Source organism: Ambystoma mexicanum, chromosome 9 (genome assembly GCF_040938575.1).
Source record: "Ambystoma mexicanum isolate Mex_15411 chromosome 9, UKY_AmexF1_1, whole genome shotgun sequence".
Classification (NCBI taxonomy): Eukaryota; Metazoa; Chordata; class Amphibia; order Caudata; family Ambystomatidae; genus Ambystoma; species Ambystoma mexicanum.
This window is the reverse complement of record NC_090931.1, coordinates 695,302,020-695,374,108: the sequence shown is the minus strand read 5'-3', so window position 1 is coordinate 695,374,108 and position 72,089 is coordinate 695,302,020. Positions and strand designations below refer to the sequence as shown.

Genomic DNA, 72,089 nt, shown 5'->3' with positions numbered 1-72,089 from the left:
TTTAAATGATCTACTTAAGCATGGCTGGAAAAAATAAGGTATGGTTTGTGAGAAATGTAATTCTGGAAGGGGAAGCAGAGATAAATCAAAAGGTGATGGATGCAGGGCTTCCAATTTATCATAAGCACTACCATTGCAATAGGCAGACTACTATACAATACCAACAAGGCCTAAATACGTCTCAGGTTTCTTGTGTTCGTATGCAGGAGATACATGGCCCAGCATTTCTGTCTGGAGTGATACCATTCATTGCAGCCCAACCTGGGTTGAGAATGGTTGGTCGATTGCCTTCTCTAGTGGTGTAGGCCAGCAGAAAGAGGTATAGTATGGCAGGCTGCCCTGAACAGTTAATGTTAACGTTAAAGGGCATTTGTACCACGAACTATCACCACCGGAGAAGTCCCCTGGTGGTCTGGTGGATCTGAAAGGAAAATGTGGAGGGCGGGTGTGAGTTAGTAGGGTATAGCGGGAATAGGTAGACCGAGAGTTGTGATGTCCTGTTGACAGTTTCAGTTCAGTTTGCACCGTTCGCTGAGCTTGGGTGCGATTTACGGGTCTGCACAATTCCCATGTGCTGTTGTGCATGGCTATGTGTTATTTTTTTGTTGTTGCAGTGTGGTAAAGTGCATGCGTATTACTGTGCAGAGAAGTGGTTGTGTTTGCGTTTAAGAAGTGTATGCAGAAATTGAGATTTTAGGGTTGGGTTAGTGGGGCTTTTCTTACCTCGTTGCTTTGGACTTCTGTGCTCATCGTCTCTGTCTGACCTTTGTGCTGGACGTTATGTAGTGGTTTGATCTATGGACACTGCACAAGGTGGTAGCTTTCCTCTGTAATTTTCTAGCGGTCTATGGGCATGAGGTTGTGGCATCCTACCGACCCCCACCGCCCGGGCTAGAGATGACTAAGTTTGGGGTTTTAGGTGCCTCCCTGGGTTTCTTGTGCGGGGTTCCCCCCCACCAAGCACTGGGTGCCCTAAAGCCTCCTGGGTTGCCAGTTATTGGTTAGTGCTCCCCCCGTCTGTGGCTGGGGTTCCTGTCTCTAGGGTAATGATTAGAGTGGGGTATTGTAGGGAGCTATTGGTTCTTGAGTTCTTACCCTGGCTTGTTCCTTCCATGTAAGCTTGTTGAGGTATGCTCGGTTTCCAGTGGAGTCTTTGTTTTTCATAGTCATTCCCTTCTGATTCTGATGTTAAGAGCCAAGTTTTAAGTAGTTTTCTGAATTTTAGGTGATCCATTGTGTTGCGTATGTCTTTTGGGAGGCAGTTCCAAGTTTCTGCTGCCAGGTGGGAGAATGACGACCCCCCAAGGTTTCTTTTTTTGTATAGTTTTGGTTCTAGGCGAACGTTGTCGCTTGATCTGAGTGGTCGTGCCAGAAGGTAGATGGTTATTTTCTTTTATAGGAATTCTGCTCTTAGCCATGGATTGCTTTGTGCATTATGCACATCATTTTGAACCTTATTCATTGTTTGATCGGTAGCCAATGTAGCATTTTTAGTGCTGGGGTGATGGGGTAGTCTGGCCGCTGCGTTTTGGTTGCGTTGTAGTTTTTTTATTAGGTGATCCGGCAGTCCAAGGTATAGGCTGTTGGCACAGTTTATTCTGGACATGATGACGGAGATGATGGTAAGTGTTTTATGGGTGAAGGAGAAGAACGGTAGGATCATTTTTACCATGTGCAGGAGGAAGAAACATTTCTTGATTATTGCATTTACTTGTGGTTCCAGTGTTAGTTCATTGTCCATCAGGATTCCAAGATTTGTTACTGTTGTCAACGGCTTTGGTGCTGTTCCTAGTTCCGTGGGCCATGGGATGTAGTGGTTGTTTTCCCAGTTTTTGGTTATATCCATTATTTCTTTTTCTCACTTTATTTTTTTTCTTGATTTTTTTTAATATCCATTATTTCTGTTTTGCCTGGGTTGAGTTTGAGGCTGTTTGTGTTCCTCCATCCATAAAGCTCTTGTAGACAGTCTTCCGGCGTTTTTTTTTTCTTCTGTGTCTTGTATTTTGTAGATGATTGGTGTGCCATCAGCGTAGTTGTAGCATGTAAAGCCCTGTCTTTTAATGAAGGTGATTAGTGGCATCAGGTAGATGTTGAAAAGCAGCGGGGATAAGGACAATACTTGTGGTACTTCACAGGTTGTTTCATTTCGAGTGGATTTAAAATGTTTAATCCAGACAGTTTCCATTCTATCTGTTAGGAATGATTTAATCCAGAGTAGGACTGGGTCTGTGATTCCTATTTCCTGGTCCAGCAGTTGGTCCAGCAGTTGGTGTTTGTCTATGTGTTCCTGTGTCAGTCCATAGACTTAGAATTTGAGTACTTTTTCTTGGGTAGGAGATGTTTAAAATGGGTCTGTAGTTGAAGAGGTCTTCCACATTGCCTGCCATGTCCTTGGGGAGTGGTTTGATGTACGCTGATTTGAATGACTGTGTAATTTCCCAGTTGCGACTGATACGTTGAAAAGGTTGCTGTAGTATTCCAGAGGTGTGCCCTGTGTGAGTATTTATTTGGATATGTCTGGAGGGCCAAGATCCATGGGGGAGTCTGCTTTGTTGATGTTTTCTTACCAGGTTGATAAGAGTCTCTACTAATATTTGGTGGAAGGTTTGGAGCTTGTTCTGACGGTCCTCGGTTGGGGGGTGGCTTGTGTGTTTTGGTTGACAGGTCTGCTTTGTATGATTAGGTGCATGATGCTGATTTATTTTTTTATTGGTCTGCAAGGTTGTTGCATAGTTTCAGTGAGGGTACTGGTATGTTGTTCCTCATTTCGTTTAGGATACTGAACAGTTCTTTTGGGTCTTTGCGGCTTTGGTGATTCGGTTATCATAGTTTTTCTTTTTGGCCTTTTGAATTTCCTTTTTGTATGAATGGATTTGTCATTGAAATAGTGATTTATTTGCTTGGTCATATTTTTTCCTCCATTCTAGTTCCAGCTTCTTCTTTTTCCTTTTCATGGCGCTGAGGAGTGGAGTAAAGTATTTTGCCGTAGCTCGCTTGCGCGATGGGGTGAAGGGTTTTTCTTGGAGATATTCTTGATTTTGCTGTTGATCCATTTAGGAAGTAGGTCTGTTTTTCTGTTGAGGTCGGCTTTGCACAGGTTCATGGTTAATGGTTTTGTGATTTCGAGTTGTTCTACTAAGTTACAAGCCTTGATGGTCCTCCCGTTTCTTTTCATGATAGAAGTTTATTGGGTTGTTTGGCTGCTTCTGTAGGTAGCATGATCACAAATAGAATGATGAGGTGATCGCAACAGAGCATCTGTATTGGTGGTGCCATGGTGATAAGGTTTTTGTTGGTGAAGATTACATCGACTGTGTGTCCCGCTGTGTGTGTTGCTCCTTTAACCAAATGATGTAGTTTCATTGCTTTGAGTTGTTTGACTAGAGAATTTTGTGAGTTTGTGGTTTCTTCTTCAAACCAGATGTTGAAGTCCACGAGGACTATCAAGTGTTCCTGCTCAATGGCTAGATTGGTAGTGGCTTATGTGAAAATGTCCACGAATGTCACGTCGTATGTCGGTGATCTGTAAACCAAACCAGAACGAATTTGAGGCTTGTTTTGGGGTTTGCTGTCTAGTGAAGGGTTAGGGATACACAGTTTTTGATGTTTACTGGTTCATTTGTTATAATTTTAAGGTTCTCCTTGTATGCTATTGCAAGTCCTCCTCCTCTTTTGTCCTTCCTGTTTGCCTGTGAGCACTTGAAGTTGTCAGGGAGGCAGCTGTGTAGTGTGATTTTGTAGTTGTCATTTAGCCATGTTTCTGTGATGAATAGGCTGTCGATGCCTCAGTCGCACAGTAAATCATAGATCTCTGTGGCATGTTTGGACATTGATCTTGCGTTGGTTTATGTTGCAGTGGATCCTTTCAATGTGGTTTATTTTATTTTTTAATAACGGCTTTGTCTTGGGGTTGTTATGTTGGTCTGCTTCAATGTTGCTCTCAGGATGTGATGGGTGCTCTGTGGGATCTGTTTCGTCATTGAAACATTCTGTTAAATTAATTATTGAGTTATTTATTTCTTCTGCTTATTTTTCTACTATGTTTTGTTGTGGTTGGTGGTAGTATCCTTGTGTTTTTGTGATAAAAGGAGTGAGGGCATTTGTTTCATTTGTTTCCCTTCTTGGTGTTTCTCTTCTTTTTCTGGGTGGTTCTGGTATGATTTCGGCATGCCTAGCGATGTTGGTTGTGTTGAGGTGTTGTGGTCCATATCAGTTGCGAGGTACGGTGTTAGAAATAGGGACTTTTCTCTTCTCACAATGTTTGTTCTTTTGGCCACAGTGATTGTTGGGGTGTGTTCTGTATTTGTGGCATTGTCTACTGGAAGAGGAAGGGGTTCCATTTGGCTTGTTCCTTGTTCCGTTTTTCTTTGGCGTCATCCTGTTCTGTGTTGTGGCATGTTGTGGTCCTTAGTCGTAAGTTGGTTTGGAGGTTAGAGTGTGGGTCACAGGGGTAGTAGCCCGTGTGTGGGACCTCGCAGGGATTGGATTATGGCAATTTTTATATTCTTCCTTTGTGATCATAGGTATAATGGTGTAATCTTGGTGGTCTTGCGACTTGATAAATGGGGTGTAATCCAGTGATGGTGGCAATGGTGGAGAGCTGCTGTTGGGGGATTGACTAGGCTGTCCTTATCCTGCAGTAATAATGAGTTGGCAGTAGTAGGGGGAGTCCCAGGATTGATATGATTCTAGCAGTGTGGGTATTTCGCTGGGGGTGTCAGGGGGGCAGCCCAAGTTGTGGCTTGGCCTCTTGGTGTTCCTCTTTCCTGTGAATGATGGGTCTAAAAATGAAGGGTGGTGCCAGTTTCTAAGCATTGCAGTGAGAGCAACACACTTGGCGATCGGTAGGTTAGGAGTGGGAGAGACAACCTAACCTTGGTTTCAGATTTTGAGACAGTGGCCCAGCTATCGTCAATTATTTTCAATGTATTACTGAACGTGGATTTGATGTTGCAGCGTAGTATTTTGGGGACACAACTAAATAGGTTTTCCTGGATCATTGGAGACAGCTTAGGTTTCAAACTCTTGCCATTGGGCTGGGTGGCTCTGGGTTTGAGTCTCCCGGATGGTTTGAGATGGCCTAGATGTCAAGATTTAGCTGCCTGTGTATATATCCCTAGATTTGAGTTTCCTGGATAGTGGAAAAAAGGAGTAGGTTTCACAATATAGCAGTCAATGGAAAACACACCTAGATTTGAGTTTCCTGGATAATGGGGAAAGGCCTAGATTGCACTAAATATAGCAGTCAATGGAAACGCACCTAGATTTGTGTTTCCAAGATAGTAGGAAAAAGGCCTAGGTTTCACAATATAGCATTCATTGAAGTTAGATCAAATCTAGATTCGCTTTCCGGAAGCATGTCTTGTATGTTACGGGGAGAAGTAGATATTATTTGCAAATGTGGGTGGTTTAAAGATGAGATGAAAGATGTCTTAACTATTTGTACCGTACCTACCCTGTTGGTTGACACTGGTTGACGGCTGCCTGCTTCCCCTGCTGACATCTGCAGATACTATTCAGAGCAGCATCTGCAGGAGGTGTCCTTTGCCTCGGGTCCTTTGCCGCAGTGGCTGCAACGTGCAGAAGGCTGCCCTAACGCAATGAGTCTTGTAAGGGCTCTGGGGCAATCATGGCTAGGGGTGTGATTACGCCTTGGCAACCACGGAGATGAGTCAGGGGGCACTAGGCACAGAGGGTCCTGGAGGTGAGATTAAGCCTCGAACACACGGAAACAGGTCGGGAGGGAGAGGGAAAGCACAGGGGGCAAATGGGCTTCTAAACACCTGAACAACAGCACAACACACCAAAATGGGGGTGCTAGGCACCAAGGGCGCCACTCACTTGCGCTAGTGAACTAAAAGTGGTGCGTGAGGCAGCCAAAACACAGGGTCTACCCCTCATTTTCGCTGGATGTCACTTCTGGCCAATCAGATTCAGAGGTGGGTCCTGATGGCGAGATTAGGCCTTGAACACACAGAAACAGGTCAGGAGGGAGAGGGATAACACAGGGGGTAAGCAGGCTTCTAAACAGCTGGAAAACAGCACAACACACTAAAATGGGGGCATTAGACACCAAGGGCACCACTCACCTGTGCCTGGGACCTAAAACTAGCACGTGTGGCAGCCTAAACACGGGGTCTAGACCTCTGTGTGGCTGGATGTAACTTCTGGACAATCAGAGTTGGAGCAGGGTCCTGGAGGAAGGATTAAGCCTAGAACACAAAGAAATGGGCCAGGAGGGAGAGGGAAAACACAGGGGGCAAGCAGGCTTCTAAACAGCTGATAAACAGCACTGCACACCAAAATGGGGGAACTAGGCACAGAGGGCACCACTCACCTGCGTCTGGGACCTAAAAGAGGAGCGTGAGGCAGCCAAAATACGGGGTCTACCCCTGGTTGAGGCTGGATGTAACTTCCGGCCAATCAGAGCCGGTGGAGGGTCCTGGAGGCGGGATTAAGCCTCGAACACATGGAAACGGGTCGGGAGGGAAAGGACAGGGGGCAGGCAGACTTCTAAACAGCTAAAAAAACAGCATGCCAAAATGGGGGCATTAGGCACCGAGGGCACCACTCACCTGCGCCTAAGAACTAAAAGTGGTGCGTGAGTCAGCCAAAACACAGGGCCTACCCCTCATTGTGGCTGGATGAAACTTCTGGCCAATCAGAGCTGGAGGAGGGTCCCGGAGGTGGGATTAAGCCTAGAACACATGGAAACGGGCTAGGTGAGAGAGGGAAAACACAGGGGACAGGGGGCAAGCGGGCTTCTAAACAACTAAAAAACAGCACAACACACCGAAATGGGGGCACTAGACACCAAGGGCACCACTCACCTGCACCTGGGACCTAAAAGTGGCGCGTGAAGCAGCCAAAACACGGGGTCTACCCCTCATTTTGGCTTTAATTAATGATTAATTTAACACCTTGCATCCATCACTTAATTTTAGGGAAATGCAGAGTGTCAGTAAAAAGACAAGGCCTTGACAGTGCGTCACCCACAAACAGAGATGTCTTTATGGGAGGGCAAAAAAAGGGGCACTTGCCCTGGGCCCCTACTTTGGAGGGGATGTCAGAATACAGGCTGATCAAAAGAAGTCAGTTCCCATTGGTCACCAAACCTAAATACTACACATCAGGCTATTTCATGGCATTGCGCTGAGGCTCTCAATCCTTTTTCCTGTCTGTTGTTGACCAGAACATTCTGCTCTCATGAATTCTTCCTGTAATGCTTTCTGTGTTCTTTGTGGTTTACAGCTCCTGTAGCATTCGCATCTTTCTGTGGGGATCATATGGAACATGTGCAATAGCCAAAGTTGAAATGCATATTGGTACATTTGAATGCTGTGATGGCTCAGAAGACAGTGCATTGAGTTACAAACTCATTGCATAGATCTGTGTTCATATGCAAGATTATAAAACCAAATTCCATCAAGACCGACTCAGCCTTTCCAATGCCCGAAGTTGATAAACCTGCATGTATATGTGCTTTGCTTTGTAACAGAAAAAGTTCTACTATCACCAATGTACCTGCACCAGATAGTTCTTGGTATCGTAACTAACTCAGCATCAATATGGTGAAGGTTTAGGAATCGCTTTGCTCAGATGGGGAGTTGTAAAACATCGGCAGCCACCTCGAATGATGAGCATAGAGTGTTAATCTGGAGAGGTGATTAGGTATTGAAATTCAAGACTGTGTAACCAAAGTGTTGAAAGAATGTATCCTGACTTTGTCAGCAGATGATCCAGTGATCCTGGACAAATCATTGTATATCATTGACTCTACTGTGCTCTCTTCTCTGAAAAGGTTTGCTGTCTCATATGCTGGTAGCATTGTTTAGCCCATTACCTGTTCTTTCTTTTTAAGTATGCCATTTGAGTGGAAGGGGTTCTAGACAGAAGAGAGTATACCAGATAACGTAGGCCCCTGGTAAGCATAGTTTAAGGTCTGCGTATATTGACACAACAACGGTTTGCTTTTTTGTATAAGTCAAAGGTTATTCTGTACATTTTTAAATAACAGTTCCACAGGCCTGTGTTTTGGGTATATTTACAGCTTTAAAATACAAAAGAGAAACCCATGAGAAATCTTTTAAGCTCACATCAGTTAGCAGGCGGTACTTATACTTCCCTGGATGATGGAGACAGTGAAGCTGGAATCTTTCCCATTTTGCATAATATGCTTCTATAACGTTTTGTTTTTAAAAATGGTCATGTTGGGTTGTGTGTGCTTTCCAAGTCAGTTCTATGAAGTGGGATTATTTCAGTTCATGGTATGAACTGGAAAAGAAAGTGGTAAAGTGCAGGAATCGCAGGGTGGGCACCAATCCAAGTTTCACCTCTTAACCAATGTGTGATCCTGGGAATCTCATTTAATCTCGTATTGCCTAACCTTTCAACATTACCAGTCCCGAAACCCTTAAAAACTGTCAACCCTTCATACTGATTTCTGTCTCAGGGTATGATCTTCAATAAGCCTCGCTCATGTTTCACTGGCTATAGTGTGGCTTCTTCTACAATAATAGTGAGCCTTGATGTATTTCCCAGCAGAGCCACATGTGTATTTGCGCTTTAATGGCAACACTACGTGAAAACCATGTCCTTCTAATCTCAGTCTGTCTAAATATGGACACCTTCCTGGTAGCTCCTAATCTTCATCCACTATCTATGCTATGGTGTGTGTAGCTTTTTTCCTTGCTTCCACCTTTGCATTCTGTGAGGCAGCTGATGTGAGTCATCTGTCTATTCTGCATTATATGCACCTTTCTCATATGATCCGTGTCCTGTATCTATACTATGACTGGTGTATATTCCTTGTGGCTGCTATTGATGCTAGAACACAAGTACCCATATTGTGTGGACTGCTAATGTTGCTCTTGAAATGCTACTTGTTTATCAATCTGATTACAGAAATGATTAAAAGGGTAAGGAGACTGAAAGGGAGTACCTCATGCGTATTTTGATCACTGAGAGGCAGCATATTAAGCTATGGGTTGTAACCACGACGAGGGGGTTCAACCAGATATTCTAGATCCCTTCATTCCTTTGGTTTGGTGAAGTGCTTAAGATGCTGTGATGTCACTTCCTATGATTACCTCCTTGTTACATCACTTCCTATGACATCACTTGGGTCAAGGATTACGCCATAAGGCTCACCCACTGTGGGTGAATTTAGATGTTGACCCCCTGCTCCTACGATAGTCCTGGCTGTGCATCACCCTCTGTTTGGCTATGTCACATTTCTACTTTCCCTGAAGTGGAATGAATGTACAATATGGTAGCTGATTTTATGTGAACCCTGTGACACACCGTAGGAGGGTCAAGGGCCACCACATAGTCACACACCTCTAATACCCCATTATTTTCTTGCAATACACAACCGTTAACCCACATAAAACTTACATGCTTTATATATGCATAGTCATTCTCGACATACAACAAAACAGTAAAGACAAAACAGGTGTTGCTTCCAGCTTGCCCGGTAATGTACACGAATGATTAGGTCAAATGGTCTTGGGTCTGGGGTTAATGGTTCTCATGTCGACGGCACCTCTTAACATGATCATTAACATTAAAGACATTCAGAATATATGCCTATGTAAGGAGAATGTCATGTCCATGGTTCCATCCTAGTATGTGCATTGAGTTAGAGGTGAGGGGTCAGGCAGTAGCACTTCATTTCTGTCATTTCATATCTCTAATTGTTCATTTGTTAAACTGGCGCGTTTCTCGAGTAGAACCCGTTCACAGGTACAGAAGGAAAAGTCAGTGGGAGGGTGGGGGTGGTATTCTATGTCTGCCAAATGTCCACGAGGTTCAATTATGTACTTTTAATAAGAGTTCCAATATCAATGTTCACATTCTCAAAAGACCTTTATCTGCAATGCCAAATTGCAATAAGGTTCAATCATGTACTTTTAAAATGACTTTCAATATAATTTCCCACATTCTCCAAAGACAACTTGCTGCAATAGTAAAAAGCAATCAATTCAAATTTGAGGCAAGTAATTTCATATGCATTCAAGCCTGGAATGACAGCTCATGTCAATCAGCCAATTTGCAAAATGATAATAGAAGACCTTTTAAAATCTACTTACCTTGTTTTATTTCATTTGCTGGACGGTGTTCTATTAATGAAGGACAATATTCCGGCTTCACAAGTCCCTTTTTTGTATTCTGATGACATAGGTTCATATTACTTGTCCCGGTGGTATTTTGTGATATCCGGCATGCTGACAATCAATGAAGAGAATCTACTTTTTGTCCAGGCGGGACCGCTTTCCCTTTGTGGAACACTGTACCCAGACACAATTACGCTTCTGGATATGGTGACCATAGAAGTCATAGAAACTGTAGGCTATGAAACAATAGAGTTGCAGCTGTAGAAAAGCACACTAAAATCTATTTGCAGAATCACCCTCTAGAAAAATGTATCAATTCAAAGAAAGATGCTCCTACAGTTTAGTATCACTTGTATATAAAGCGCACCAGAAAGGCCCAAGGGCATAAGGGTGCTCTGCCCAGCACAGGATCTCTACACAAGCAACAACAGTGTGCAGGCAAACAAAAAGAACACAGACTCAAACCACACAGGTATAGATCCGGGCAGAGCCCTACGCAAACAAATACGTTTTTAGTTTCTGCTTAGTTTCAATTTAAGATCTTGAAATCTGGTGCCATTGGTGGCAGCTATTTTGAATTTCAGAAGAAATTCAATCTGACATCTTTAACTATTTATTGAATATATATAACACACACTAACCAAAAACATCTGCTCCGAACAACAAGCCAGATTAACCTGAGAGCCGAAGACCATCTTAGAGTGGTCATGTCAGCAGAGGCTTATTGACTAAAATACTGCATGGACAAGATGGTACAAACTGTGGAGGATTTAAAAGCCCCATGAATTCGACTAACTCTCTTCTCGTCCCGTGACCCAACTCTGAAATCTTGGGGTCCTATTCAGCCACAGTCTGTAAATATCTGTTAGGTTGGCAATTTGTGTCAAGATCTGGATTATCAATCTGAAGACACTTAAAAGGCCCCACTCCCCTCTTATCAGCCTTGGGTCTAGATTCACAGGCTTTTTCTGTGGGGTGACATTACAAAAGGGTAGACATGTACGTAACGCTTGCGTTGTGTCTAAAGGAGGATGATGATGTTAGTGAAGAAGATGGTGACTCCAATGGTCATCTGATAGCTATCATGAACAATCTGTAACAGTTATCTGGATCTTCGAAAACGCGTTCAAGCTAGAAACAGTGGCCTTCAAAAGTTTGCATGAAAGTTGGCTTTTATTTTTTAATCATAATTATGTTACTCTTCTATTGTCTTGTTGTATCATATTGAGAGTAAACTGATGCCCCTTAAGTGGTGGCGGGAAGATGTCATTTTCCCTTTAGAAATAAAACACCAAATGGCTGGATCCCAAAGGTTCATATTTATTTAGTTTTTTTTAAATGAAATAATTGTTATAGTTTTTATGTAGGGAATGAATATAACATTGTCACAGGAATAATAAACAATTCGATATTTAATAATCCCCAGAACTCGTGTGCAAATATAATAAACCCTCTGAAAGAGACTGTTGTCCATATCATGAAAAACCCGGAAGGCATACCAATAAATCCTAAGGGCCCGATTCACAGAGTGTTTTTCAATGGGATTGAGCCATTATAAACTGCTTCTGTGAATCAGCCGCTAAATATATAAGAATAGACAGATATACAGATAACTGCAGAACATAGATAATAAAGAAAAGAAAACATTCACAAGTATTAAAGAAACCAAACCCCCACATTTTGCAAGACCCAAACTGTTCCCTCCCACCCTGCTACCACCTCAACCCAACCTGTAGGACTTAGAAACCACAACTTGCGAAGTGCAACATCGTTGTGTTACAAAATCAGGCTAACATCCATGACATAGTCTAATAGTAATGTTGCAATTAAAGTAAATCATTTAATATTGAGGGGGATGACGGCCCTTGGAAAAGAGGTTATGTCAGTGCCGGCCACATTGAGATCAGAAATCCAAGTAACATCTGAAGGTTTAGGGGTATTTAGAGGGATTGTCCACTTAGGTTGCCCTGCCCATTGTTACTAATCTGGCAATATGAAAGAGCACCATCTTCAAAGAAATCTGTCAAACATACCTTGACTCTTATGATTAATCTAACTCAAAACTATTGTGGATGTCCCGGAGCATGAAATTGAAGTTCTCTAGCAGCGTTTTATGTCAATGGATCTATATATTTGCTCATGCAGTATGCATTATGTAACAGAGTAATTACTTATTCCCTTAAAACGTATGGTTTTTGTTTATTTATTTATGGTATACATTTGATTGATTGATATTTACTTTACTGTATTCATTGATAACATATTGCTATACTGTGAAATAATCATTCAAAATAGTGTTATGAAAACAACGAATCTGTGTCCATCGGAATTAGGTCATGAGTTGTGATATGTTATTGTGTCAAGAAACAATACATTTTCTGGTGTGCACTGTATCCATACTGCCTTCCTACCTATTTTTCTTCGGTAAGTCAGCTCGGGTAATGGACCCCAAACAGCTAGTGTGTCTCCAGCTTTACCCTGCCGATTAACGTTCATAACTTAGGAAAGGTAGAGGAAGGGACTTCTATGGAGCTCATTTTAATAAAGAATCATTATTGCCCGAGGGGACCGCTTATGTCTGCACGGGCACTTTTCATCATTTGCACTGCGGAGTACAAATGAGAAGTGTAAAGAGGTGTCTGAAGCCTCTTTACACTTTTCTTTTTACACTCCTCGCATGCGCATGGCAGGCAGCGTTTACATGATTTCCTATGGACACTGCCTGCTTTTTGCAAAAAGCAAACAGTTTCCGCAGGAAATCATTGGTTTCACGCAATTAACCCCTTAAATGCCAAGGACGAGTATGCTCGTCTTTTTTGCATAGGCCTGCATATAGCCTGACAGTTAAACCCCCAGAGCAGGAATGGAGACGATAAGGTAGGTGTAACTTTGTTACGCCTGTGGTTAGCCACTCCATTTTTCGAAAATGAGTATATTTTGTGTGCATTAAATTGTAAAGAGTAACAAATAATAGGAAGGTTATATTGATACAAATAACACTCCAGAGATGGGTTTGAACTGAGGAGAGCTCGCTTCTTAGGAATAGGCACGGAATATTTTCTGTGATGGAAGAAACGTTATCAGCGACACACTAAACGAATGCCTGACATGTAGTAACCGGATGACAAATAAGTGTAGGAGCATGAGGATATTTGATGGGTTTCGCCATGGAAAAGGAATTTTGGTTTACTGAAGCAGCTGCAATCTTTTGGAAATAGTTTTACAACTTAGAAATAAAGATCTCCTCACAGATATACCACATTAAGTTTTAAATTTGTCAAAGGCTCATTAGAAGGCAGTTTCCTGCGCATTTAGCCTGATTTCTGAAGAATATGCATCGTTTGGCTCTTTAAACTCCAGAAAACATAACTTTTTTTGCGTTAGAATTCGTGTCACACACAATTAGAGTGGGTTACTTTTTTTAAAGTATGTTTGCATCCCATCTTAAAAGTTTAAAGTTTATAACTTGCAATTTTAAGAATGTCATGTTCACTTGCATTGGCAAATAGGTCCTTGGTATAAAATGCAATGCTGAGAGCATGCATGGGGCACACTGGAGAATGAGGGATAGGCTAGAGCACGCAAGGCGGAATAGAGTGCCTGAGTGTGTCGAGCAGACAGGAGTGTGTAGGGCAATCTTGAACGCCTGAAATGAATAAAAATTGCATAGAACGGACCTGATCGCATAGAATTGCGTGACGTACATAATATGCTTTGGAATGCAGGGAACATTTGAAAGGGCATATATCATACCACACCCCACGCTTACTCTCTTCTTTACACCACCAGTCAACTAGAACACAGAGATACTATGACACCATTCGGTATAACTGTTCTCATATCAACATCTCCCGCTCACTCCCCATCACTCTAAGTAAACACTGCTGGCTTCACACCCCCCAGCCAGGCGTTTCTCCTCAGGCCTAACGCAGCCACACTCGGTCTGGATAAATCCTGCCAGAGCGAACACATACTCCTGATCTCTCAACCACCACACCTACCGCTAAGAAGCAGCTACCACACGAATTCCGCACCAGCTGGACACATACCTTGTGCGCACACGCACCTTTGAACTCTCTCTACTCTCTGTACTGACCCAAACTTTGGTTCCCAAGGGCGTTCAACCTACCAGCGCCTTCAGACCATACCAATGGTATATAAGGCGCTATATAAATGCAAAATAACATAACATAACATAACTGACCCCCATAAGAATAAAGATTGACTGCACCTTTTTGCAAAATGAGTATTGTTTGTCCTTTACTGAACCAAGAAATTTTTGGAGCTATGTACACCATGACAGAAAGGGGCACAGTTCCCGATTTTAGGGACCTGTGTGGAGAAGGACTGTTAAGTGATTGCAGCTTTTTTTAAGTTTAGCATTTGAATGGAAACCGTGCACTTAATGCACAGTCCATGAGTCTTTGGATATGGCAAGTATATTTAGCAGGTGGTGGGTGAATGTGTAAGCCAATTTCTCTGTCCTAAAGACTGATTAGGCTTTGATTGGAAGCTGGGAGGATGATACATGAATTGCTGGGAAATGATTTTTGCGATATGTCTCTGAGGTGAGTTGCTACTTAGTTCATTTGTCCGAGGAGCAATTTGCCAGTAGTTTTTCTCCAAGAGTTTTAGTGCCTGCTCCAGGGTGCATCATTTTCGAACCAGGTCATGTACTGTGTTTATTTTTCCTGCATACATGATCTAGTTTGAATTGTGCTGCTTTCTCTGTATTGTTAGGTCTGGCTCAAGTCAGCCGTGGATAATATATAAGACAACACATTTGTCAGAAAGGGGCCCTGGCATGTGTTTTGTGCCATGAAATAGTACCTATGTCAAGGAGTGAAAGCAGAGAAAGGAATCCAACTATTTCACCCACCAGAGACTGGCAACCTTCTCCATGCTCTCAATGCGCCAGCTCTTCTGAGACCATCCCATCCCTTCACATCCCATCCTTTCTGAGACCCTACTTCAATTGGTTGCTGGGAGCACGTTTCACAGACTGGTGTTGAAGGGACTGTGTGGATGAAATGGATGAGAAAATAAAGAATTTCCATTCCTATTTGGGGGATGGAAATGCAAGTATAAACCGTGGCTGTCTCAGTTCAAAAACAAATCATGACAGTGTCAGAGGTGACGCTTCGATGATTTCCACCTTCTACCAGGGACATCATTTGGGGTCACTAGGGGTCGCAGTTGCGACCCCTGAAGGGGTACTGTGGTCTCCCTTGTGACCCTTAGAAAAAAAACATTTAAAAACTTTTTTTTTAATTGTAACTTCCTGCGCTGTGGCCAGTGTCATGTGTCTCTTTATTTTTGGAGTGGCTGACTTTCTTGTTCAGGCCTCTGAAAAAAACGGGGTTCCACAAGTGTATCACTTTGAGCAGTGACGCTAAATAAGGAAGAATAGGAATAACAGATAATGTGTCTTTCTGGAATTCTATCCAATAATTGCTAGACTCATTAAAGGTTTATTTCCAGGCACACTTCAGGGGGCGAGTCACTGATTTAGCCTGTTCTTAAACACCTCAACTCAGCATTTCACCCTTCAGGGGTTGACAAATGAGCACCAACACAGTTTGGGTGATATTGTATGTATATTTGATCTATATAAAGCGCTTAAGCGTAAGTGCTATATAATAACATATCATTATCATCTGGCCTTGGATGTCTGCTTGCATTCACAGTAATTTGGTAATATGGTCCTATACACACTGATATTAATGATAAATATGGTGATCCATTCTTGTATGAAATGTATATAACACTTTAGTGATATCGCAACCATATTTTTCATAGTGTACTTAGGAACAATATGTGATGTTTCTTCCTGTTTTGTCAATGGGTGAAAGGTCGTGTTACATCACTTTCCGTGATGTCACTTCGTGGTGGGGAGTCAAATAACATCACTTCCTGTGATGTCATCAGAGGTCAAAGGTCATGTGATGTCACGTCCGCTACCCCTGTCATTTTGGTGAAATGCGTCCCTGCCTTCTACCAGTGCCGGCTCGGACCAGGCGCAGTAAGAAGACCCACATTTCTTTGCATTTAAAAGTGGATGCGCTTTTGAATGTGCAGAAATGCCCCCCTTGTTTGCTCAAATCTGCAAACGGGATAAAAGGGCGTCTAAGATGCACTCATTCAGAAGGCCTTTGTGAATTTGGCTGCTGTTTTTATTTTTGCTGCAAGTGAGGCGATGTCTACAGGCATTGGAAGATTTTCTTTGCTGCTGCAGATAGAGGTTGATACAGCTGAGAAAAGAGATGGCTGACTCTTAGTGGTCAACCAGGAACAAAATGTGGCCCTGGAAATGTTTTTCAAAGTGGCATCAAATTACACTGAGCGAGAAAGACAAACCAAACTAAGCAGGGCTTTGGGGGTTCACTGTCCAAGAAAGTTTTTGAAAAAGGGATCCACATATTGGGGCTCATCACGAGGAATACTGGCCAATGCAATTAGCGTTAGCGCAACTTGGACCGGTGCTATTGGCGCTAGATCACAAGTTGCAGTACTTTGGTAGATCTCCATTTTTCTTGAGTCCAAGGGACACAATGGGGCATTTTCAGTGCAATTACTGTAGCCGTAATTGCGCAATGGTAATTGCGCAATGGTAATTGCACTGAAAATGGGCAGGAAGTCAGAGAATTCACCTAAAGCTCAAAGGTGGAGGTGAATGCTCTGAGATTCGCCCCAAACTCGGGATTGGGCGGATCGGTAATAGCTTTAACATTGAATTTTTACTGCTCCACCCAACCCCTGATGAGGCCCATTGAATTTTAAAGCACATTTGTCCCTGGGAAAGCGTCGAAAAGTAATTAAACATTACAAGGAAAGATATAAAACAGTTGTTAGGATTGAGAAAACATTTGCTGGAAAATGTATAAATAATTTTTGCTTACAAGGCATTTGGGGAATGAGAAGAGATGGACGGAAAAGGGGTTTGGTGATTGGTAGAGACGGTAAGAGTTGCAGAACACCAGGGTAGCCACACAAAAGAGGCCCGTGGGGTAGAGTCTCACCAGGAAATCTCCAGAGTTCCCTGTAGGCTAGTCCACCACTGCGGACTCTGCTGAGCAAGTGGAAAACACACTGAAACAGCAGAAGGAGGACAGCAGGTCAAAGGCAGATAGGTTCATAAAGGACAGAGGAAGTGGAGGAGACTGGCTGTCATGTACAGGCAGCAAACCAAAGGCCCCAGAGACAGTGTTGACTGGAGTGAATGGCATAATGAAAGAATGAGTCTGTGAGACTGGCAGGTGAGCAAGAACCCAAAAAGGGTCTGGAGAAGAGATTCGGGAGTATAACTGCTGCAGGCTCAGAGCCGAGCCTCAGCTCCCCCAAGCTCGATAAGCCCAAATCAGGATAGAGGTCATCCCAAAATGTAGGCGCAACAAAGTTACCTTTCCTTTAGCTCTTGGAGGATCAAGGAACCCCTTGTTGCTTTCACAAGAACTAGGATAGAGTTGTGAGTTACTAGAAATGTGCCCGACTGCACTAGAAGGAAAGTCAGGAGAGAAGGTGTAAGTGGGGCATGTTGACTGTGGTCACCAGGGGGTCTGCGATTGGAGATTGTGTGGCATTGGAGGGGCTATACCCATGTTTTTCATTGATTTATTAGCTGGGCTGTGACCTGGCATCAGTGCTATTTAAGGTCCAGTACTCTGTTATTTACATGAGTTGGTGCCTACATAAGTCAGACCATGATTTATGGCAGGTGAGTCTCTAACCATGTAGAGTCCCAGTCAGAAGGTACACTGGCTCCCTAACACATGCATTGCAGTTGCTTGTTGGAAATAGAGTGAATGAGGTATGTCTCCCCTTGCACTGGAATAACGCATTCAGTCATCCGTTGAACTAAGTCACTCCTTGAACGCGTAAAGCAGGCAACAGTCAGAGCGCTTCAGCGTGCCCACTCCTGGTAGGGGATTGTTTGATGTGTGCTCTATGATCAGTGATTTATCTTAGGCGACTGTTGAGTGAGGTGGGAGGAGGGGTGCTGCTGCATTTTGTTTTATGTGTGTATGCCTGCTGGGGAGTAGCGGCAACTGCAGGTAGTGTAGCGATTTCAAACTCCTTGTGGTCCGACTTGAATTAAAAACAAAAGTAAAAGATGACTTTTGGGATATTGTTTTTTAATTTTGATCTGATATTGATCTGATAGTCTACCAGCACCTAATCAGGATTCAGCCCATCAGGATTGCCATGCTGCTATTCGTGTAATGCATACGCCGTGCAACCTTCTCCCAAGGCTACCAACACAGTCATCTAACTAAAAAATGTACCTTATCCCAAAAAACAAAACACTGTTTAGATTTAAAATCTTGTCCACTTGCAATGGCACGTTCCACCGTCCTGTTGTTAACTGAGAGCCAGAGGACCCAGCCAGTACTGGCCCACCAATAACTTGATTATGAATAATAGAAAACAATCGACTTACTATCTTCACTTAAGCGTTTTTTCTCCAGTTCTACATACTCGCAATAAGGTATTTTATTTAGCTCATACCTTAACTGTGTTTGTCAGCTAGGATTACCCACACCCATCCCCATTCTTAAAGGCCTTTGAAATCTTAGGTCTAGTAGAGTTGACGCATGAGAGAGAAATGATGCTTCATGTGGTTAACAGAACGGACAGCTTCATGCTACATTTGAATACAGCCAAGCCTTTCTTCTTACAACATATTCCTTCAATTTCTCCAATGCTGTGACTGCTCCGCCTTGGTCTTTCCTCAAGAATAGCAGATACCAAGTTCTTGCTGCCTTTGTCCAGTGTGTAAGTCCATTAACCCTCCCATTTGTATTGATGTTAGCATTCTTGTAATAATGGATACCAAAAAGCGCCTAATTCCTAAATATTGAAAATATGACAAAGTCCCTCAAATGGGATAGTTAAAATCCTGAAATGTTCTTAGTGCACCATTATTCAGTAGGTCGCCAATATATAGCACCCCATGTCAAATAAAGGCTCAGGGCATCTTCAAAGAGTAATTTGGAGAGATTTTGGATATCTGCTATTTGGATATCTAGATATCCAAATAGATTTTGGATATCTGCTATTTGGATATCAGGATATCCAAATATTGGATATTTGCATATCTGCAATTTTGGAAATATACCAACCAGGTGTGGAATATGGCTGCCAGTGCTTTCAACCCAATGTTCTTAAAGAAGCATTGGCTGCCATATTTTAGTATCATTCCATCTCTTGTCAAGCAATATATTGGGGCATTGTGTTATGATCTGTGCTAAGCAACTGGTATGGAACCTTAGGTGACAAAGCTGTGATGTCATGGAATACTACAGTATGTCAGTGTCGAATGCAGAGGAATTCAAGGTTTGACAGTTGGTGGTCGGATCGCACTTGACTGGTTGTTACACATTCGTGGAGTGCTTTACCAATAAATAATTACCTCATAGCATGTTCTTTACAAACCCAACAACAGCAACAAATGCAAGAGTTCAAGCACTCAACAGCACCATTGCGGTTGATTGGTGCTGTTCGGCATGTATCAATCTTAAGCCTACCTGACTGGGAAGGTGAAGTGGCAGGAGTTAGGCGGAATGCACTGCTGCATTGGTGCTACTGATGCAGAGGGTATGGCAACTGGTTATGTAGTGTCTGGGGAATTGGTAGGAGATGGCATTCGTTACCTCTTCCCCCAGTGAGTAGTAGAGGTGGTGTGGCAGGTGGGAGCAGCGGTTCTCAACATCTCCTATTGAGGTGCCCCGTGGGGTCCTTAGCTACACGAACGTCACATCAAGCAGGTGCAGTGGGACATCAGTGAGTGTGGGTGGGAGATATTGATTATCCAACAGGGTTGCTTGGTGACGTTACGGCACCGTAATCTAAAGCCTGTTTTGAAATCTTCTAGTAAAATGGAGTGCATACAACCTTAACAGGAAGTGAGGGTTGGAATGGACCAAGCATGATGCAAACTCGAAAAGTGGTCTTCCAGGAAATAGAGTGGTGTTGCTAAATGTAAGGTACACTCACAAACAAGGGAAATAATAATGTTTCCAGGGGTTCCAATGTTCTTTGGACGATTTGGGATTGGAGCAGTGTGATCATGTGACAAAATGAAAAATGTTGTGCCACCATCATGCCTCTTGCCCTTTCCAGGTGAACTGCCTCTGCCCTGGGAGGACTGGAAGGAGAGGTGTGAACTGTTTGTGAGGATCAGAGGTACAGCAAAGGTTCCAGCGGAGTGAAAATATGCAATTTTGATGACCGGTTTAGCAAGGACAGGGATGTGAGCATGCAATATTATGTTATGTTATGTTATGTTATTTCATTTATTTAGCGCTAAAGCCTGTGAGCATCCAGGTGCTGTACAGATAAAGAACACACAGTAGTATGCAATGTGATAAAGATTTCATTCAAACATTCTGATTCTTAGCAGTTTTCTAAATGCCAAGAGATCTTCCTCCTTGCGGGGGCTCTCTAGCAAAATGTTCCAAGTCTTTGCTGCCTGATATGGAAATGCCCGGCCATTTCCTCTTGCTTTTTTTGTTCGATCAACTTTGAGGTAAGAGGCCTGGGCTGATCTGAGATTTCTGTATGGTTTGTGGGTACTTACCTTTTCTTAAAGGTACTGAGGAGCCAGACCATAGATACATTTATGACAATCTATCAGAACTTTAAAGTCTATTCGTGCAGAGACGGGAAACCAATGCAACTCTTTTCATGCAGCGGAGGTATGTTCGTTTCAGCCCAATTGATGAACTACCCGGACAGCTGCGGTTTTAACTTTCTGCAGTTTTTTTTTTATATTTTCCTTTTTGGCTCCACTGAGTAGGTCATTACAATAGTCTTGTCGTGGGAGTATTATTGCTCTAACCAATTTAATCCGATTTTCCTTGGTAATTAGCGGGGCTACTTGCCTTAGGACATTTAGTTGATAGTCAGTGCTCCTAACGATTGCCTCTACATGAACCCCAATCACTTACTAATGTTGGAGGCAGACAGCTGGCACTGCAAGGGGGGCAAGAACACGCTTGATCAGGCCAAAAGACAAATGTACTGCTTGAGTGCTACACATGTTTCCCACAGACTCATGGGAACAATGAACCAGCGGAAAGCTCTGTGGCTGGTCTTAGTGCATTGTGTGCGAAATGAAGCTCAGCTGAACATGAAGAAGACTACATCAAGCATGAGATAATAATGGCAATCGATGTTGGACAAGCAGATCCCAGAAAGACTGTGGCATGCCGGAAATCCCACACTGAAACAGGCACTGTTGCCATGGGTGTGCAACTCACAGCCAAATATGTACCTGACGTGAACAGGAACAGCAGCAGTTCTGAAGCTGGAGAGGTCATTCTCCCCGTGGGCAGTCCTAAAGTCAAGGGGAAAATTGCATCCTCCCCATGTGATTATTCTCTTCACACTGTGTCTTTCAAGGAGTGCCCAGTCCTCTGGAGTGAATGTAGGAGGTGTAAAACGAGAAGGACACTTTTCCAATGTATGCAAGTCAAGGGCCATTGATTAAGAGGAGATAAAGAAGCCTTTCAGCAGTAATGGGGGATCAGGGGGGTACAAAAGCGTGCAGTCAAGTGATATTACAAGTTGAGGGAGTGGATTACGGGGTCACTTTGGCAGAAATAATGATTGCTGGAGAATGGACTACAGAGCTGGTTCATTCGGGCTACAGTCAGGTGAGTTGCTAGGTCTGGAAAAGATCCAGGGCTACGCTAATGTCAGGACTGTCGGGACTCGGGGCTAGCTAGCCTTTTGGTTGTACCGCCCGAGCATCTATCCAGGGCTACAAAAAAAGAACTGAGGCTATAGCCCCTTTAGCCCCCCCCTAGCAATGCCTCTATCTACAGTACACCAATATCCCATTATGTGCACAAGGATAAATATATATGGAAAATGAACAATCTGAAGTTGACCGCCCCCAGCAGTATAGCAATTGAGATACTGGGGCATTTTGAGAGAGAGTTTGACTTCAGGGCAAGAATCGTGGCAAGGAAGATATACATGTCAAAGAATGATAGAATGATGATAGACTGCTAGGAAGGTGCCACCAGGGAGAAACTGGGCTGAATCGCCGGGGGTCTAGAAACAGGCGCAGCCAGTAGGGGTTAGAAAGGTGTTCCCTAATGAGGAACCCATTGGGCTTCTAACGTTTTCCTGAAAGATCTATGCCAGCTGAAAAGATTACACCATACAAGTATTCTGAAACCGAAAGAGGAACTTGATCAAATACATGGACGATACTGAATCATACCTAAAGGTTAGTGGTAGTCAGGACATCTTGTGCCTCAGAAATAGTCTCGACTATATCCAAATCAGCATGAAAAGTATACACCTGGAGTTCAATCCCACAATGTGTCGTATTCAGTCACCCATCTAACCAAACTACCATTCAAGGGTAGCCAAACCACATACACCTTGAGGCTTCACAACTCATGCTCCGACTGCCAAATCGCTCAGGTGCTCTCTAGACAGAACTCTGTAATGTTGACAACTTATCAAAAGGCCCAAACCCGATGGTAACAGCTAACTCAGTGATAGAAAATAAAACATCTCCTTCCGGTCCAGGCCTATGTAATCTTCCACATCAATGGGTGAAACGTCTCCTTACTGGTGTTCTGAAAATGCACCTGCCTCCATTTGAGTCATCTGACCCGTTACGGCATGAATCATAATGTCAAACAAGAAATGTAACTACATTTCCACCTTTATCCCATCCTGCAATGTCATCTCACCCCAGGTACAATACTCTTTAACACAGTCTGCATTACCTACAAGGCAACCACCACCTGCACACATGCCTATCTAGATGCACAACTACGTGGCTCAGGTGGGTCACGCTCCTCCAGCAGCCTGGAAATCACTAGGCTTGAAATTAAACTGGTGCACAAGGAAACACACAGGGAACAGGATTTCTCTTGCTACTCCTCTGCCCACCGGAATACCATCCTGGTGGCCACCTGGATCATGCCAACACACTTGCAGTTCAGTAAGGAACTCAAGTCCTTGCTCTCCAATCAATACCTAAGTGCTATGTAGGCTACTTTAATTCCTGCATCCTCCCTGTGCTGGAACCTCCCATGCCACATATTGTAACCCCCCTCTGTAACGCATGTATTAACCTCAATTACATGAATAGCACTTCATTGCACAATAGCTGGTTTGCACTATGTAAAGCCCCAATAAAAATAGAAATACAAAAGCCATATGAGTGGCCTGTTATCCAATCCACATTTTGAATGACATGTTGCCCACCCTGGGGAAAGCTAGATGGTTTTAACTCTGGAATTATTATTTTCATATCACCAGTTGGTGTTTCATCATTAGTTGATGTTTTACTTTGTTTGTGACCTGTGGCATATCAGCATAGAATGATACAATTTGGTCTAGCATCAGAGGTTTTCCAGCTGCTAGTCCCCAGGGATCTGTCATCCAGGTGGCCAGGACACAGTCATCACTTTTGGATACAGTTCCTGGGGGTGGACCAGTGCAGGAGGATCACCTGGGTGAGGGGTCTTCGGGGAGTGGGAGTGGGACACCGGATGACGAGACACGGTATCCCCTTCCCTGTAACACCTTTACCCCATCCTACCAGGTAGGATACTTAGTAACTCAACCCCCCGCCCCCTTCACAACACAAACACTTTCTCACGGACAGCCTGCTATGAGAGAAAACAGACTAACACCTGAGCCATATACCTGACATTTCCCAATACAATGGTTAGGCAGGATCAGGCATTTACTGACCATCACACACACCTGACTTCCATTACACTTTGCCACATGGACAAAATACGGGGCACAAGAGCACACTTCGAGTGAGGCAAAGCACATGAGGAAACATCAGTTCCAAGATGGCAGTTTAACACGAGGAGAAAGACAGCAAAACAGAAGGGGGGTCGCAAGGGGGGGAAGTGCCCTTGAACCTTTCGACAAGGAGCCATTCATTTCACAAAACCCCGAGAATAGAAAGCGTAAGACCAGGAAACCAGGCTGAAGAATCCTGCATTGTGTGTCGGAGGTACCCGGGGCACTCCCTCGTCGATAATCAAGGTGGGTAGAATCGCTGTGGTACTGTCCTTGGCTCCTACAACAAAGCAGTGCCATTGAAATCAACACAGCCAATGAGTTGGGGACACCAATACAAGACCAGTCTATGTTGTTTTTAATTCAAATTTGCTGGTTTAGTTAAATTATGAATAAACCTGTGTTTTACCAGATCTAGACCATTACCTGTTTTGGAATGACAGAGTGATAAATACTTCAGTCACGCTGCTGTTCACTACCTATACCTAATTGTGTCAAAGGGTGGGGTAGCCTGTACTAAACTGTGTTTTGTTCAGATTGATCAGTCCCTCACGAGTCTGGCCCCCCCGTTAACAAAAAAGATGGTCTTTACCCATATCTTTACCTACAGTACACACAATTGTACAGACTAAGATTATAATTATAGTACATTTTCATTATAAATATAATCTTAGTCTGTTTCTCAGATATATTTGCCTCAGAAATTGTTCAATCACACAATGTGTCCTATTCAGTCACCCATCTAACCAAACTACCATTCAAGGGTAGACAAACTACATCCACCTCGAGGCTTCACAACTCAGATATATTTGCCTCAGGATACAGACAATGAATAGGCTTCCATCTTGTAGCTACATTGGTGCTTTGAAAACCAGATTTATTGAACAGTATACTAGTTTAGCCATGGAATAACAACTTTGTAGAAAGCATTCTAATGTTGAATATTGAATAGGAGAAGATGAAATCGCCCCTGCTTTCTGAATTGAGAGCTGTAACACCAGGAAGACAGGGCTCAAATCGCCATCTTCCACACTTCATACATTGTGTGATCCAGAACAAATCACATTTCATCACTGTGCCTTATTAGCCTTAACTATTTATAAAGAAAGCCTCACTCATATGGGTTATACTCCATAAATAATTATAATTTTAACAGTTTATGTCAAGCATACTGGTGAGGAGGCAGGAGGAGGCAGGATGACAAGTGAGGATCTTATATTGTGCTGGGTGCACATGGCAAAGGTAAGGGGTTTCTATTTTGCGCTGGGGAGGCAGGAAGCCAGGTACGGGTCTTTTGCCATGCTAGCTCATTTTTTACCCTGAGAGCAGGCCCAGACCCCCTCTGCTCTAACAATGAATTCTCTAACTTTGCCACTTCTTTACACTGTTCTAAAACTAAAAATGAGTTGAGATGAGAGGAGAGTTAGCCTGCTGTCGATTACAAGCCACAAAACAATGAAAACAGGGCTCAAATCCCAGCTTTCCCATTTCACCAATTATATTATCCAGGTGAAATAATGTTACTGCTATCTAGTAAGTGGGAGAATTTTCAGGGGTCTGGGTCTCTTAGAAACCACAAACGTAACAGAAAAATATGTTTCATAAATGGAAAGTAATGTCAATAATGTCTATTGTATATACTTGAGAATGTGTGGGTGTGGGAGAGTATGGTATTGAGTTTACTTGTTCTGAAAGTTGTGGCCACTGCACTGTGGGCTCGGGCCATTGCACTACGGGTCAGAAATGTGAACTTGCCCCCCAGGCCAAATGTGGCCCATACTCCTCTGACCTCTCTGCCCCTCTTGTGTCTCGCTCCCCATGGCTTCCTCTTCATTCTGCTCCTTCCTCTTTGATGTTGCTGCTGTGGTGTCTTTATGTCCCAAGCTGAATGGATCCAGTGTTTCTCATAACAGGCCCTGATAAGAGGGTCAGAAACCACACCATCCATTTATAAAGGGTCATAAGTGCAATTGTATGTGTCAATCCCCATAAAACCAACACACATGTGGGACTTTTCACATGAAGGAGGATTAACAGAATCCCTTTCTCCTGGTTCCTTGCCCCTCAGGGGTGAAACAACCCCAGTGGGATCATGCTTACCTTATCCCCTAAGGGGTGGGACATGTCTGATGTGTATTAGCTGTCTGGGGTGGGGGTCTCCACAATAGCCATGTGAGATAATGCACAGGAAGCTGCCTCTTTGATGCACCTGAGAAAGACCAACACCTTCCTCCAAGGGCACAGGAAACCTCGTGGGGAGGACCACTGGGAAACAGTGCTTCAACGGCAGTCATCATATAACAAAGCCGCCCTCACACCAGGGTGCAAGATCATTGGAGTCCTTGTGAAGTCAGCAGACATGGGAATGGGGTGAAGTTAGAGAAGCCCAGATGTGAGTGTAGGCCAGGAGTGGGGTTACACATCTCGGTTTCTGTTACAACTCTTGCCCTTCCACTTCCTGCAGACAAAGCACTCTATTTATGATGTCAAAAGGTAAAGGACACTTGTTGCAGCAGCCTGGATTGAAGATGTGACAACAGGCTTGTTTTGGTCCAATCCACTGTATAATTCTGCCTTTATAAGGGCAAGAATACCTGTCCTTAGTTGATTTGTCTTTGGACAAGAAGGATTCACTGTGATTGAGTTCACAATACAAGGCTTGATTCATAGAAAAGTGAGCAGAAATCCTGCAAAGCCCGCGCATCGAAAATGCCTCTGCGCGAGCCTGTGCACAAAAGCTTTTCTGCGAACTGCGCATATTCATGGAATTGTTTCCACAAAGTAACCGTATATGCAAGTCACGGCCGGAACACCCCCGACATGCCCCTAACTGAAAGCAAAAGTAGCCCGAGATAGCTAACTTTGCGTGCTCCCAGGCATGAATACATGCACCCTCAAAACAGTGCGTGGGGTCCCCTGCAAGCAGGCCTACATCTTGACAACATAAGTACAATTAATAGTAACTCAGATAGAACTATGAAAATCTGCGTGCAAACCCCCCCCCCCCCAAACTGTCCCTGCACCCGCTACACTGCGTAGGAGCACCCCTGAGTACGATAGGAACATTGGCTGCATACACACATCCCTAAATCTGACACCCAATCTTACTCTGCGTGGTGAATCCTATGCACAAGTGTCTGTACACCTGCCTTCGGGTGCCGAATAGTATGAGGGCTTTGGGTGGGCAGTTCCCTGCCGGGAGGTTGTGCAGTCGCATCTATTGATATGTATCGTTCCAAGCAATAGTGGCCATGCGATGGACTGCCTGCAGGCCGTCCCTCTTAAGACCCACATTTTCCCTTGTTCGTCCCTATTTTACGAGTTCCGCCCCCTTTCCTTCCCTCTGTTCAAGCCACACCCACACTCTGCATGGTGCCTCGTGCAAGGACACTTGCAGAGACGTGCCAGCCCAGCATGAACTCCACGCAACTCCCGGAAAGGTCCTGCACGGTTGATTCCATGAATTGTCGGATGGAATGGCACGCAAAGTCCTGATTTTCCACACAATGGGCCCATTCATTCCATGAACTGGGCCCATAGTGTATTCCAAAGTCTTCTGCTATAGATTGTAAGACTAAGAGCTCCAAGGCAGAGGAAAGCTTGGTCCCCTACACAGCCCCAAGGGGCACCTTGACCACCACCTCTACGCGTTGGGTGTATCGGCTCAACCCAACTCTCCAATAACACTAAATACATACAAGGTAAGGTCAAAGAGTCAATTTTGCATTTCATTACAATTACACTCAGGATGAGTGCAGGTGAGTACAATTTTTACAGTTTTAGAGACTGGCATAATCAAATGTTTGCAGGGAAATAATACAGTCAGAGCTGTAGAAAGTGTAATAGCACATGCATGTGACAGACAATAAGTGGGAAATGTTAGTGCTTGTTATCTCTGAGCCATTGAATGCTTTTGCTTCTGAAGTTAGGAAAGGTTTGATCCGCCCTAAGTGAGGTGGGGAGGGAGTTCCATAACTGCACTGCTTTGACTGGGAAGCTAATCCCCCCAGCTTTTGTGAGTTTAAACCTTGGCACTACTAGGCAATCTGAGATAGTAGACTTGGTGGGTCGACTGGTAGTTCTTCTGTTCATTCTCTCCATGAGCAGGTGGCTGCATTGTTGAGGCATTTGTGAGTCAAAGAGGCAGTTTTAAGCCAGATTTTGTTGTTGATAGACAGCCAGTTGTTTTGCCTCCTTGCTTTAGAAATATGTTCTCTTCTAGCAATGCCCTGTGCCGTTCTCAGGGCATTGTTCTGGAAAATGTGGTTCGTATTGATGGTGTGTTTACTGGCAACCAGGTACAGTGAGTTACAATAGTCCAGCTTGGATAGAATTAGGGCTCTGGCCAGAGTGGTGCAGCTATCTTTGGATAGAAAAGGTTTGCCGGCTCTGATCAGTTTACAGGTGTATGCCGAGGCCGAGGCCATAGCATTGACCTATTTAGCAAAGGTGAGGGCAGAGTCCCAGTAAATAATGAGAGTTTTTACCTCTTTGGCAACTTTGATAATGTTGTCATCGATATTAAATGAGGCATAATTTGGTCCAAGTTAATTAAGGTTGTTAGCTGTTCCTAAAATGAGGATTTCCATTTTGTCATCATTCAAGCATAATCTGTGGGCAGCCATCCATGCTTGGATAATGAGGTATATTTTATTTACTAAGGCCATATCCTTGTCATAATCCCCAGTAAGTGGTATGAGAATCTTGGTATCATCTGCATAATTGGTGTAGGTGACACCAGGACTATCCAGATCATCAAATATGTGCTTAGTAAATGTTTTATACATTGTGGGCGAAACGCAAGAGCCCTGCGGCACACCACATGTAATGGGAATAGGATCAGCTGCCGCAGATGGTGAGAAGACTCCCATTGTCCTGTTGCTCAAGGACGATTTGACCCATACAATTGCATTTTGAGTGAAGTGGGCTCCTGAGTCCAGGTGATTGCAAAGAACTTTATTGTCTACCAGATCGAAGGCGGCCGAAAGGTCAAGGAGTAGTAATAGGGCTGTTTTCCTCTTGTCCTTTAGTTCATCGATCTGGGTTTTGAGATCAATCAGTGCCATTTCAGTGCCGTGTTGAGGCCTGAAACCAGATTGTCAGATTCCCAGAAGTTGATTATATTCTAAGTAATTATTTCACAAGACAAAAAAGATAAATCGGGCTATGCCGCCATTGCCTTAGACGCCGAAAAAGCCTTTGATCGAGTCAATTGGCACTATATGTTCCATGCTCTGTGGTGACATGGCTGTAGTGAGGGCTTTGTATCCCTTGTTAAACTTCTGTACTCTGATCCCATATCCTCTATATGTATCAATGGTCAGTCCTCATCCTTTTTTCTATACAAAGAGGAACTAGGCAGGGATCCTCTATCCCCATTCTATATGTACTAACCCTTGAACCTCTTTTAGAACTCATCCTATCTGATAAGAATATTCCTTGGATTGCATCCAGCATGCATGAAACCAAGATTGCCGCCTATGCGAACGATATTCTTATGCTTATGAAAAATCCTAAACAACGCCTCCCCTATTTTCTGGCCAGATTACAAGATTTTTCATCTGTATACGCATATAAGCTCAATAGAGACAAATCAGAGCTAATACCCCACAATCCGTTCTGCCTCAAACATGAATTAGATGTTGTTGGCTTCAACTGGTGCGATAACTCCTTCAAATATTTAGGCTTACGATATACCTCCTCGTTTAGCAGCACTATCAAAATAAAACTAGATACCTTACTCAACAGGCTTAAAGACTTATCCTCCAGCTGGACCCCTGCTTATTTATCCTGGTGGGGTTGCCTGCACACTATTAAGATGATGTTTTCCCCTATTGTGCTATACTATTTACAAATGTTTCCTGTACCTCTCCTAACTACATTTTTCAAAACCATCTACACAATTTTGCTCACCTTCCAGTGGGGAAAAGGCAACGGCTAAAGATTTGCACTCGACAAACTCAAAACCCTGTATGAAAGAGGTGGTATCAGATTTCCGTATTTCAAACTATATCACTACGCCTTCATACTCATGCAACACTGATGTTGGTTTACCCCTTCTGATTTACATGACCCCCCTCCTGGTGCATAATAGAAAAACTGTTTGTTTCCTCTCATAATATCGCTGACATGTTATATCTCTCTAATCGCTTTTCGACTACTTTTCCACTACTCTCTAAGACCCAATCCAAGCTTCCAGATCTGCCCAAAGAGCACTCCTCTGCTCGTCTATCGATTCCCCGTCCCAGGAACTATCCCCGTATTTATGGCATAACAAATCTATTATGATTAATAACATAGTATTATATCGGAGACCATGGCTCACCAAGGGTATTAGGTTTATCCATCAAATTGTGCGAAATGACACCATAAATTAATTCCATGATCTCAAAAATGAATTCTCTCTACTCTCTACATCTATCTGACTTACCTTTTAGAACAAACTGGTCAAGGCCTGTCTGGATGGTCTTCAAGCTCACAACAACAATGCTCTCATCAGACACCACAAAGCTACAACTAATAGCCACGACCCCTGATATCCGAGCTGCCAACCGTTATAAACTGTTGACCACAGCTGACTCTCCTACCATCAAGTGGCTCATACAATCCCACTGGGAGACAGATTGTGGTCTTCTTTTCGATGATCATACTTGGTCTCAGCTGTGGATTCGGATCAGGCATGTTTCAACCTCCGCCAGCATCACTCAAAACCTCTTCCTCTGCATGCACAGGGCTTCATCACCCCTGTAAAATGAACAAAAGCTCAAATTCAATCAGATGGCAACTTTTGGACAAGTGGGAATACCCCTGGATCTTACAAGCATGTGTTTTATGAATGCCCATTTGAAATCTGAATATGCCTAACAGCAATCTTCAATATACATGTTCCTCTATCCCTTGCAAATGTGTTTCGGGGAAGCATCGCCATCAATGTGGATGATTCCCTCCCCTCGTATATCCTATATGACCTCTTTATCACTATTGCCATCAAGCTAATTACTGCCAATTGGAAAAGCTTTCAAGACATATCTGCTAAAGACTGGTGGAACAATATCTGCCACACACATAGAATTGAGCACTGTATGGCTATGTATCTTGATACTGTCCCCGAACACAATTTGAAATGGGCTCCCTTTATTAATTACTTAGACCATCATAATATGTCTGCACATGGTTCATGAAGTTTCTCTCACGTTTGTAATACATTAATTCTATATCAATAATTATATGTTCTGCAAGATCCTCAATGGTATATGAGCAAACTAGTTAACTGTATCCATCCTCAATACCCCCTTTTCCTTGTGTATTGTGTCTGGCTCTTGTTCGTTCCCCAGTTTGTCCAAAACCCAATTGTATATCCACTCCTATGCGAATCACATAACAGTGATTGATTAGTTTACTCTCCACATGTTTGACTTTGATTATTTAATTCACCTATGTTGTATCCATTTATCAATGACTGCCTATCAAGGTTTTAATATATTGTTCCAAATCTCGCCTCAATGTATAACACACTGTTCTTTTTATCATAGCCAAACATCCCAATGTTCTGTGGTTCATTCTCTAAAGTTCAATAAAAATGTATCAAAATAAAAAAAAAAACCTTTGCACCATGACAAGTGGAGTTTTGCATGATATAAGCACTATGTCAAAAATTGCCCTTGTGCACACACATGCACTTTCAATGCATTTTTGCTGCAGGGCAATGTCTGCCGTAGTGCTAATACGCAATGGTGTTAGCACTAGGACAGACTTTGCTCTAATACAAAAATGCAGTGAAAGTGCACGTTCTTTGCACTTTATTGCACTGGTGCAAAGTTTCTGTAATATGGCCCCGTAACAAGAGTTTTTTAAAATGATTTTGCCAATTCACTGTACAGACTTAAGTAAAGGGCTACAAAACTGGAAGCAATTACAAAACGACTAGCATGCAGCACACATTTAATTCAAGCCTCAGTAAGACGATGAACTTTAATAGAAGAACAAACAAGCATTGGAAATGCCAATAGTGTTGGTATTTACTGCTGTTCTTTGCGAAAGTGCAAGATTTCAAAGTAGGATGCGATAAGGGGTGTAGGTTTGCAGGTGTGCAATAGAGCAAGAGAGGAAGACATTGATGGAGGGTGCAATCGATGAGCAAGAGAAAGGATGAGAATGAGAGGGTAAGAAATAAAGCGAGAGTGTGAGAGGAAGGAAGTGAGGGGATAGGAAAAGGGGGTAAGGTGGGTGGGTGATAAAACTGACGGGTAGGGTGGGGTAGGGACCGGTGGGTGGTGGAATAAAGCTTGTGGGGTGGTTGAGGCTAGAGATAGGGGCTAGGGTGCATGGTGGGGGTAAAGAGAAGGGGTAGCATTGAGTAGAGAAAGAGGGAATATAATGGGTGGTGGGAGACTGTGGGGATAGAGATAGAGGGGGTAGGGCAGACTGATGGAGTTAGAGAGAGGGGGTGGATTGGGGTAGAGAGAGGTGGTAGGGTGGGTTGGTGGGGGTAGAGAGAGTTGGTATGGTGGGTGGTATGATATGATAGGTTATTTATAACGTGCTTAATACCCAGAGGTTTTTAAGCACAGGCTCAGGGACCGAACCTGTGTTACTCCGTGTCGTCTTGCTGCCAAGGCGGGCATGTTGCCCCTGAGCTATCCTCCTTAGACCTGGGTAGAGAGATTTGGCATGTTGGGTGGGGGTAGAGAGAGTAAGAAGGTTGGGTGGGTGGGGTAGAGAGATTGGGGTAGGTTGGGTGAGGGTAGAGAGAGTGGGGGTAGGGAGAGTGTGGGTTGGGTGGGGGTTAGTACTGGTGTCCAGAGATCTTGTTAGGGAGCTCCTCCTTTGGTAGTACAGCAGAGAAGTTTGAAAAAAAATGCATTTGAGTGAGTTGGCCATTTCATGCCATGGCATTGCTGGTTGATATGCCAACCAGATATTCTCAATTCAGAACCCCATGTTCTTCTGTCTCTCTTTTGTAACAAAGGTTTCTGCACATGTGTGGCTTGCGCCACAAAATGTGCCAAAATCAAAAATAGAGAGAGGAGGGGAGACTACATATTGTTCTACAGGTGAGGACTGAAAGGTGCAAACGAACGTGAATGAAATTAAACACATGGAGGAGGGGAAAAAGTTAAAAGGAAAAAGAAAGAGGAGCAAAAGGTGCGGGTACGTACATAGACCTACACCAGAGACGAAAGATAGGGGGGGCGCGGGGACAAGTACACAGATGCACATGAAAACAATGCACAGAGAATGAAAACTGTAGAAGGGCGGGAAAGGCAGCCAGCAAAGTATAACCAGTTATGAAGAGTTGTGTGAACATGTTCTGCTACTTTGCCCAAGGTATTCTTATCTGAGGGCCAGGTGGGTAAAGCTGAGACTGAATAAACTTGGAATACTGACAGTCCAAGATTCTTTAAATTGCGTCAGGAGAACTACTTGTGCAGTGGCGCTGTCTCAGTGGTCAATTTCCAAGAGAGTGAGTCAGAAAACCAGCAAATGGCTTTGACCATGAATGTATCTGTCCAGCTGTGGGAAGGATTATGGAAGGGATTGTGAAGCAACAGATTGCACAGGATTGGCTTTTTGATGATTGATGTTGAAAGCCTCTTTTACTTCCTTTGCTCTACCTTTTCTTGAAATGGTGTATTGTCTGCCTGTGGGATTATATCTCATTGCATCGCATTGTTTGCATTCTTTATACATAGGCATATTCTACCTGCTCTTAGTTCTGTTTGTGTCATTTCAGTGGCGGCATGGACCTGGTGAGCAGAGGAAGACTGCACTGTGGCATGCGGCTCACTTGCTCCTTCCTCTTCCTGGGCGTGTTCTGCCTTAGCCCAATATCCGCCCACATTGACCCACTGGCCCTGGGGCGGGCTGATCCCCAGTGCTGGGAGTCCTCCTCCGCCATCCTGCTGGAGATGAGGAAGCCGCGTATTTCTGACACTGTCGCGGGCTTTTGGGACTTCATGATCTACCTGAAGTCATCTGAGAATTTAAAGCACGGGGCGCTGTTCTGGGACCTGGCGCAGCTGTTCTGGGACATCTACGTGGACTGTGTGCTATCCAGGACCCATGGACTCGGGAGGAGGCAGCTGGATGGAGGGGAACTGAATTCTGCAAGGCTTTCATCCTTATTTACATGGCGTAAGTCAGAATCCTACTTTTAACCAATTGCATGAAGTGACCACGGGATGCCAAAGCTAAACCAATCCATGCAGAGGCACCACATTGCTTTAAATGTATGTGCTTCATCACTTTGTGGGGTGCATGCCCCACATTTCCAGGGAATTTGGTGCACTTTCCAGATTTAGCACTCAGGCTCCATTCCTTCTCAAAATCTATGAACGTAGAGGGGACGTTTTCAAGTTTAGGTGGCAACCATTTTTTATGGGCCAACTAATTTAGTACAGAGATGGTGCACACATTGGCTTCTGAGAGCACACCCTGCTATTCCCAGGTCTGCAGCAATAACGTTGATAGGGACAGGGAGAGATGACAAGAGATAGAGCCAGGGCATGGGATCAAGCTCTGAATGTTGGATTCAGGCATCCTGCAGGTCCTGCAACCGCAGCACCTTTCTCACTCAATGCTATCCATCAGGTGAATGGCTCTCAGTTCGACATTGGGAGAGGGTACAGCGCAACGCATCTTAAAATCCATCATTGGGACACGTGACATATGCACAGTGGGGGCGGGGTTGGCCTGGTAGCCTGAAACTTGATGTGCCTATGTTTGTTTTGATTACTTAATACTTAGCCAAAGCAAGGAGAGGCCACAGAAATAATTGTGTAAATGTTTGATCAAGCTGTGCAATGCACAGTAGCATCTCAATAAAAAAAAAACGACGAAGCCCCCAGTTATTCTGTCAAACAGCTGGACATTCTTAAACATTATTAAACTGAATAACTAAGTAAACCCTTTTTTCTTAAAACATGTAAACACTCATTGGTGGCTTTAATTTCTTTGCAGAAGAGTTCATGTTGACCATTACGACCCAGGCGGAGGACCATGGTGCTAACAGCACCATGGTCCATGCCGGTAACTTACCGACTCCGCCATGGAGAAAGGGGGAGTTACCACCCCATTACAAGGTTGGCGGGGTGGTAATTCCCCCTACCTCCATGGCCCTTCCCCATTCCCATTTTTGCCCCATAGGGCTCAATGGGAATGGGGAAGGCGCTAAGTACGGTACTGCAAATTGCAGTACCGTATTTAGCACCAAGGTCCCTTTGCGGGTCCCTACTTTAACGGCTGGTAAAACCACAATGTCATGGTAAACCCAGCCGTTAAGGTCGGGTCCCGCAAAGGGACCTCGTAATCAGGCGTTAAGTGTTTAACGGCGCCGCAGCCTTTTACGGCACCGCTAAACACTTAGCGCCAGGGTCATAATGGGGCCCCACATCATCAACAACCTGCATGCAGGCATCAATAATGAATACATGCTGTTACTAATAGTATTTAACTTATATGGGAAAATACAATATATTGCACTTGCTTACATGAATGCAAACTGATAAGTCTACAGGGACACGACTTTCTGAGATGTTCTGAACTGGTGGGGACAACTTGAAAGCACATTTGTTTGGAATTAATTGGTAAAAGAAGTGGGCAGTAGTCTGTCAGTGTTACTATGTTTCCTGAGCTTTCACAGTTCCTTATTTAGCAGTTACTTTACATGCAAGGTAACTCACTCACTCAATTCACTGGATTAACAGTTGAGTGACGATAGGTAACTAGCTCCCACCCCAAAACACATTTTTTGTTGCATGTTAATGCTTCTCAATTAGACTAAGTAAATTTACTTATGAACAAGCCACTTTGACTCCCCATATTCATCATCATCATCCTCATCATGTGTTTATTTCGAATGTGCATAAAAACAATCCATAAAAACAGTGCAAAATACAAAATGCATATCAACTTCTAGACAGTAAAACATATGATCATAAAAACCTCACCAAAGATAACAGCTAAAAAGGATTACAAATACAATCCATAAAACAATGTGCATAAACGCATTTCATTTCAGGGCGGTATACATAGCTGTCTTTTCCTGAGATAAAGTGCTGTTTTCAGAAATGTGAGTAAGGACCAACCCACACGCGGTGACTCCACCCACAACAAATATACTAGGGCCGGTCGGAGCTGTACAAAGCCCAATTCCTGCAATAGGGGGCGTATAAGCCGTCTTCTAGCGTGTGCATAGGCAGGGCAAAAGAAAATCAAATGTGCTAGGTCCTCATATGGGGCTTCACACACAGGATCGATCTGCACCCCTCCCCCCCCCATCGGACCATGCTGCCACCATGGCCCTTAGGTGGATGTAGTTGAACCTTGCCCTGGATATGAGGACGCAACACAACAGATAGTGTTGAACACCCAGGGACATAATTGGCTTCATTATTTCTATATGTTCTCTGTCCATTCTCACAGATTCATGAAAGTGTGCAGTCCATCGATATCTTAGAGAGCATACAACTGGGTGGGTACAATGCAAATTATTGATCACCCTGAGCTGTTTCTTAAAGTGAGACAGCCATGGGACCTTGTCTCCTGAGTCTTTGTCGATCAGGAAGATAATCAGTTTGTGGGTGAGTGACGTTTTACCATTACCCTATAACCTGATCCAGTGTAATACTGGCTGCAGGGAGACCATGTCCCCAATTGGAGTAGAACCCAATTCCATGTGTATCCCAAAGTTTGGAGCCGAAGCTGGCAGCCCCAACAGGTTCTTAAGGAATTGGTTCTGAACTGCACTGACATTTGAATATCTCCACAGTTCCATCCCAAATCTGGCAACCAAGGCCACTTTTCCCTTAGACAGCTGCAACAATAGAAAATTGGATTGGCTTTAAACAAAGACCTGGCCCTGGAGAACCCACCCAGAGCCTGCTTAAACTGCCAGGCCTGCTTGCTTACATGGGCCGTGGCACCTACATTGGATTAGAATCCGACCCCAAGTAGACAAAGGAATCCACCCTGGGGATAATGCTATTCCTACAATACATGGTTCTAAAATTAATCCTCGATCTCCCCTTTCAACATGCCATCACCGCCGACTTCGCTGCATTTACCACCAGGTCCAACCCCTCCATGAAGGAGGGCCGAGATGAGGGCCTGCAAAGCTCTTGGTGTGCGGGCCATCAAAACAGCATTGTCTGCATACGCTAGCACCTGTAAGGGCCGGCTACATGTACCCGGTACATCTAGAGAAGATTTTAGGAGGTGCTTGTAGAGATCATTTATATATACGCATAAAAGTAGGGGCGCCATCATACATCCCTGGTGTACCCCCAGTTGAACTGGGAAGGAACCAGTACAATGCCCATTCGTACCACCCCTGACACATGCTTGCGTGGAACTATGCAACCTGGCCTGAAGATTTACCAGGGGCCAAGGGCAATTCATGGACCTGAGCATATCCCACAGTTTAGCACGGTTGACCTTGTCAAACGCCGTGCTCAGAACCATGAATGCCAAATAGATGGGCTCCTTTTTCAAATACAGTGAATGTGTCACTACCAGATACAGATTGAGTACCTGCTCAGCTGTACCCAGCCCTGGCCTAAATCCTAGCTGTACCAGAGAGAGGACCTCGCTGATCACAACCCAGTCCTGGGGTCGGGCCAAAAGGCACAACCTAATATTTTGAACAGAGAATCCAAGAGTGATGTGGGTCTATACGAAGATGGGGAGGCCCGAGATCCCTTGTTGTATGTTGGCTGAATAACCGCCATGGACCATGAGAGTGGGATAGCCCCACCCGCACATATTGCATTAAACCCTTGTGTTAGTACTGGTGCCAAGAGATCTGGAGTCATAACGAATACATTGGCTGGAACATTATGCGGGCCCGGAGCTCGGTTGCAATGCTGGGAACCAAGAGCTTTCTTTATTTCATCCACTGAGAAGACAATGCTTGCCTCAGTGCCTGTCCCTTCACTGCATCCCGGGCTACCCATGGTCGCTTTCCCCTCTTCATCCACCCTTCTCCCTACACTGTATAGAGTTAAAAAATTGTCCATCCAGGCCATCCAGGCCCTATCCGAAACATTATTAGTTTGGGGTATTAACATTGAATTTATAGTATGGGCCCCTCTGGGCAAACTCCCAAAACAATTTAGAGTCATTATCACTTGCGGCCAACACCCAGTCTTCCCATGCTTCTTCTTCAATTGCCATTTTCCTGGTGACCAGAGTTTTATTATAATGGGATCTCGCACCTATGATGGCAGTTCTGGGTGTTCCAAGGCTACTCAGAGCAAGTAAGAGATTCTTCCTGGCTCTGCAATCAAACCACCCCCGGCCCCTTTATTTTCCCTACTCGTTTGTCTGGGGTGCAGGAAAACACATGGGAAGGCTGGGTCAGCATGGTTCCAAACTCCTCCAGTATAGTTTCACTCTCCAGGTTTCCCGAAAGCAGAATCTCAAGTTTGTGTGAGCTTGATAGTACTGCCTTTCTTAGTAGGTCACCCTCCTTATCCTCCTTCCATTTGAGCCTACGCCGGGAGGTGTCTAGGGATACTTCCAGGGGATAAGCTTGGCTTAGCCTGTCTACCGTTGGGGCTGACTTCATCTCAAGTTTAATGGGAAAGTGACCGCTACAGATATTCTCCAATACCCCAAACCCTTTTATGAGGCCCCAATGCTCAACTGGCACAAGAAATAACCGATTGTTGAGCTACCCATTGTAGGTAGTACCCACAGTCCCCACTCATAAAGACAGTGCCAGAGATGCAACCCTTCCACACAAAGCCTAGTGTCCATCATGGCGGGAAGAGATATCCCTGCCACAGCATCTTCTGTGTTGTCATACAGATTATCTGCGGGCCCACCCCCCCATTTCACATTGAAGTCATCTCCCAGTACCAAACAAACATTTCCCAGAGAGAGCCCAGCCCAGAGCTCCTCCAGGGCAGTAGCCAACACACCCAGACAATTTTTCTCATACTGTTTGTGGGGATTATTGTCAAAATTAACTACTAAGAGGTCCACCTGGCCTGGTCTAAAGATTTTAACCGCCAGTATCTATGGCACTGGAGTTGTGAGAACCACCTGCACACTCTCCAAGTGTGTCTTGACCAAAACACATAGCCCACCATAACTTCTCCCTCATTTGTTCCTCTCCACCAACCACTGATGTGAAACAAAACCATCAACAACAACCTACTGGGACCATGTTTCTTGGAGCAATACAGCAGCTACTTCACGGAATGTGGTCTGTGACTCTGAGCAGGCCAGCCTTGTTCTTGTTCCGGCCACATTCCATGACAACAATGACAGATGTTGCACCCCGCAAACATTCCTCGCTTTGGAAGAGCAACACTCTGGACCATCTCTTGTGACTGTCCCTGAGCCACCCCAGGGGACTAACATCATTCAATGTCGTCCATATCAATCAGACAAGCAAATTGGTTCTGGACGAGCATAGAGTCAGGTACACTACCCTCCAAGCCAGTCACAGCCTCCACCCTACGACCAGCACCATGAGAGATAAGCCGCTTGAAGGTGGGTCCGACATGGAACAAGCAGCACTCTTGAGTAAACAGAAACCATGTCCCTAGGTGCTGCCCCTCCGTTCTTCCTGTCCTGTCGGTAGAAATAATTTAGCGAGACCAACCAGGCTCTGCAATTGTGACTGGGAGTGCCCAGGTTAGACTCTACCAGATACTTGTTCACCTATGCATCTTTGAAGGTTACCACCACAGTCTCCAGCTATTGATTTGGTCATGGAGCCCACCCATGGTACTCTGCAGGCCATTCAAATCTAGCGGGGATCTATAAGGTCACCCTGAATGTGTGATTTAACCCATTGAGCTTACCCAGCGGGTAAGTCTCCTATTCCCTGGTCACCCCCGTTCCCCGATGGATCATGAGCCAGGCACTGTCTAATCTGAGTGCTTAATACCTCAACCTCTCTTTTTAAAGACATCACCTGGTCATCCAGAATTAACAAGATGTTCATGATACCCGTTTTAAAATACAACCAAAAAATAATTAGGTGTATAATTAGTTTGTTATATAGTTCCTCATCACACAACCCTCTTGGCATGCTCTGTGATTCGGTTACCAGAGGGGGGAACACTATTGCCCTCGTAAGGAACATTGGGCGGGCCAGCCTGGTTGTGAGCACCCACTGCAGGGGATAATAGGAGGATTACTGGTATGGCATCCAGCCCAGACGTCGGGCGAGAGTCAGCTAGGGAACCTAAACCATCTCTCGCCTCGAGTACAGGGCCGGGTGGCTCTTGGGTACTTGCTAGAACAGATTTAAGCAAGGTGGCCCACCTCCCCGTAGATGTAATTGCCAACTCTGCCATCGTGATCTGCTCATCCAGTCGTATTACTTTTTGCAAATATGAGCCCTGGGTCCCTCCCCCCTTGGAGCCCTGCAACATCCCAGCTAAACAATCTGCTACAGCCACTATGTTCTCCAGCAGAGGGGATTTTTCCTTCTCCTTCACCTTTCTGACTTTCTTCGGGCCCTGGGTGCCCAAGAGACTTCTGATCGCTTTAAGTTTCACCATAATCAGTACCGTCTAACTAACCGATAAGTAAAAAAAGAGTTAAAATGATGATCCCATCTTCATAAATTCACACTCCTAATTATGTACAATTTCAACATATTTTGGTCATAGAAAATATGCCAATGACCAATTAGAAGCACCTATTTGTTTTTGCTTTGTAACGCCAAGTGTGATGGGTATGCCCAGACATGGGTTACGTGCCTTCTGGGCCTAGAGACCCAAACTACTACTCACTGATGTTGCCCAGTGAGGCTGAAACATGTCTAAGGATGCTTGTGGTCTCGTGCAGAAGGGATGTGACCTAGCGGTTTCGGCTGGATTTCCCATTTGGGGTAGGACCAAGCCTGATTTGCATATGGTCTTGCCCCTTTCTGTAATGGCTTGGCAGGTGAAGAACGATGGTCTGGAGGGTTGCCCGGAGCAATTGCCAGAGGATTAAGATTCATTCTAAACCTTCCAGTCTTCACCTCTTTGTTTTTGCTTTGTCCCCCCGAGTGGGAAGGGTATGCCCAGACGTGGGTCCCGTTCCTGCTGGTCGTAGAGACCCAAGGTACTCCTTACCCAATGAGGCCAAAACATGTCTTGGTATGCTTGTGGGCTCGTGCAGAAGGAATGTGACCTTGCACTTTGGGCTGGACTTCCCCTATGCGGGTGGGACCAGGCCTGATTTGCATATGGTCTTTTCCCTTTCTGTAATGCTTGGCAAGTGAAGAACGATGGTCCGGAAGTTTGCCCTAAGTAAGTGGCAGAGGTGTGAGATGAATTCTAATGTGAGATGTGTCATTCGTTAATCGTAGCCAAAAAATCTCAAATTATGTTTTTAGTCGGATTTGAGTCTAAGATTCTATAGCAATTCAGAGTGGCTAAATGCTTAAGGCCCATGTTTATATAATCTTGTGTATTGAGGATAACAACATTGCCTCCTTTGTCAGCTTCCTTTATAACAATGGTCTTGTCTTGTGCCAGTTGTTGTAGTGATCTAAGTTCCTCCCTATTCAAGTTACAAATGTGTGTTTTACCTTTTACAGTGTTCCTGTCCATGTGCACATTACAATCCTGTGTTAGTGGCTGATGGAATGTCTCAAAGACATTGTCATTACCCAAGTAAGGTGTGAATTTGGTGAAACTAAGTCCCTACAAATTGTTGACTGATCCGGAGAAATGTTCTCCTGTAAAGACAAAAGGACTCTTGTATCTTCAATGTCCCTCACGGTGGTAGTGCTTAGGGGGTTAAGAGATGGCTCAGGAATAAATGACTGAACTTGCGTTGCGAAATATCTCTTTAATTTCAATTTCCAGACAAATTGGAATGTACTGTTCTGAAAATCAACAAAATTGGTATCAGAACTTGGTGCATATGATAGTCCTTTGTTCAGAACTGCCTGCTGTGACTTGGTCAATACCGTATTCAATAGATTTACCAGTGATTTCCCCATTTGTTTCCTGGTGTTGGATATCGTCAAAATTCCTTTTGGACCTGCATCTTCGTCTGAGCTTCTGCCCCCGCCCCTGATGTAACAGGAGCTATTCTGTGTTAAAGGACTTTGAAACCTGACTTGTTTCTCTGTGTGTACCTCGCTTGTACCTTCTCATCTGATCTAAAAAACCTTTGCCTTTTCCGGTGCCAGCTCCTGAGCCATTAGTGCAATCTTCTGTAGATTCAGGATCAGAGCGGCCAGCGGTAGTGTTTGGTGTATTACCTCGAGATTTAGAGGTGCTGTCATCATATCTGGCCTGGAAAGTATAGACTCTATCCTTGCGTTAGTCCCTGTCATCCCTGAAATATTTTCTACACTTCCTTCGCTTGATTTTGTCTTGATACTCTCTCAAAACCTTGTGTATTTTGTTGTAGTTTTTCTCCTTAGTTGCCTCTGCATTAGTCATTTCTGTGATTTCTTGTCTCAAAAGCTCTATTTGCTTGGTTACCCTTGTATGTTCCTTCTTGGCATGTGTTATTAAAAGTTGTCTTTGTCTTCCTGATTGTCAAAATTAGAGAAGATTAAGATTCTTAAACCCCTCATGATTATATTGTTCACTAAATAATTAGTGAGGGAAGTGTGTTCCCAATACTTGTTTATTTCCCTCTTAGACAATCTTTCCAATCTAATGAACTTCTGTCTTAGAGACTTTTGTTTAGTTCTATCTGCCTCCGTATATCCACATTTGGAACAACATTGGGTATGAAAACTACTGATTTGGCATGTTTATATATATTTGTTGTGATGTACCCAACTTACTTTACATGTCTCATTTTCAATTTTGATTCACATGTACTATGATTTTTCATTGTTTGACATGTATCTGTATGGGATATGTGTACTGAAACTTATGGTCCTTGCTCTTAATGTGTATGGTTTGTCAGCCTTGAAAACGACTTCGGTCGAAACACTTGTCGGCTGACATTGTGGAGAATAAAATATATATTTTTGTAGCTAAACTTTGCAGTTACTTCACCTAACAATCAAATAGCATTAATCAAATACAACAGGCAGAGCGTGATACCCCATTTCTGAAAACATTCTTCTGTAATTTCTGCAGGTCTTTATGGGTATACCTACACTCAGATTTGCCGACGCTGCTGGCCACGCTTAACTGAGTCAGTGACCATAGCGCACGCTACAGGGTAATCACCCATACCTTCTTCTAAAATATCTCTGGACATTCTCCCTGATCCACCAGCTTCTCACTCTTCAACCCAACCGCAGCTCTAATTTTGAAAAGTCACAGGACCCTTTTTAAAATTCTGGATCCGCCAGTGTGTAAGATTCTAAAAAAAATACAATATGATAACTGCAGATAGCTGTTCTTGAAGATGCTATTTACTAGTTTAGGTAGTGACATCAACCTGTAACTGCCCAAAAACAGGGTAATATACAAGACACACTGATATACCGGCGTACCCACCAAGCTCAGAAAAACTGTTCTGTTAGACTGATCATAAATGTTGTGGAAAAAAAAAAATGTTCTCTATTGCAGATTGCAGTAGCGGATTTGACCAAAATCTGACCGCTCTGTTCGAAGTGTGGAATTCACATTCTGACTCCGATTTGGCATCAGAGTTTGATCAGGATACAATCATTCTGGCCAATAAGTGTGCACAGATATTTCAGCCCAAACCAGTGTTGGATTATTCCTCCTGCCCTGATGGGCCAGATTGCCAGCCATTCATCCAAAATACTTTGGCCACTCATATTGGCTGGAATACCTGGCTATCCAAGCAATCTCAGTAGTGCTTAATCCCAAGCTGTGTACCAGTGAAATTTGGAGCCGTATTCTTGGAATTGTGCTCTGAGATCAGAGTGGAGTCAGCAGAAAGATTTTTTTCCACACTGTCCATTAAAATATCATCCAGCCCAAATGATGACATCAAAGCAGTAATATTAGCATATTACATAAAAGAGAGCTGACATTACATCACTATACCCTCTCTGCTGCAGCTAGCTGCCGGACTCTGCTTAGCTCTGCGGTCAATATTCAGATTTGAAATTGAATAAATCAACATTTTGTCAGGGAGTACAAATGTTTTAGACATGAAGTAGAGAAGAAATCAAAGGAACTCCTTTCTTTCTATTTATTCTCTGTTGTAGTCTAGGGCACTTCATAGTGACTGGCACATATCTTCGTCGGTAATGACATGTGTATATTTAAAAGTTAAAGTTTGGGTTTTATTTATGTTTGAAGAGAGAGTAAGTGGGAAAGTCCTTCATAGCCAATTGAAATTAGAATTGGCAATGCCAACAGTTTGGGCTTTTCTGTAGGCATCGGACAGGCATGTGCCAGGCACTGCCATAATAGTACTAAGTGCCCATAAGTGGTAGCCCCCAAAAAATTGTTCGAGTACCTGGGCATACAAAAACAGTGTCTTACAAATGCCTAATAAATATGCACAATCAAAAAGGGTTGGGTTTGCCAGTGATTGTTCTTAACTGGACATCAGTGAAGGAAATGCATACTGCTTATAAATGAAGTGGCTGAAGGCACACTTGGTTAAGACATTTTTATTACTCCAGTAGCACATTTAAAGCTCCAATTAAGCCATTAACTCTCAGAAGACTGCTTTGAATTAACCCTGGCAGACACTTAGAACACAACGTTTGATGACGCTGCTTGATAACGTTCACTCGAAGAGATCCCAGGAGGATGTGTTTTGAGTGGGGAGGAGCAGGAAGTGGGTGGGAATGGCCATAGGGATTAGCATGCCATGGGTAGTCAATGGGTAGGAATAACATCAACCAACCCCTACATGATGTCTATCCCTCCTCCTCTTGTTCGCTTTAAATGTGATTCCCAGTTAAAAAAGGACACAAATCAGAGTCCCTCTCACCATCACTCAGCATACATACAGTTTCACCTACACACCCATACAGATTCACTTGTGCACACATACACAGTCCCAGCAGTCATAACTCACCTACACCCATTACATACACACCCTCATTTACAGATGCGCCCGCACAGAATGCACTCTTCCATTCACGCAGACACCCAACCATGCACTCATTCCTACACACTCAGCCATGCAAATTCCGATAAATATTATTTTTTCTTACCTGCAGCCTCGGCCCAGAATCTGCTCCACTGCCACGAGGAGCACAGGATCCACCGACAGCTCTCCGGCTCCTGTGCAACATGAACAGAACCAGAAAGCAGGTAGAGCTTCCTGGATCCTGCACATGCTATGCTACAGTCACTCTGAATACACACTCTCAGAGAGGCAGTACCCCAGCATGCATCTCTAATGGGCCATGCAAGGCTGGATAAGCAAAATACTCCCGGCATTGCAAGCTCTATCGGACATCCACACTGGTGTATGATCTTTCAAAGGGAAACCACATTTCGGTTTGACCGTTCAAGTAAGCCCAGGAGCACTCCCTCAGCTGCTTGTTGCTGCAGAGGAAACGCTTACTGTTTTCACTAGGCTGACTTGGAGGCTCGACCAAAATTGGTGGGTCAATGTCCCGTTACACATTATAGACGAGCTAGATCCAGCTGCAGACAGAATTATGTGAATTCATACAGGAAAAAGCTACAGGTTTATTCTTACATGGGAGAGGTGAGGCCAACTGTGTAGTTCTGTGTGATGCCACAAAACAGGTATTTTCAGCAACTTTTACAAATACACACACTCATAGTATAGATTGATGTTATGAAAAACACTGCTATTTTTCACACATTAAGAATCACATTGAGAATCACGGGTGTCCTCATGAGAATCAGATACACATACTGCTTCATGCCAGCCTCTAAAAATACACGTGTTTAGGATAGAGCCAGCTGTGGAAAAATGTGAGTCAGCATAGGCATTTATTTTACGTAACAGTCAAGTAGCTCTGTCAGGAGAGAAGCATAAAGGGTTACGTCATCTTATCTTGTCTTATATGAACTTATAAAGCACACATCCACCAAAGGGCATCTTGGCGCTAGAAGAGTACATTCAACAGCTCAAACCCTCAAACGTAGACGAAAAGAAACATCTTCAGTGACCAGCGGAAAGATAAATAGTCCACCATTGCCCAAATACGGAATGGAAGGAAATTCCAGCATCTTGCTACAGCTACAGAGAAGGCACGCCCTCCCACTCGAGAGAGCCATACCCGGATAAAAATGGTACATGACTCGAGGAAACAAAGTGGACGGTTAGGAACATAGGAGCGAAACGTACACTGGAGGTACTCTGCTCCCCGGCCATAGAAGGCCCGGTGCACAATACACATAGATTTCAACTGCACCCTCTGGGCCACAGGGAGCCAATGAAGCTGTCGTAGAGCCGGGGAGATAGGCATGCGATAGGGGGTGCACACCACTTGTCTGGCTGCCACATTCTGCAGCACTTGAATGCAGTGGTTCAGACGGCTGGGCTAAATATAGATAGTTACAATAGTCTAATACACTCAGCACCAGTGCATCAACCACTGGTGCTTGAAACTGGTAGGGGATACACCCCAACACCCTAGGCAGAACTCTCAGCTTGTAGTGCCCAGACTGACAAACCAAAGCCACTTGAGCCTCCAAGGAGAGCGAGGAGGAGATTTTAACCCCCAGATCCTGCACAACGAAACCGGCCTAGGACAAGGGCCAAAAGAAGGAGATCAAAAGGCAGAAGTCCAGAGAGAGGAGACAGAGGGGGACACGACCAGGATCTCGGTCTGGTTCCCATTTAACTTAAGCCAATTGTGGCCCCTCCAGCAGCCCACGTCCTCCAAGCAACTCTGCAGCTTTAAAACTCTTTTTTATTAGTGGTTGCAGAAAGGCCAGCAGCACCATTGCACAGTTCATAGAATAGACACAACAGGAGAGAATAATTCGATACATTATTACAAAGCAATATTATGGTGAAAAGTCATCATCAGTGATCGATTGCACAGGTAGTCTCTAAACGGGCCCCAAGTGTTTTTAGGTCTGCATGTCGCAGGTTGGGTCAAAACAAACTGTTCCTCTGATTCATTGACATGTGTCAATTCTTGTAGAAATTGGTTCATGCTGGGTGGCGCAGCGCTCTTCCATTTCTGTAAAATACACTTCTTGGCGACAACGCAAGAAATGTTGAACAGCCTTCTGATTTTTTCCGAGTGCTTGCCAATGTCACCAAACAAGGTATTTCTGGGGGGTTAAATCGGGGGCAACCTGAGTGATTTCTTCCAACAATCTTGCCACATCCCTCCAGAACCCCTCTACTACTGGACAATCCCAGTACATATGAAAAGAGCCGACTTGAGCGGCGTTACATTTAGGACAGGCAGCAGAGGTATCTGGTGCGAATTTTGCGATCCTGGCCGGTGTGTAGTGTAGCCTATTTAGAATTTTGAATTGGATCAACCTCAGACCCGAGTTAAGCGAAACCCTCTTAGTCAGTGAACAATATCTGGCCCACCTCTCCTCTTCGATGGGAACCTGTAAGTCTGCCTCCCATTGCTCCTTAATCAGGTTTAATGTGGGGGTGTGGGGGTGTGGGCCTGAACTGCAGTGTATAGCCTAGAAATTCCCAGGCCGTTTTTGGCTGTCACTAGTTGTATACATGGATGGGGTGCGGGTTCATCCGGGAAGAGAGGCCACCTTTTCTGAAATGCAGATCTCATACGGTAATATTGCAGCATTTTCAGCGGCCCGTCACCCAGCACCCTCAGCAACAGATCCAGGTCTAAAAAAGTCCCATTGACAAACATCGCCAAGCTTCATTTCGCAGTTAGGGTCCCAGGCTTCCTGTATGCTCGTATCATGTGTGGGAGGTATACCCGTAAAGTTCCACAAAGGTATCTTAGGGTTATAGGGGGCCTCTAGCCTCAGTCTTTTGTATATAGCTTTCCATGCCCTGACTGTGCAGCTAACCGGATTGTATTTGCATGTATCATTATAGTGTGGATCAAAAATGACTGACTGTATATTGATGGGATGTGTAGTGTACTCCTCTATCCATGCGTGTGGCGTGCTGTCCCCCGCTGTCAGAATCGTACCAAAGTATCAACTGAAAAGGATACAATACTCAAAAGGATACAGGAGGTAGGGTCTTCCGGATCCCTGTTCACCCGACTTGATAGTCGTGAAGTCAACAAAGACCTTCCAAATGATACAACCCTCTGGCTGATAAAACAGGCAGAGCGATGGATCACTGGAAAGGGCGTGGGTAAGGTATAGTAATCCAGCCTAGGACAAATTAAAGTATCATGAATAACTGCTCCAACCTGAGTATGATGAATTAGATAATGACAGGAATGATCACACTGACCTGTATCTCTGGGTAGAACAATCCAGAAGTCTCTTGATGGATTTGAAATGAAGAACAAAACGACAGGGAAGGGTAAATTAGTAAGGGAGACTTATCCCGAACGGAACGAGGCTCACGCTAGATACGGGTTGAATTCACCACAGGATAGCGTCCAAAGTTCAGTTCAAAGTCACTTCCAATGATCCTTGAAAGGCTTCCTTCCCACTTTAGGGATCAATCCTTCTGTTAATTCCACAGATGCAGGAGTTAGAAGAAAATAGCGTATGAAGACAACGTGCGCGTGTGGATTTACACGCGGGCAGGATTCGCGCAGCCTGGGCCAGCCGCGTGTGAAGACAACGTGCGCGTGTGGAATTACACGCGGGCAGGATTCGCGCAGCCTGGGCCAGCCGCGTGTGAAGACAACGTGCGCGTGTGGATTTACACGCGGGCAGGATTCGCGCAGCCTTGGCCAGCCGCACTTGAAGATGAAGAGCGCGTGTGGATTCTACACGCGGGCAGGATTCACGCAGCCTTGGCCAGCCGCGTGTGAAGACAACGTGCGCGTGTGGATTTACACGCGGGCAGGATTCGCGCAGCCTTGGCCAGCCGCACTTGAAGACGAAGAGCGCGTGTGGATTTTACACGCGGGCAGGATTCGCGCAGCCTGGGCCAGCCGCGTGTGAAGACAATCGTGCGCGTGTGGATTTACACGCGGGCAGGATTCGCGCAGCCTTGGCCAGCCGCACTTGAAGACGAAGAGCGCGTGTGGATTTTACACGCGGGCAGGATTCACGCAGCCTTGGCCAGCCGCGTGTGAAGACAAAGAGCGCGTGTGGAATTACACGCGGGCAGGATTCACGCAGCCTTGGCCAGCCGCAATCGAAGACAGAGAACGCGTGTGCATTATCACGCGAAGGGATAGATCCAGGAATCAGCGTGTGGCGGAACACACGCTATCGAAGGCCCAAAAGTAGCTGTAGGATTATGCCAGGAAGTAGATCAGAGGTTCAGCTACACAACGCCAATAGAGACGATCAGAAGCAGCGAGTGAAGTTTCTACGCTGCTTAAATACGTGATACCGTAGTTCACGTGACGAAGCAAAAGTCACGTGAAGTTAGCGACGTGAAAAGTGTAAACGTCGTTTTCCCGGTAACGTATCGAATAGTCTCCATTTGGAGTAGAACGGTCTCGCTGTCCTACGAGCGTAGCGACCAGCATGCATGACAGTGCCATCCCCCAAAGGGACAACCTCTCCCCTTCTTGTGTGAAAGCGCTTCAATAAAGCAGGAGCATGTATGTTGGAAAGAGGTTCCCAGGACCTATCTTCGGGACCATAGCCCTTCCAGTCTACCAGATAATATGGTCTACCAGAACGGAGTTTCATATCCAGTATGTCCTGTACCTCGTATTCATCAGACCCCCGCACAGAAATAGCAACAGGCCGTACAGGCAGTCTAGTAGTGTCAGAGAACGGCTTGATGAGCGAGACGTGGAATACAGGATGCACCCGCCATCGTTGTGGCAAAGCCAGACGTACAGCAGCAGGATTAAGAACATGGAGCACTTCATACGGACCGATGTATCTAGGCAACAATTTCTTTTTGCCTGGAATCCTTAAGTTCTTAGTGGATAGCCAGACTTTCATCCCAGCCTTATAGACAGGTGCGGATACCCTATGAGCATCGGCATAGAACTTGTCACGTCGTTTAGCCTGCTCCAATTGCTGCTTCACCTTTCTTTGTAATCTCTTCAGATCACGAAGAGTACGGCCTGCGGCAGGCGTGTCCAGGGATAGACCGGAATCCAGAGGTATTGATCGGGGGTGTTGTCCATAGAGAGCATAGAACGGTGAAGTGCCTATGGCACTATGATAAGAGTTGTTATAGGCAAATTCAGCCGCCGGCAGTACCGTGAGCCAATCCGATTGATATTGCAAACATAGACACCGCAGATATTGTTCCATAGTACAATTGACCCTTTCAGTCTGTCCGTCAGTTTGTGGATGATAAGCGCTGGACATTCTATCATCAATTAGTAAGGCAGATGTTAAAGCTCTCCAAAAGCGTGACGCAAACTGCGAGCCCCTGTCAGTAATGATTACTGACGGTAGACCAAAGAAACGAAATATATGTTGGATGAACAGTTCAGCCAGAACAGTAGCAGTTGGTAAACCAATACAAGGAATAAATAGGGCCAATTTGGTGAAATAATCCACTACGACCCATAGGGTATCATATCCCTGATTTGGGGGGAGTTCTACCACAAAGTCCATAGATATCATGTCCCATGGTTTGGTAGGGACAGGCAGGGATTGGAGTAAGCCCACTGGTTTACCAGGTGTATTTTTACATTGGATACATATAGAACAAGAAGATACGTAGTTTATAACGTCTTTTGCCATGGATGGCCACCAGCACCACCTTTTGAGCAGGTCCAGTGTTTTCTTCTGTCCAGGATGGGCTGCAATCAAGGAATCATGATTCCATTTGAGGGCTTCATTCCGCATTGAAGGAGTTGGTAGATAAAGCACTCCTTGTGTGAATGGTAAACCGTTATGCACGTCCAGATTCATATCCTGGACTACTTGTGGATTGTTTTTTACCCACTCTTGTATTTCGGTTTTTAAGGATGGTTGAACCGAACAACTACAAATCACATGATCTGCCAACAGCTGGGTCTGTACTTGTTTTTCTTCCTGCGCCTCTTTACTCATACGGGACAAAGCGTCCGACTTAACATGTTCTCGGGCAGGACGATAGGTGACCTGGAAATCGTATTGGGCAAAAAAGACATGCCATCTGGCCTGACGGGCCGTAAGGCATTTCATGGATTTGAATGCTTGGAGGTTTCTATGGTCAGAGTACACCAACACCTGTTGTTTGGCCCCAAGAAGATGATGACGCCATTCTCGGAAGGCATCTTTGATAGCCAGTAGTTCCCGCTCAGTAACGGTGTAGTTCCGTTCATATGAGGTGAGTTTACGAGAGAAGAAAGCCACTGGGTGTTCCTCCTTGGTTTCCGTGCAAACTTGTGAGAGCACTGCGCCAATAGCGACACTGGATGCATCCGCTTCAACGACAAACTGGCGATCAGGATCCGGATGTTGAAGCACGGGTGCAGTGGTAAATGCTTCCTTCAGCTTTTCGAATGCTGCTTGGGCATGTTGGTTCCAACAGAAAGGTACTTTGGAACTAGTTAAAGCCGTCAAAGGAGTTACTGTTTTGGAAAAGGAATGGATAAATCTGCAATAGAAATTCGCAAAGCCCAAGAAAGACTGTAGTGACTTGACGTTATGTGGAATTGGCCAGTTCAAGACGGCCTTTACCTTGGAACGACTCATTCGAGCACCTAGATTGGTAATGTCGTAACCCAGGAATTCCACTTCCTGTGAATGAAAGACACATTTTTCGGCTTTCACATAAAGATGGTTCTCCCTAAGTCTTTGTAGGACTGTAGAAACATGTCTGACGTGTTCCGATAAAGATGATGAGTAGATCAAAATGTCGTCCAGATAGACAACCACAAATCGGTCCATTATGTCTCTGAATATGTCATTCATGAAGAATTGAAATGTGGCGGGAGCATTGCACAGACCAAAAGGCATTACCAGATATTCGTAAAGACCATACCGTGTCTTAAAAGCGGTCTTCCATTCGTCGCCTTCACGAATGCGAACCAAATTGTATGCACCTCGCAAGTCCAATTTGGTGAAGTAACTGGAAGTGCCTAACTGATCCAACAGAACGTTTATTAGAGGTAAGGGGTATTGGTTTTTGATGGTGATATCATTAAGTGCCCTGTAATCAATGCATGGTCTGAGGTCTCCCTCTTTCTTAGGCACAAAGAATAGAGGAGATGCAGCAGGAGATTGTGAGGGCCGTATAAAGCCCATTGCTAGCGCTTTGTCAATGTATTCTTTTAACACGACATCTTCTTTAGGTGTTAAAGAATAAACACGGCCTGTAGGAATTTTGGCACCAGGAATCAATTCGCTAGGACAGTCGTACTGTCGATGAGGAGGTAATCGTTCTGCCTGGCCTTTATCAAAGACATCAGCATAATCAGTGTATTCGCATGGTATTATGTTGTCGCATCGATGTACAACGCTGATAGCAGATTCCTCCACCATAGAGGCCAATATGTGTTGTTTATTTGACACCTCCTGACTGGTAAAGCAATGTTCATTGCAATGAGTCGAAGGATATTGGAGCGATCCCGAAACCCAGTCAACAGCAGGATTGTGAAGGGTTAACCATGCAAGACCAAGTATGATCTCGTACTGCGGAGCAGCAATAACATCGAAGATGATTTCTTCTGAATGGTTATTAGATAACGTCATCTGAACCGGTACCGTCTCCTGGGTTACCATACCAGAAACTAAAACAGATCCGTCCACGGTGTTCACCGTTTCAGGTCTTTTTTTGTTTACAAGGGGTAAGGAATGGTTCTTGGCATAGGTGATGTCTATATAATTGCTGGTGGCTCCAGAATCAACCATGGCCTTGGAAACCACTTCTCGCTCATCACAATGTAACGTCACCTGAACTATTACAGGTGCATGTTTAGGAATGGTACTGGAGTCCGATGAAACACTCGACATAGGGACTCCTGCTAATGTCGAGTTTTGGCGTTTCCCGCACGCTTGACGGGTTTTTTAGGACATGTTGCCAATAAATGCTCGGAAGAACCACAGTACATACATAAGTGGTTTTTTCTTCGGTTCTCCCGTTCTGCATTGGACAATCGGCCTCTCACGGCGCCTATTTGCATGGGTTCAGGGTCATTAGAGACGACTGCTGGTGTCTCTGACCGCCCCGAGACTGGCATGAAGGGCTTTTTCTCTCCCTTTCGAGCATTCCTTCGGGCGTCGATTTGTAGAACCAAATCGAGCAGCTCTGGGAAACCCGTAGGAACCACAGGAACAGTAGATAAGGTGTCTTTCAGTTCTTCAGAAAGACCCTTGTAAAAAACAGCCGTTTTCTTGCTGTCAGGTCATTGGGTTTCCGCCGTCAGTTGATTGAACCGGGCAACGTAAGACATAAGGGGTTGGCTGCCCTGTTGTAGGTTAAGCAACTCTAGATCTGTGGCTTGAGTAGAGTAACGCATGTCAAAGACTTTACTCATAGCAGTCAAGAGATCGTCACAATCGTACAACAAAGGGCTATTAGTTTCCAACAAAGGGTTAGCCCAAGCAGCGGCTGTGCCCCCTAAATGGGAAAGCACGAAGGCTGCTTTTGTGGTTAGATCAGGAAAAGATGCAGGACGGCAAAGGAAATGGAGTCGGCACTGATTTACAAAGGTTCTGTAGGTTTTGGGATCACCCGTGAACCTTTCCGGAGGGGCCAAGGGAAACTGAGTGGGCATAACCACATTAATAGTTTCCTGTGGGGGTGCCGTAGTCCCAGATCCAGATGCAGTAGCCATCGGCGCCTGTGCTCCCTGAGGACTACCATGTAGGGCGTCTTGCATAACGTCCATACGGTGCCGTAACATGTCCTGTGCAGTAACCATTTCGTTTCTCAAATCGTTGATCAACTGTGTCAAAACAGTTAAAGGATCCGTACCCTCCATGGCTTCTGATTCTGTCAGAATTGTACCAAAGTATCAACTGAAAAGGATACAATACTCAAAAGGATACAGGAGGTAGGGTCTTCCGGATCCCTGTTCACCCGACTTGATAGTCGTGAAGTCAACAAAGACCTTCCAAATGATACAACCCTCTGGCTGATAAAACAGGCAGAGCGATGGATCACTGGAAAGGGCGTGGGTAAGGTATAGTAATCCAGCCTAGGACAAATTAAAGTATCATGAATAACTGCTCCAACCTGAGTATGATGAATTAGATAATGACAGGAATGATCACACTGACCTGTATCTCTGGGTAGAACAATCCAGAAGTCTCTTGATGGATTTGAAATGAAGAACAAAACGACAGGGAAGGGTAAATTAGTAAGGGAGACTTATCCCGAACGGAACGAGGCTCACGCTAGATACGGGTTGAATTCACCACAGGATAGCGTCCAAAGTTCAGTTCAAAGTCACTTCCAATGATCCTTGAAAGGCTTCCTTCCCACTTTAGGGATCAATCCTTCTGTTAATTCCACAGATGCAGGAGTTAGAAGAAAATAGCGTATGAAGACAACGTGCGCGTGTGGATTTACACGCGGGCAGGATTCGCGCAGCCTGGGCCAGCCGCGTGTGAAGACAACGTGCGCGTGTGGAATTACACGCGGGCAGGATTCGCGCAGCCTGGGCCAGCCGCGTGTGAAGACAACGTGCGCGTGTGGATTTACACGCGGGCAGGATTCGCGCAGCCTTGGCCAGCCGCACTTGAAGATGAAGAGCGCGTGTGGATTCTACACGCGGGCAGGATTCACGCAGCCTTGGCCAGCCGCGTGTGAAGACAACGTGCGCGTGTGGATTTACACGCGGGCAGGATTCGCGCAGCCTTGGCCAGCCGCACTTGAAGACGAAGAGCGCGTGTGGATTTTACATGCGGGCAGAGGGCCAGCCGCGTGTGAAGACAATCGTGCGCGTGTGGATTTACACGCGGGCAGGATTCGCGCAGCCTTGGCCAGCCGCACTTGAAGACGAAGAGCGCGTGTGGATTTTACACGCGGGCAGGATTCACGCAGCCTTGGCCAGCCGCGTGTGAAGACAAAGAGCGCGTGTGGAATTACACGTGGGCAGGATTCACGCAGCCTTGGCCAGCCGCAATCGAAGACAGAGAACGCGTGTGCATGATCACGCGAAGGGATAGATCCAGGAATCAGCGTGTGGCGGAACACACGCTATCGAAGGCCCAAAAGTAGCTGTAGGATTATGCCAGGAAGTAGATCAGAGGTTCAGCTACACAACGCCAATAGAGACGATCAGAAGCAGCGAGTGAAGTTTCTACGCTGCTTAAATACGTGATACCGTAGTTCACGTGACGAAGCAAAAGTCACGTGAAGTTACCGACGTGAAAAGTGTAAACGTCGTTTTCCCGGTAACGTATCGAATAGTCTCCATTTGGAGTAGAACGGTCTCGCTGTCCTACGAGCGTAGCGACCAGCATGCATGACACCCGCATTGTACCAATATTTCGCAAATTGTGCTTGGGCCACATAGTAATAAAGCTCAAAATCAGGGGCTGATATTCCTCCTGAAGCATAGGGTTCCACCATTTTTTCCCACCCTATCCTCGCTGTCTTACCGTTCCAAAGAAATGTTACCACCATGGATCTGAGTTTGGCGAAGAAGGCTCTGCCAGGCCATATAGGGATGTTGGAAAACAAGTAAAGGAGCTTAGGCAAGATCACCATTTTAAGAATAGCAACTCGACTGGCTAATGAAATCGGGAGCCGCCCCCACATCTGGAGTTTGGTATTTAAAGTTTGCAGGGCACTTTCGTAATTATCGGGAGTACAGTGTGAGCTTATTCCTGGATACCAGAATTCCCAGGTATCTAATATGGTCTTCAGATCATTTGAGTCCATCTATCACTGCAGGGCATCTCGTGGCCGGTGTAAGCGGGAATATTTCGGATTTAGCCTTATCTATTGTGTACCCAGAGTAATTTGCAAACTCCTGTACCTCCGCCATAATGGGGGCTATGTTTAATTCAGGTTCCTTGACATATAGTAACGTGTCGTCCGCATAGAGCGAGATCAGCTGGGTGGATCCCTTCATTTTAATCCCTCTATCTGCGTGCCTAAGATGGACCGCGGCCGCCATTGGCTCAATGTTAATGCGAACAGCAGGGGAGAAAAAGGGCAACCCTGTCTAGTTCCCCTTCCCAACAGGAACATCTCAGAGATGGCTTTATTTGTCAGGACACGAGCTCCAGGCTCTGTGTATAGGAGTCTAACATACCTTATGAAATTGGGCCCCACCCCATAGGTCTCCAGTACCGCAAGGAGGTAGACCCACGAGACCGAATCAAATGCTTTTTCAGCGTCAAGGGATATGGCCACTGCTCTCCCCGCGGGGTCTATTTGTGCCATTATACCAAAGAGTCTGCGGAGGTTCAAGGCTGTGGATCTTGTGGGGATGAACCTGTTCTGTTCAGGATGGACTAGGGTGGGGACTGTCAGCAGAAGCCGATTTGCCAGGACCTTTGCAAATATTTTGGCATCAGTATTTTTAAGTTACAGGGGCCTGTAGGACGATACATCCTGTGGTGGTCGCCTAGGCTTAGGGAGTACAGTTATTATAGCCTCTCTCATAGTTGGGGGTAACCTGCCGCGTTCAAGTGCTTCCTCCCATACCTGCATCAGTATTGGAATGAGTTCCTCGTGAAACTCTTTGTAGAATTCCGCCCCAACCCGTCCGACCCTGGTGCCCTGCCTGTAGCCAGTGCTTTGACCATTTCCGCAATCTCTTCCGGAGTCACCGGTTGATCCATCGCTAGGCGTTCTTCGTCAGGGAGCTTAGGGAGGGAGAGAGCCTCAAGATATGTCTTAATTTCTATGAGTGTTTTCTTATCTTTATTTGAATATAATTCCTTATAAAATTCCATGAATTCCCCATTAATGTCTTCATCTCTAAGCAGTACCGTCCCCTGTGCTGTGCGTATACTTGTGATCTGAGTGGGTTGTTTATCATGCTTAAGTAAATTGGACAGCATTCTCCCAGCTTTGTTGCCCTCCCCGTATCTGCGCGCGCGCATAGGGGCTGCCACGTATCGGACCTCCCTTATGACCAGTTTATCGAATTCTTGAAGGTGCGTGTGTATTTCCGCTAATAATACTTTATCTTGCGTGTTTGTGTATGTTTTCTCCAGTGAGTTCAATGTGCTTTCGATAGATGACAACTCGGTTCTCAAAGCCTTCAGCATACCCGTAGTTTTGGATATCAACACACCCCTTATCCAGACCTTGAAGGATTCCCACACTGTTGAGTACCTGTCATCAACCGATCCCACATTATTATATAAAAACTCTGCAATCTCAACATGGAGTGTCTCTACCATCCCCGGGTCTCCCAATATTCCCCCTGGCATTCTCCACCACCTGGAGGGGCTCGGAGCATTCTGAAACATTAGTTCCAACAGGACTGGGGAATGGTCTGACAATGTTCGAGGAAGGATTTCACACCCCTCTACCGCAGCCGTCAAAGGCTTGGAGATAAACCAATAATCAATCCTGGACTCTGAGTCATGGACCGAGGAGTAAAACGTGTATCTCCTGTTACCAGGATGAGTCTCCCGCCATGCATCCACCAGCACCAGTTGCGACAACACACGTCTCAGATTTAGTACTGCCCTGCTTGGGGTCCTAACTATCTTCGAGGATCTGTCAAGGGCCGGGTCAAGGGCTAGATTGAAGTCTCCCCCCCATAGCACATTTGGTACATCAAGTGAGACAATTATCTGATATATATCCATGTAGAAAGCCGGGTCATCGATGTTGGGACCATATGTGTTGACCAGGAGTAATTGTTGGGCAGCCACCTCCACCCAGACCATAAAATATCTACCCAGCAGATCAACTTTGTGTCCTTCCACCCAGAACCCAAGGCCTGGATGAATAAGGGTGATCACCCCTCTGGACTGGGATGAATAGTTTGTGTGAACCTTAGGGGACCCCATCTAGGCAGTATGTGAGCGTTACTTGTTCCCACTGCATGGGTTTCTTGTATCATTAAGATTTGAGGATTGTGCCTGGCAATGTAATTGGTGATTTTCTTGACCTTCATTTGATTGTTTAATCCCCGTACATTCCACATCAGGAGTTTTACCTTAAACCCATCACCGGGGCTTTGGGATGGAACATTTGCCATTGTCACGCTTAACGGGTTTACAGTATTCATGCAATATGATCGGTGCCAGCCTCAATGCAACCATAATTTTATTTTTCAACCAACAAGTTACTTTCAACAACTTTCCCCCTGAACCCAGCTCCATAGAGTGGCGCCAACCCCCAACGTCATGCCACCATAAGTCAATACTGGAGCTGAAATCACCATTCCCCGCATCCTGGACCACCCCCGCACCCTCATCGTCACCCCCAACTTGACGATGTGCCAAACCAAACTTATGGAATATTCCGTGGGTAGCCATGTTGCTTCACATGGCCGCCGATCAGGTCCAGCAGCTCCACCAACCAAATTGCCTGGTACCACTTAATCATAAACTTATCTTGACGCTAGCCCAGAAAGGGTTGACTCCTAAACATTTCTTAGTCTGCAGGTCTGGGTCTATTATTTTGTGCCGGTCTGCCCCCTGTAGGTGGGAAGGGTATGGAATTCTCAATGTATTCTGTAGCCTTGGCCGGAGACTCAAAGAAATGAGCAGTTCCTGCATGCTGGATCCTCATTTTGCCCAGAAAAATCAAGGCATATGGGGTCTGACGTTCTCTTAAGAGCCTCTTGACTGGCTCGTAGGATATTCTGCTTGCCTGGACCCCCAAGGAGAAATCTGGATAGATGTGTATGAGACTTTCCTCAAATTGGAGGGTGCCCGCCTCTCTTGCCTTTCGTAGGATTGTGTCTCTATCCCTATAATTGAGGAGTCGTGCAATTATAGTGCGCGGTGGTGCGCCTGGTTTAGGTGCTGGAGCCAGCGTGCGATGTGCACGTTCTACCAAGAAATGTTCGGAAAATGTCTCAGGCCCGAACAGGGTTTTGAGTAGTATTTCGAGTTGTTTCTCCATTTGGCCTTTGCCAAAGGATTCCGCTACGCCCACCACACAGATGTTGTTACTCCTTGAGCGCGACTCTAGATCCTTGCATTTATTCTTTAGTTTCACCATGTTTTCCTTGATTTGGGCGATGTCGCGGCTGTGGTCTGCAATAGTGTCTTCATTAGTGCTTATTCTGTTTTCAGTTTCTGTTACATGCAAACTTTCTTTTTCCACTCTGGCTTTCAAGGAGCCGATGGTGGACACTATGTCATCCAGCTTCGTGTTGACCGCGTGAAACCCATTTTCCACTATTGTAGTTAAGTTATCCAGGTTGTCGCTAGATTCTGTATTGAGGGCCTCGTTGGAATCCATGTGGACGTCAGCCACCGCGGCCTGACCCTGACTGCCCGTGTAGGCGTCCATAGGGCCTTTCTTTGTTTTCCTGGAGTCTTGGAACTTTTTCCCGACTTCTGTGGTTCCCCCATGATATTGTCCAAACAGTGTTCTGAAGCAACACAGTAAATTACTAGCCGCCTTTTTGTTCGCCGTCTACTCTTGATCCTTTTAACAGTGTCACAGCCCCGCGACAGGGTCAGACTGCAGGGCTAGAGGCGTTTTAAACGTTCACTCCACAATGTGCCCCCAGTCAGCGCTTGGTATTTCGAGTGGACTGTGTCCCCTCACATACCGCCCTCTATAATTATCACGTTTGCAGAATTTTTCAGTTCCGGGTTGTTTAAGGGAGGGTCCGAGCCGCTCCCGTCTACAAGCCGCTTTCGTATGTTTAGGACATCCATCAGACTGGTCCCCAGAGCGGGGCACGCTCTGCGCTCTGCGGAACAGTAATGACAAGGTGCGCCCTCTGAGATCTTTTGGCGTGTATTATAGTCCGCCCGGGATCCGGAGCACAGAGCCGGAGCGTGGGCCCACAATGGTCCGTTCAGTGCCGCCCCAGCAGAGGGTCACTGCTAGTATTGGGGGACTTAGAGGGGCCGCTCCCCGAGTCAGGGAAGCGCTCCAGTCCCTTCAAAGTGCTACTTGCGTCGCCAGAACTCACCGGCCCGGCAACGTGGGCAGATTGAATATAACTGCTCAGTAGGAGTTGTCCCCGGGTCTGCACCAGCCGCTCCATCCGGATGCTTATGTGTCCCTTGCGACCCCCCTCCGCTGTCCAACCCTGCCTCCTTACTTGAATCCAACACGGATATCTTCGGCCCCTGGCCTCTGTCCGGTCATGTATCACGGACCCGCCGCACGCCTCACCTGTGCCATGCTTCAGGATCTGCAGAGGCTCTCCGGAGTTCCATGGACACGAGCCGCCGCACGCCCGGGCCGAACAGGAGCGTGTGTCGGATCGCCCGGCTTCACCATCCGTGCCACAGCCAACCCAGAGTCAGCCGCGTATCACCGGTGGGTGTTGGGCCCAGACTGCAGCTCTGGGGCCTCGCTCCCTCTGCCGCACCCGTGACCCTCGAGTAGATCCCTCTGGAGCTTGCTGTCGGATCTCTGTTGTCGCACGTGTCGGCCGACCTGTATGGCGCTGTATCTCCGGCGTTTCTGGCTTCCCAGTTACAGGAGTTCACTTGGGCCACCACGAGTAGCCGGGCTATATTCCCCATGTGTTTGGGCTCAGCAGGCAGTGCTGAAGCGGATGAAATGGCACAGGATATCTCAGCGGAGCGGAAGCTCTGAAATCAGGCGGCCATTTTTGTTGTGCGCAACAGCGCCCCCCCACCCAAGCAACTCTGCAGCTGAGACGCCGGATCAGAGTAGGAAAGATCAAGCCGTAGAACAATCTGGGTGTCACCAGCATAGGAGTAGCATCAGAGGCCATGGGAATGGATGAGCTTAACCAAATGCTGGATGTAAGCATTTAATAACGTAGGGGACAAGGCCAACTAAAAGGAAATTAAATGAGGAACAAATTGCAGGTGCAAGGATGGTTGGCATGCCACGTGAAGTGGCATATTGCGCAACACACGGATAGTGAGCCGGTTTCATATTTTACGGTCAGTATGTTTACCCCTGGGATCCCCCGGGCAATTCATTCCTGGTCTTGAGCTGTGTGAACAATGGAGTATTAGGAAGTTGGGAAGTTGTGAACTCAGAGCAAGATCAATGTATTATCCCACACAGTCTTTCGTCTAAACTGAACGAAGATACATTTCTATCCGCTGTAAAATAAATCATAAAATAGAGCAACCATTACACTGCTGCTAGAATACAGCTGTATTGGATGCTGAGTCAATCAGCGAAACAAAAATATAGGGTAATTTGAGAAGAAAATACTTCTAACACTGGAGTGGAGCAGGTCTGTTTGCACTTGCTTGTAGGGGTCTGCGCTTCTTTACACCTTATTTTTCCACTAAGCTTGTTGGAAAGTGTAAATGCCTCATGCCAATAATTAACGAGTGTGGGGGGACTGGAAGGGGCATTTACAATGGATTCCTCGGGAATCCGCCTGCCTTTTGCAAGGTTTAAATCTCAGAAGTCCATTGATTGAACTCCAGCATGAAAATGCATGTTGGCATGAAACAGTGGGGCTCTGTTTTCTTTTTAAAATAAAAGTGGTAATTCCATGCAGGGGACTGCATTAGCCCTACGCACTTATGTTCTCTAGGGTCCCCTGCATGCAACTTTCTACTTTTGCAAAATGGATTAGAAAGGAAAAGTGTAAATACAGCCAAAATCACCTTTAATCTTTCATTTTACTCTGTGTCCTGGAAAATAAAATGTAAATGGCACCTGCAGTGGTTTTACAGGTTCAGCAGGAATGAGCAGCAGCAAATATATAACCCCTCCCATCTCCCGCTTCGCCTACAAAGCATACATAACATGTCTGGAAGGTCATTTTGTGGGTCCTGCAGATTGGTAAAAATTGTGGTATAGGTGGCAGTATGATTTTAACACTAATTTTACTGATCCTCAGGATTTTCATCAATTTGTCAGGTGGAGTTTGGGATCTGAATAACATCACAGGTACGCCTGCTTTTCCAGCTCCACTTAACAAATCTGGCAGGTTTTCCGTCATTCTGGGGGCTGGGGCCGCATTACCTTCAACTCTCTCTTCCTAAATATCTTCCTTCCCGAGCTCTTCGCTCATCCGCCTCCAACTCCCTCAGGGTCAGTCGCTTCTCCAAGCAACGAGTTGGTGGTAGATCTCTCTCTTCAGCAGGGGCCTCCCTTTGGAACAGCCTTCTTGCCTCCCTGAAACTTGAGGAGGACCATCTCCGGTTCCGGAAGCACCTTCTCTTTGCTTCTGCTTTCTCTCCTCCTCTCCCATGCTGATTTGCTGGCTGAAACTGCACTGGTTACATTGCCACCCTTTCTGCTCTCGGGCCCAGGCCCCGCCAGTTGCTCACCTGCACTGCCTCCCTGCCAACCCCTGCACTGGGAGAGACTGTTTCCGTATCCCTACAGTTCCCTTACCTGCACTTACCTGGCACTTGCCACCAGCTGGCCGTTTATTTATTCTTTTATCCTACTATTCCATGTACTGCACTTTCCCCTCTCCCTTCGCCCTCGCACTTTTCTCTTTCCCTTCCCATGCACTTGCGCGATCTGAATGACACCTGGCCTAGTAGGATCGTTATCTGTCTTCCCCTGTTCCCCCTCTCTTGCCTCGTCGCGCCTTGAAACACTTGTGTATAGGCGCGTTATAAATGCCATATCATATCATATCATGGACTTTCATGCTGGTGGAAAATCACTTCTGAAATTGCCACCCGGTAAAAGCAGGCAGATTCCATAGGAATCCATTATAATTGACTCATACAATCATTATTTTGCGGGAAAGCGTAGTGTAAAGGATTTTTTACCTCTGTTTTACTATTCACTTTTCACTTACAAGGTGGAAATGTGGAAAATGTCTTCAAGGGGACCTTCAGCACTTAGGTGCAAATGGAGTTGGTGAACTCCATGCAACATTCTCCGCAACTTACAATGATCCACCTGTAGTGGTAAAATAAGTGTAAACACTGGCGTAATTCTTTTATGCTTAGGTTTTCTGATTCTTTCACTGCAATGGAAGGTGGAAAATGAGAACCTTTTTGTTGTTTTGCGGTGGAGTGGGAAAGCAAGACACACAGGTTTCTTTCTCTTCAGTGCCTCCACTCAGCCTCAAAACATAACAATAATTCCAAGTATCACAAAAGAAGGTGTTAAGACAGATTTAGCACAAATACATCTATCTTAACACCTTCTTTAAAGATCTGTGAGGCTTGTATTGAGCCACAGAGTAATTTGCAGGTCATTTAAAACGAAATTGTAAAATTGCACTCGTGGGGAAAGTGAAGGTTTGCACCTAAGTGCACTTTTCTAGGATATGGGTTGTTTGACCTAAAACACTTGACCAACTGCTCTATTTGACCATTTGACCATATTTTTGTTGACCTAATTTTTTGTACCCCCTACAACTCCCCCAATTTTCCCCACCTCAACCTATTCCCTTACCCCGCCCCACAACTATGTCTTAAAGTGGACCATTTGACCTACTGAATTAGGTGAAAAGGATGCGGTCAAATGGGAGTAGGTCAAATTGGCATTAGGTCCAGTTGGACAATACCATTTCCTACACTGCTGAAACTAAGTGAGCATGTGACGAGTAAAACACAGGCAAATTCACCCTGGCTCTTCCCTTTTCCTTTCCATTTTGGAAACGGTGTAAATGCCTCCAGAAATGCACGATTGTGCGAGGCATTTACATTGGATTATTATAGAACACACCTTCATTTAGATGATGATAAATGCAGGCCTTTTCCAAAGGAATGTATTGCATTACTTACAGCATGCAAATCACATGCGGTTGGTAATGCTGGCAGATGTCCAAGGCATGTTGGTAAGGTAAAGATATGGGACATGCAAAGTTCATTCCACCTTACCAAATCCACTTGACAAATCCATTCAATTCCCCCTGATCGGTAAAAGTGGCAGGAAAGGTAAGGTAACGTAAGTGGTCTCATAAAGCACCCTTCTGCCAATAAAGTTGGCCTTGCTGGGCATGGTTCTGCAAGAAAGGCAGATGGGGAATACCTGCAGTGTTCATGAGTCCTGGTCAGAAGTACCCGTTACCTTTGTGCCCACAAGAAAAATCAGTTTTCTTTGTCATGGGTCTGGATGGGCACCAGTTAGCCATAAGGGCAGCCCCTCGGTGGTGAAGCATTGATTAAGAGAGTGGTTGTTGATAGACGTTGGGTAGAGTAGGAGACTGTCAAGTATACAGGATCTGGTGAGTCATCTGAAGGGAGTGAGGGAAATGTAAGGTTGCAAGATTTTTAAGAAGGAGAGGGGATAGTTGAGGGATGAGAGGTTGGATAGAAGGCATGTAGGCAGGGTATTTTTTCTGAGGGCGAACTGGCGCAGTGTGGTTGTTTCGCTATAATTCAATTGTTCTGTCTTGTGGAACTGTAAGCAGAGGATCCACGTTTGGACACAACCACACGCAGCCAATACCCTCCAACATTAGGTGCAATTAATGGTCGGGACAAGCGCTGGGGTTCCAGTACTCATCTGCTTCTAGCTGGTTTCTAGGGTATTTTTTCTTCCTGCCCTTAGCTGTAGATTTCGAGATTCTGGTGTGGGTCAATGACCTGCAACCGGGGCCTACAAATCAGGAGGCTCTCACATGAACGGTAGTCGAGAGAGTTAGCCAAGCTTCTAAAAGAATCATGATTTGAAGATCAGATGGAATACTTTATGGAGCTGCTTTTTTCCATATTGCGCCTGTACATATTAAGCAGTGATGAACTGGGTGTAAATGATCCTTACTAGCTGGAGGAAAGTGGGTAGCTCTCACATGATGACATATTCGTTGGATGCGCTGGACCTCATGTCGAACCTATTCGGCTTGTGACGGACTCGGGAGGATATCTGTTGTGGTGGTAGCAATAATAGTCACTGTTGCCAGGACATTTCCTGCCACTTATTACTGATCCAGGGGATTGGAGCATTCCAGGAAGCAGATTTGGTTTATCTGCAACGCCTAACTCACCAATCCTCTAGACCCTTCACTCTACTTAGGCTGCATGTGACAAGTAGCACTTCAAACCAGCTTTGGCAGAGCTAATAGTTTGGGCATTTGTAGCTGTTTATTGCATTTTACATTTATAGGTAAGAATGCAGTAAATGCCTGGGCTTTACTTAGCCAGTAATTCCAAACATGTATGTAAATTAGTGCCTGCTGAAAAATAACATAAGTAATAGACATAGCAGAAGAAAAAAAACCTCTTGACTGCACTTCACAGAAGTCTTTTTAGTATGTGTATAACTAATGTAACTTGTGAGCGAACACTATGTTGGACATGTTAAGGCAAGCATTGTTTTATTTATTTATTTATTGTGCATTTCTAAGGCGCTTATACATAGGGGCCCATAGGGCAAAAAGGAGGGAACATGGGATCAAAGGCAAACAGAATAAACTGATGAACAGGAAAGGGGTGGTCCTACTAGGCCTTGTGAGCATTCAGAACGTGCAAGTGCAGGGAGAGAGATAAGGGACAGGGAAGGGGGTGAGTGCTAGGGGTCCCACAGAGGGAAGTCCCAAGGAGTCCGTTGTGTGCAACAGTTAGTGCCAGGCAGAGATCACTTGGTGCAGAGTGATTCCCGCCAATAATAAGTGTGAACACAAGCCAGTGGGTGCCCGCAGGCAAGTGCTGGGATGGGGCAAAAGGCCGAGTGTGATTGGGCGGAAAGGCTGGGACCCAGAAGGACAGATAAGGTCCCAGGCCACCAATCTCAGCAACTGTGGGGTATTAGCAGAGGAGTGAGAGGTGGAAGGGGGGGGCGAAGAGGAAAGTCTTGAGGAGCTTCTGGAATTTGTGGAAATCTGGCTCAAGACGGAGAGGAAGGGAGAGGCTGTTCCAGAGGAGGGAGCCAGCCGAGGAGAGAGATTTGCCACTAGCTTGTTCCTTGTGATTTTAAGGGTGAGCAAGGGTTACAGGAGTATGGGTGAGCTAAGGTGTAATAGAGAAAAGTTGAGCTAAGATTGGAGATTGTAGGCACGGATGAACATGGTCGGCATGGATGAGCTGGGATTAGCAGGGTTACGCTGGCGTGAACTAGGGTGGATATGTTGACAGAGATAAGCAGAGATGAGGTAGGCTGGTTATTTTCAGGGTAGGTATGAAAGGGTGGGTGGACAGGGATGAGATAGGCAAAGTGGGGGTAGAGTGGGGTGGGGTAGTATGGAAATGAGGGAGGTAGGTAAAGGTGAGTTACCACAGTGAACCAAGACTACAACATCCAGAATTCATTATTTATTTATGTGTACATTTATATAGCACACCTAACCCTCAGGCATCTTTGTGCATTATTAAATGAAACCACAGATATAAGCACTTGGTGAAACGTAACCATCGTGCAACCATAAATTCATAATGTGTTTCAACAACGGCATGTCTTTACATCAGTTCATTTGCAAGGTTACGTTTCGATTTGGCTCATTTTCAGGGTAAAAGCAAAACAGATGTATTTTTCAGGGAACTAGCAAACATGAAAAAAAAAATCAAAGGATATAGTAAAGAAACGTGGGAAGAGGTACGGTGGCTTTTTCCCGGTTTAAAAAAATAGAGAACTGCACCAATGAAAATGCATACAAATGCAAAAGCATGTAAACTCTGTTTTAGATGGCACATTTTCTGATTGGTGGTTTATGATTCTGTGTGACATTGCCACGTCTGAGAATATAAACCAACCTCTAGGGCAGGGTTATGCAGCCTTTGGCTCTCCAGATATTTGGACTACAAGTCCCATGACCTCTCATTATTGATTATGCTGCTTAGGGTTTATGGAAGTTGTAGTTCAAATCCTCTGGAGAGCCAAATGTTGCTGACCCCTGCTCTAGGGAATAAAATATATGGCAAGAACCTGATACGTTTCTTAACATAGGTTTTAAGCAGTGTTTTACATTGGAACCAGTGTAGATAATATATTATGATCCTCTCTCCTTCCCCCTCTCAGAGAACTTTCGCCAAGATCAGGAATCACCAGTTCCGGAGAAAAAAGAGGTGAACCAAGACGTGATCACTGTCCAAGTACAGCAGAGTGGATCCCGAATGCTCGAGCGAATAATCACAGACCTGATATCCAAGCGGAAGCAGGTTTAACATGGCACCCTCATATGACTCTGATTGATTTCGAATGTCATCCAGCCCAACATTTTCTGGCCCAAATCCCATTGCACAATGGGACTTGCAGCCCTATAAGATTACCGACTCCACAACACAGGGGAACATCTAATCGTGGGACTGGATGGCATCTCCCTCAAGTCCCAGAGTCATGTGATCACTGTGGTCAATTCTTTAGGTTTTCTGTATACGTGGAGACTTATTGTGTCCTTGATTTTTCTCTGCCTTTTCTGACATTCGCTCTCATGACCTTTGAACTTATCTGTACATATACTGTATCTAAATGCTGTATGATTTTGTGAAGTCGCCCTAGGTTGACAAATTTACATTTTTTTAAAAACAGAGAATTTGGAAGATGCCTTGTCCTATCCAATAAACTACATGCTATCCACGCAGACTGCCACCTCTTTGTGTACGCAAGACACTTGGGAACGGGGTTTGTACGCATGATAGCAGCAGATACCTGGTTACTGGGGTTGGGATGGAAAGTGGAGGAGTGGGTGAGGGGATAGTTTTACACTCTCATTGTGAAAGTCTATTTTTGTAATAACCGGATGAAGAACAAGCAAAAGCCACCAATACATTGCCATTATATTTGAAGCAAAAATTACAAATAAAAAATAACTTGTTTCCTTAAAGCCACTGATGACTTTTTCTTTTGTTTCTTGAAATGACAGATTTAAACTTTTCCATGATCAGATAGAGTGTGACACTGTGTAAAGGATGTGTTAAGTAAGGGTTAGAAACCAAGCATGGATCTAAGGAATTTCTTGGTAGAGAAATGTTGATCCTGCCCTCCTCTCATGAAGCCATTCATGAGCAGCTGTATTTGATTGGAAAAGAAAGGCAGCAATATTTTCTGTCCAGATATTTTTTGCTCTCATCCACCTAAAAATCACTATTGCCACACAGTGGACTGTCTTCCTAATCAACAGAAAAATTACAGTTCCTGCGATGTTATTTGATGTTCTCCTCCGCCTAAATATCACATGTTTCTCTCAGTGGGTTGGTATCCTCCTCTACCTAAAAATCAACTTTGTGTCTAAGTGATTTACTGTTCTCCCCACTCAACAATTACCTCTCCCTCACTTTGTGTTCTCCACATAGAAATCACAAGTATCTTTCAGTGCATTTCTTGTTTTCCTGCACCTAAACACAACAGTAGCCTCCTCTTGTTAGCAGGATAGCTGGTTATGGTCCTCTGTCTTTAGAATGGTGCATTTTTATGTAGGTTGATATCAGTTGACTGATCGCTCACCTATCATTCGTCTCCTGCTCTCATCATGAGCTCTTCAGACTCGGTGTGCTTTCCAGATGTCCAAGGTCTGCATCTGCCAGCATGGAACTTGAGCGAGGTTGCTCCAGGAAATAGAGTTGTGGGAGGTTTTGGTGATCACCATGTATAACCTCGCAATTTCTCCTATCCTGTAGGAGAGTATGATCACCCTTGGACTTTTTTTCAGTCGTGGTGCATGATGTGAGATTTGGTTCTTCAAACTGTAAGCCACCTCAGGTCCTTCTTTTTCCACAGGAGTGGTTTGACTTGGGTCTGTCCCATTTCACTCTCTAAATTCCTTTGGCAGCCATGCAGATTATTAAACTTCCCTAGAATGCTATGAAAGTGTTACTCACGGGACTTTCTTGAGTTCGGATTATGACTGGGACCTTGGCACCTGGCACCTATCCGACCGTGGCAATATCCCACTTTCAGATTTCCAGCTTTTTGTGCCTGTATCTGACACTTCTGTTAAACTATGGTCCTTGAAGTTTGCTCCACTGCAGGGCAATATTACTCAATTTGAAAATATCTCAGGCACAGTGGCCTGTTTTTAGGGATTGCACGTTTATCTGCTTGGCTCAGATCTCACCCAGTCAGCTATGACCAGCTACTCGCATTCTGCTTTAGCTGGGTAAAGTACCCATTTGATATCTAAAGCACATTCGCAGTTTTACACACACCACAGCGTGTTGCCCCTTCCTGTCCTCGTGTATGAAAAGCATCGCTAAATCTTCAATAGCATCTGAACAGGATTGCAGTTCCCTTGAACTCTTTAGCCCCTCCCAGGCCTTCTTGGAGCCGTCAGAGGTCCTCATTACATAAGGTTAATCCCTGCCTATCAACCTTCTTTTCCCCAATTCCTTGCTTCCTTTTCTACACAGACTCAGGCCGTCTGGTTCCATGTTTGTAAATCCTTCACACTAGAAGTCATTATGAACTCACTGATCATGTGCATGACAATTGGTAGCGTCTCCCTCAGTCTGTCACTTAGGTCACTACTGGTTCACCTTGTCCCACTTTTCCTCCATATGCCAGCTGCACCTCACCCATCCAGCCCTTTTCTAAGCCCCTCATGCTCTTTTCCATACAACTATCCTCTCATCCATCCACAGCCCTCCCCACCACTTCCTATCTACTTTCACCTTACTCCAACTGGGTCACCCTCGCTCACTAACCACTCCTAACGTTCTGAAATCCTTGCTGGATGCCAAAACATCACACTACACACTACACCCTCTCTGCTCTCTCTCCTGGTATCTTTTCTTGGATATTAAATGGGCAATCAAACTGTGGGCCCCAGATAGTACCTTCATGAAAAACTTAGCCTGGGACTATGAGAGCAGTCTAATGTAGCAGCATGGTACCATGCCAGCCCCTCCAAGCGCTTCATAGATTACATTACATCATGTATGAGACACAGATTTATTGCAATGAGAGTATGTTCCACGCGCAGGCTTAATTCCCCCTGTACAGTCCTGCTACCACCCATATGCTTTTCCCACACCATCTGGCGCCTCACCCTCATACTACTCCCTTCTGTTTCCTGGCAGTGAGGTGAGGCTCCAATCAAGGACTGGTCCCTCTCTCAAACAAATGGAGAGTCCATCTGGAGCAAACAAATAATAGTTTCCGGAAACATATCAAGCATTATAGTCCATATTGCAACCAACCATTTATGTTTCATTGACCAACAATGTTTAGGGAATCTGGCCATTGATGCAGCGTCACACTGCTCTGTAGCCAGGAGAGAGCCTTGATCAGTACCTTATCCAATGGATATTTATCAGTGCTACAGGTGTCGCTAGCGGGGTTATGTGGGGGCTATTGCTCCAGGTCTTTTTGTTCAGGCTCAGGGGCTATAACCAAAAGGCTAGCTAGCCCTGAGTCCAGACAGTCCAGACATTAGCGTAGCCGTGGATCTTTTCCAGACCTAGCAACCCCCCTGATCAGTGGAAGGGCCTTTTTTGCCTAATGATACCTCTAAGCATTACTCACACTTTCTCTGGATGGTCCATTTAATAATCCCTTTATTGTTGGTGTGGCGCCTTTCTGTCATGTGCATGGCTGTGTGGTTGCATCACTCAACAAAACACTGATAATCGTCACCCTCATCATGTCAAGAATCGACTACGCCAACAGCCTCTACCTCAGAATGCCGGAATGCCTACTGAGGAAGCTGCAATGCATCCAAAACGCAGCGGTCAGACTTATACTAAATCTAGAAGAGAACACATCACACCAGCGCTAAAAATGCTACACTGGCTTCCAATCAAACAACACATCACTTTCAAAACAATGTGCATAACACCAAGGGCAATCAGCGGCCAGGGAGAAGAATTCCTACAAAAGAAAACATCTACAAGCCGACGAAACTCTTTAGATGAAGTAACGAGATCCACCTGGAATCAAAGCCACACGCTAGGAAAAAACTTGGGGGCTCCTCTTTCTCTCACCTGGCGGCAAAAACCTGGAAAAACCTCCTGAAAGAAATAAGAAACACAACAAAAGATCACCTAAAATTCAGAAAACAACTCAAAACCTGGCTTTTCAAGTCCTAGGACCAAGCCGGAAACAACTGAAACAATAAAACCAAAAATGCAAAAAAAGAGTCAGTTGACAAAAACCCATGACGGTACAGAGAATGCCGAAAACCAACAGAAAAGAGGGCCACCCGCAAGAAAAAAAGAAAGAATGCAAGGCTGAACCGACCACGAACAACAATCCAATCAGGACAGAACAAGAGCTAACAAGGCTGACACAACCAACAGGCACAACTACCAACCTTACCCACTACCTAGCATCCCCCGACCGACATGACAATATGACCCCATGTGTAAACCGCCAACTCAATGCAACTTTGCATCTGCACTATTCAATTATTACCTCGCGCTCACAAGACGCCCATCTCCAAACCAACACCGCCATATAGGCTAACCGCCAGCCATAACGAGACCACTAGCGCTACCCCGAGAAACCCACACCCAAGATAGTAAGTAGAAGATAGAATGCACTAGACTGACATACACGAAACCCTAGCAGAATTCCTGGAGATGGACTGACATCTGAAACGACTAACCTGACACACACAACAAAATCAAATGAGACATAGGTAAGGTGATTCCCTTGCGTCAGTCTGAACATGGTGGTGAGGACTGAACTGAACTGTGTCGCACAAAGATAGAGCTACGAGTATGGGCATAGGTTGCAGCTAGATAGACCTAGGGGACCAGTTTTGCATCAGGCACAGACTGGGATATAAGGGCCGGCCTGAGTAACAACAAAGATAGAATAGTAGAGATAGACTAGCACAACATATGGACAGAGAGATGAGAAACAGCTTTGTGTCACGCCGAAATGTGATCACTGTAAGGAAGAAATTCATATAAACCTTAAAAGACACACAAAATGAGCATGCGCCTCCTCAGACAACAATGCTAATAACCAACCCTACTAAAACATCAACCCTCTTCATACACCACTCAAACACTAACCAAACACAACCATCACTACACCGCAACGAAAAATATACCACACAGAGAGCCTTACACAACAGCACATGACGGACTCAACCGGATACCAAACCAAAAAGCTCAGCGAACAGTGTTAACCGAACTGAAGCTGCCAACTGCACATCACTGCTCCCTTGCTCTTTCTCCAAACTTTGTCATACTACATCCCCGTAACCTACCCCCCTTTCTTTCAGATCCGCCAGTGCACCAGACGGCCACTACGGTGGTGACAGTGCACGGTATAAATATCCTTTTACTTTAACATTAACATTATAGGCGATGAGTGTAGTTTAAAAAAAAAGTATGATAACTCTCCAGGGAGGGCCTCAAAAGGTCACTTGAATCATTGCAATTAGTATAATAAGCTCAGGTACAAATGTATAAAATAAAAGAATTCTGGAATGTTCCAGTGTACGGTAGAGCTGAATCCCGGGAAAAAATATGAATTCACAAG

At 45.1% G+C, this 72,089-nt stretch overlaps 1 protein-coding gene across 1 annotated transcript; it reads left to right on the top strand.

The window, feature by feature from the left end:
* Positions 1–33,637: 33,637 nt before the first annotated feature.
* FAM237A (family with sequence similarity 237 member A) lies at positions 33,638–67,356 on the top strand. Its single transcript, XM_069617333.1, has 2 exons — positions 33,638–34,031; positions 66,681–67,356. The coding sequence occupies exons 1-2, from the start codon at positions 33,638–33,640 to the stop codon at positions 66,824–66,826; spliced, it is 540 nt and encodes a 179-aa protein (XP_069473434.1). The 3' UTR covers positions 66,827–67,356.
* The last annotated feature ends 4,733 nt before the right edge of the window (positions 67,357–72,089 follow it).

Bases quoted from the DNA above. Each gene is read 5' to 3' on its own strand.
- FAM237A (XM_069617333.1), top strand. From the start codon at position 33,638: ATGGACCTGGTGAGCAGAGGAAGACTGCACTGTGGCATGCGGCTCACT. The intron at 34,032-66,680 runs GTAAGTCAGAAT...TCCCCCTCTCAG, and splicing joins TTCATCCTTATTTACATGGC to AGAACTTTCGCCAAGATCAG.